The sequence below is a fragment of the Ostrea edulis genome, chromosome 10 (genome assembly GCF_947568905.1).
Source record: "Ostrea edulis chromosome 10, xbOstEdul1.1, whole genome shotgun sequence".
Classification (NCBI taxonomy): Eukaryota; Metazoa; Mollusca; class Bivalvia; order Ostreida; family Ostreidae; genus Ostrea; species Ostrea edulis.
This window is the reverse complement of record NC_079173.1, coordinates 10,890,154-10,949,298: the sequence shown is the minus strand read 5'-3', so window position 1 is coordinate 10,949,298 and position 59,145 is coordinate 10,890,154. Positions and strand designations below refer to the sequence as shown.

General features: G+C 34.3%; 1 protein-coding gene and 1 long non-coding RNA gene across 4 annotated transcripts; one reads left to right on the top strand and one right to left on the bottom strand.

The window, feature by feature from the left end:
- Positions 1-7,404: 7,404 nt before the first annotated feature.
- LOC125666797 (polycomb group protein Psc-like) lies at positions 7,405-57,266 on the bottom strand. 3 transcript variants are annotated; one of them, XM_056151912.1, is made up of 11 exons: positions 56,875-57,221; positions 45,658-45,811; positions 29,958-30,096; positions 23,763-23,859; positions 21,152-21,207; positions 19,412-19,456; positions 18,399-18,528; positions 17,280-17,331; positions 16,816-16,914; positions 16,525-16,605; positions 7,405-12,120 (listed from the first exon to the last, which is right to left on the bottom strand). In XM_056151912.1, exons 3-11 carry the CDS (start codon positions 30,070-30,072, stop codon positions 10,210-10,212), a joined length of 2,586 nt encoding a protein of 861 aa, XP_056007887.1. In that variant the 5' UTR covers positions 30,073-30,096; positions 45,658-45,811; positions 56,875-57,221; the 3' UTR covers positions 7,405-10,209. The 3 variants fall into 3 exon arrangements, with proteins under 3 accessions (XP_056007887.1, XP_048756041.2, XP_048756042.2); XM_048900084.2 differs by lacking the exon at positions 45,658-45,811 and having other exon boundaries at positions 56,875-57,266; XM_048900085.2 differs by lacking the exons at positions 45,658-45,811; positions 56,875-57,221 and adding an exon at positions 40,272-45,512.
- LOC130050934 (uncharacterized) lies at positions 33,556-36,718 on the top strand. The gene is made up of 2 exons (XR_008799325.1): positions 33,556-33,613; positions 36,460-36,718. It is a non-coding gene; the product is annotated as an uncharacterized LOC130050934 (long non-coding RNA).
- Positions 57,267-59,145: the final 1,879 nt, after the last annotated feature.

The window sequence follows — 59,145 nt, the reverse complement described above, 5'->3', positions numbered from 1 at the left end:
ATATTTACTTACTTACTTACTTACTAATACCCAGGGCCGTAAATTACATGGAGGCGGAGGAGGCAGCTGCCTCCTCCAACTTTTGAGCTAAAAAAAATTAAAATTTAAAGTTCATTAGAATTTATGTTGTTTCCAATAACTAAGAACATGATACCTCCCTTAAAAAGCATTCCAAATCTTTCTTTTAGAATGAGTTAGTCAAGTAACATCTTAGAAGGCCCTAGAATCAAGGATTTTGCACGAAACGTGTTCAGTGTGCACAAAATGTGCTCAGCGTCTGGGGGCCTGGGCGGCCCCCAGACCCCCGCCTAATTTCCTGCCTCCTCCAAATTGAAGGTTAATTTACGGCCCTGAATACCAATGAAATGTATGTCGGTGTGAAAGTCGCAGCATATTTTTTTCAAAAACGAAACTTACATCCTACTGTGTGTGTATATAAATACGTACCTTGTGTACTATGTTATCATAATATGAAGGTGTTTGAGCAAAGAAAGAATCTTGAACCCATTGGTTCGGGCTAAAAATTATGTCGGGTTCAAATTGGAGTATCCTTGTTGCGTTACATTATAACGCATGCCACTAGGTATGAATTTATATTTATTGCTTTGTTTTGTATTGTTTATTGGTTTTAAGCCTTTAGTTACACCTTCATCAGCATAATACATAATCAACGACCAGAGTGTAGACAAAAAAAGCTGTATACGATATGAAAAGTGGAATGAATTTTTAAAAATGCTAGAAAAAATGTGGTTTTTATTGTTATTATTATCAATATTACATTGTATTATTTTAGCAGTTACATTGTATTATTTTAGCAGGGCTCGTATGATATTTCGCTTCTCTCTAACCAAATAACAAAACATAATCCTTCAAATCTTATGAAATATTAGTCTCACTTCCTCATGGTTGTCATATTTCGATATTTTTTTTTTTCAAAAATGCAGTTATTCAAGAATTACAACTATGACAGTTGTTTTTTTTTTCTTCTTCCCTCTATCAATCACGATCTTTCTGCTTTAAGATGCATTGTGATCCGCCATTAATGTAAATCACCTAAACAATAAGCACACGCTTATCGATTACGGTTTTCCCCCTCGTTATCGGGCCTCGGAGGATTAAGAGGCTTTTCAAGTTTAATAACACAATAACTGCATATTTATTTTTTAAACGAACACAATGTGGACAGGAGTATAAGAGAGTTTACAGAGTTTAGATTTTAAATATGAATTTTATATGAGAGTTTAAATAGTTTAGATTTTAGATATGAATTATATGATTATTTAAAACGTAATTTTTAATGTTCGTCTATTGAAACAAAAAATTCCGAGAGAGGACTGTCACATTTTTTTTTTACTAAAGCCATTGTTGTCACCGTTTTCTATTTTCTTAATCACATTTGGTTATAATCAGATATTACATGATATTTCCCCCCCAAATAAACAAACACGCCGACTGGAATTAATTACAGGTATTTCAGGTGATCCAGACTTAATTACAGGTATCTTGAAATAATCACACGTATTGCAGGTGATGTAGGATTGAAATTATTACACGTATTGCAGGTTATGCAGGATTGAAATAATTACACGTATTTCAGGTGATGCAGGACTGAAATAATTATATGTATTTCAGGTGATGCAGGACTGAAATTATTGCACGTATTTCAGGTGATGCAGGACTGAAATAATTACACGTATTGCAGGTGATGCAGGATTGAAATTATTACACGTATTTCAGATGATGCAGGATTGAAATTATTACACGTATTTCAGGTGATACGGGACTGAAATTATCTCACGTATTTCAGGTGATGCAGGCTTGAAATAATTACACGTATTTCCGGTGATGAAGGATTGAAATTATTACACATATTTTCGGTGATGCAGGATTGAAATAAATACACGTATTTCCGGTGATGTAGGCTTGAATTAATTACATCTATTTCAGATATTTAAGTTGATGTTGATATTGACTTGCATCCGTAATTCAATATTTTCATAATTTTTAATCTCCCAGAAATAAAACATCGATTCCTTCAGTGGGATATATTTAAATATTGAATGTACATTCTGTAGAAACACTATGGCCTAGTACAGATTTTCTTGCAGTCACAAATAATCTTACATATTAAGAAACGACATTTCAAGGGGGAAAAAATCCACTCGTCAACCAATAGAAAAATTACCTGCACTCAGGTAAAACTTAAACTTGCGTGACAGGGGTCTGATTGGACAACTCGTCGCTTTTCCTTACGTACCAAAAAAAGAAATTGACAGAACGATGACGCCCAATCCGAAGGGAAAGGTCACGTGATTTGTAGAGGGTGGCAGACGATAACATAATGTCGGTCGATAACGTAAATAAATCATACACGGCGTTTGATTGCATTCGCCGCGGTGAACTATTCCCACATTGATAAAATGTTGGGTGAAGGCCAAGGAAATGGACGGGTTATTTTTAAGGTCACGTGGAGGGTATTTGCGTTGATACAATGACATCGACAACGCGTGGTTCTCCTTTATCATGCACGGAGAGGCGATATACATGCTCTCGTTTGTCTGTGATAAACCACAAATGCAGTAAATGTAGATATCTATTTATTGTTGGTTGTATTATTGAAATAAAAATGCATTTTCTCCGGGGGAAAAGTTGATAATGCATGAAGATCGAATTCTTCACTTTCGACAGACAACAAATAAACAAATAAATAAATCAACATATGAAACGCGTGAGAATCCTCAGGTAAGTTCTTTGATGGGTTATACATATATATGTATGTATAGAGACCGGTATTTTAAGTCTACATCGCTTTTCTAAACATTTCATACCAAAGAATAAACCCAATATTAATATTTGTACTTTTCAAATGTTGTACCACATATTTCGTGCCTCTGTTTATTCTATTTTTGTCTAGTTCTCTCTCATTTTCATCAGAAAATGAAAATTTACAGCGTAAGTGTAAGAGCATACACGTACATTATTAAGTAGTTCCGGAACCGCGCATGGTAAATCTGATATCAGATTACAGAGAAATTGTTTCCAGCTCGACTTCCAAGTTATTAGTGCTATAGTAAAGAGGAAATCTTAATATCGAGAAGTATAAAAAGTGCAACTGGGGGAAAATCCCAGCGATTGTATGGCTTCGATATGCATTATATGTATTTTACAGTCTTATCGTCTAGTAATGTTGTAAGCCATGTTATAATTTTCACGAAATAATATTTCGAAAAATTCCTGCGGAAGCAACCCATAAATTAACTGTAGAATTATACTCTCGACATTGAAGATAAGATGGGGACATTTACAGGTTTTCTGACGTCATATTGCTCTCGAGTCTCACGATTAAGTGCTATTTTATACGTAAATATATGCTTATGTGACACTGAACTGTGAGAAATCCTCAACAGTTGTAATTAGTTTTAAAATGTGGGAAAACGAATTACAAACGGGCACTATGTACTCTCTCTCTCTCTCTCCCTCTCTCTATCTGTTTCCTCTCTCTCTCTCTCTGTTTCCCCCTCTCTCTCTGTTTCTCTCTCTCTCTCTTTCTCTCTCTCTCTGTATATCTGTCGCTCTCCTCTCAGTCCTCTGTGTATCTCTGGATAACAATACGATAAAACCATTTTTGCGCGTGCCTACACTATATTGATCTATACCGTGCAGTCGAATGAGTCGTGACTACATCACTCAAACCCCACCATTTCCCGTAACCGGACAGCCACAACAACAATACGCGGTCCTAGTGTATCGTCAAAAATTAAACCGACCCTTAGCAACATAATGTAGTTCTTAGACACATTCATCAATTTTATTGATTTAAACTTTCATACATTGCAAGGCGATTTGAAATCCACAGCATGTAGATCTACATTTTGATAATTAATTTACTGAATTTTAAAATTTTCATCGATGTAACATCGCAAATTATTCACACCACGATGGATATACTGGATTGGACTTGAGATACTGATATAAATAGAGGTTATCTCTGGTATCAGTAACGCAAGCTTGAGTGCACAGTGACTCCTTTCTTAAGTGCACAGACAGACGGACGAGTGTAACAGACTCGACAATGGCATTAAGTCGAAAAGCCGGAACTGTATTCTTCATGTTGCAATCGCTCTAAAGATTTAAGCACATCGTTACAACAACCTGTGCATGTTCATGCGTATGAGAGTATATTAAATTACAGCGGCCAGACAGGTTCAATCACCGTTATAACCAGAGAGGATGTTACACAGTTAAGGAATGAACAATTAAGATAACGAACTTTGATCAATCCTTTAAATAATAAAAAAAAATTAACAGAAATGTAAACAGGGATCCTTGGACACACCAGAGGTGGGATCAGGTGTCCAGGAGGAGTAAGCATATACTGTTGACCGCTTACACCTGCCGTGAGCCCTATCTCTTGATCAGGTAAATGGAGTAATCAGAAATCAATATGTAAAGGCTATGTCACAGCCACTACGTACAATTTGCGCATATTCCACGGATGGAATTTGGTCATACGTGGATATATGTGGAAAAGTTGGGGTCTTTACGTAAAATTTTGACAGATGTATCACGAATGAACCACGTTATAACCATGGAAGAAGTACGAATAAACCACGCAAAGAACACGTAAATCTACGTACAAGCCAAATCTGGCCCCAAATCGACATACCACACGCGAATCGTGCGTGAACCATGCGCGATTATTGCGCTGTTTATCTGCAATTCATTAGTGATTCGTGCGTCAATTACGTAATTTTAACGCGATATGTGCGCCGTATACGCGATGTAAAAATGATGCATCTATGGTACATGCGTGAAAGGTCGTAAAACATACGTGGACATACGTGGAACGGTCGTGGAAAGTCAAACATTTGCGTATGCATCTCGCAAAAATCACGCACAACTGCGTAAGAATTGCGTGTACACTACGTAAAATACGCATGAACTGCGTAAATTTCAACCGACCAAAGATTTTGAGCAGCTCAAAATCGAAATCGCGTAAAGACCTGTCTGCCGAAAACCTCGACGGACATCTGCACACAATGACGAATGAAAAACGCATGAAACACTTATGAGTTACGTATATCGCGCATGTATCACGAATGACCACAATTTCATACGTGGAATATGCACAAATTGTCCGTAGTGGCTGTGTGACATAGCCTTAAAGAACGGCCTAACAATTGGTACGAAACACGTCAGATCCAGCATAATAGCTTGTATTTTATAATGTAGCTTTGATCAGGTCCGTTCCATTTTCTTCCTTCCCTAGACATCAGCATGATGTACAAGACATCAAGATAACGTGAAGATGTACCATGATGCACACGACATGACCTGGAAATGTCAGTAGAGGAAGACGCCTGAACGCAGTGGTCAGTTCGGCTCCATCGCCGCGGGGATCAAATAGAGAGCCCATGGGCGGATATTCAGGATTGACCTGGGTTCGAATCCCGGTCTGGACCGTTGTGCGTTCTTCCTCCCTAACTAAGGTCAGCTGTACTCGTGCAACTGAAAGATATAGGTAAGTAAAATGTGTATGTTACACAATACAAATTGGAATGCAGTAGGAACCAGGATAAGTGGCATCCCACTCGGTACAGATACATATACTGCGTGGAAATCCGAGTTACGAAATAACAGTCGGTATAAACAGGATGCGGTTTTCTATAAGGATAGATTGGAATATTCAGATTTGATAGATTGGAATATTCAGATTTGGTAGATTGGAATATTCAGATTTGGTAGATTGGAATATTCAGATTTGGTAGATTGGAATATTCAGATTTGGTAGATTGGAATATTCAGATTTGATAGATTAGAATATTCAGATTTGATAGATTGGAATATTCAGATTTGGTAGATTGGAATATTCAGATTTGATAGATTAGAATATTCAGATTTGATAGATTGGAATATTCAGATTTGGTAGATTGGAATATTCAGATTTGATAGATTGGAATATTCAGATTTGATAGATTGGAATATTCAGATTTGGTAGATTGGAATATTCAGATTTGGTAGATTGGAATATTCAGATTTGCACAAAGTACTAAAGTTGTAGATGAATCAAGAATATCACGTTCAAAGTTTATTTTAAATGTTTTACTAAAATGAAATCATCAAAACGATGCCTACCTTAGGTATGGTTGTATGTACGTAACGAACAACAAGCTTAAGATACAATAAGAATATCATATGTTTATTTATTCACTGAATGCTTTATTACTAACATGTTTCTGCATGAATCGAATTCAGATGATGAACCTATACCTATATGAGGAGCTTGCTGTGTACTTTTACTCATTTATCTCACTCCCGCGTGTTTACAAATTGTTTTTGCGCCTTACCGTGTACGAGAGTTCGATTAACTAAGGAAATAAGTCGAACACGTCCCGGAAGTTAGCAACACCGTCCGTGTTATTAACACAACAGATGAAAGAAATGGGGATTATCGAGAATCACTTCAATGCAGATCTATCTGAATATCTCGGGATTATTCTAGAATAAAATGGAATTCCAATTTGTTCTAAGGGAACATGCAACAATTCAGGGGCGGATCCAGGAATTTTTCAAAGGAGGATTCAACCATATTTTGGCTTTCAAAGGGGGATACCCCATCAAATTACGGTTTGTTTGTTTTTTTACCCATTTTAAGCAAAATTATCTGACGAAAGGGAGGTTCCATTCCCGGACCCCCCCCCCCCCCCCCCCTCTGGATCCGCCACTGCTACTTACTGGATTCTAATGTGTATTACTACAGTATAGGATACTGTACTAAAATCCAATCAGGATCAGGTGAATCTTACTGGATCCCAATGTGTACCGAGTAATCAATTGAATAGCATTCCCTAATGAACAAAATCTGTCCAGTCTTCTCAGAAATTAATTCTCATTGAATTCCGACTTTCCTGATTACAGTGTCTAGGCGTATAAATAGTATTCTTGTTGACAGGGCTTTGCATTTTGGAGATGTTTCAACGTTTTGTAGAGTTATGTTTTTGTTCTGATAAATTTGCTTCATAGTATACATATATCACAATTAATGACATTGATACATGCACGGATCTAGAGGAGAGGGGGGTGGGTGGGTGGGGGGGGGGGGGGGGGGGGGGCACAGTCCCCTCTGAAATTTGACCAAAAAATGCATTTTGTCACTGATAAACATAGATTAACAAAACTTATAGGCTGGAACCCACCCAATCCCCGTTCGGACTGGACCCCCACCCACCTTCCCCTGAATAAAAATTCTAGATCCGCGCACACGTTCAAGTAGGTTGAGTTAATGATGGTACATCCCACATTCTGTGTTATTTTCTTTGTGTACGGTTACACACGTCCATCCAGGTACACAGTTTATAAGAATAACAGATCTTTTAAATTACAGACAGGGGGTATTACGACAACGATATTCAAAGCGTCTTTATTTGACTGCACATAATACAATGTTCATTTATATCAGTATTATCTGGAAAAAAACAACACAAATATCATCATCAACAATCAACAAATCAATTCATTATCACATGCCCCTCTAAATCACATACACTCGCAATCAGCAAAATATTCTAAATGAAATAGAAATTATTGAAAGATGTCCCTGTTTTAAAACGACATTTCTTTTCATGTAAACAAATATGATTGGTTAAGATATTGAGCGTTCAGAGAATTCGACAATTCATTTAAGATATAACTTTAGTAAAAATAATAAAATACAACCTACTATATATATATATATATATATATATATATATATATATATATATATATACTCTCTGTCAGCCATAAGCAGTTTTACTTCAGAAAGAATTGAATTAATTTCAAACTGAACTTGTATTTTGCAATGTTAGAGAGGGGAAAAAAGGACTTTGAAAATGTAGCCAGCGTTTAACTTTTGAACACATACACATGCACATGGTTTAAATGTTAGGAAAAAATATATATACATGTATACACTATGTCTAAGCATTTTCACTTAAATAATACCATATGGTAATGGTGAAAGACGATGAATTTTATTTCTATACACGAGACAAACATGAGACAACGCCCATTATCATCCAATGGATATTATGTACACACGCACGCGAAACACAATTCTCAATATTTTTGAGTAAGTTTTTACATGCAGTTGGAATACACGTAATTGAATGCTGAAAAGATAAAATAAATCAATATTCAAAACTCTGTTTTAGCGGAACACAATCAACAGGACAACTTTTAAAACAAGAAAAAAACACCCACCCATATATCAAATCAAGAGGGATCGATATAATTTGGAGAAAACATATTCCATTAATTCACACTGATAAATACAGGTCAATAAATCACGTGACAATGAAAGTTTGAATATGTGGAGACAAAGGCGCTGCTTTAAAATGAAGCATTTACATATATTCAAGGATATTTTCGCTGAAAGTAAATATCTCAAAAGTCGGTGTTGTCATGGATTTTTGATTTTAAGGTATTGAGGGAAAAAAATCAAAAAGGCTACTACTGAAATGTAATGTAATATTGAAGGCTTTAAAATCCCCCAAACTAAACATTTCAATTTCAATACAAGATTATTACATAGTTAATCCTTTACACATTGTAAATTTTAAAAGTGGTCGATCAAAAATAACATTATTTACAAGGGCATATCAGGCTGCGTTAATACTTCAAATTTTTGGGTCTGTTTTGAGTTTTTATTGAGACGTCACCAGCTGTAGGTGGAGATCTATGCTTTTGCTCAAGGCTATAGCAGTGCGGGTTCTTTAAGGTGCCAACACCTACCACGACACGGGACCTCCGCTTTTCATGTCATATTAGAAAGACCCGTCAATCTCACTTCTAAATGCCGAGCTTTTAACGAAGGAGCAATCACTACCTATATTTACGTCTTAGGTTTGACGCTCAGCGGGGCTCGAACTCACGACCTCCCGGTTACAAAGCAAACGCTCTTCCACTGAGCGACCGCACAGTGCGTTCTTATATATACGAGGTCGTTAACAGTGACTTATAACTGTAAAGTAAACCGAGTTTTACTGGAAACAAATAAGCACCATTAACAGCATTATGACGTCATATCTGATAATCGCTGATAGTCATTGTCATTCTCATGTACAATGTAACTTCCAGTTCCTTTATTCTCGTTCAACCAGACGCTTGACTGTTTCCGTAAACTCCACCGGGCTTGTTAGCGTTTACGAAAACGGACGATCTTGTCTGGATGAACGAGAGTACTATTTAATTGATTGCCATTACTGGAGAAAATATAATGATCAATATCGAATAAAAATCTAACTTCAAGTTCCTGAGAAGAGGGGATTCAAAACTCCCACAAGTTTCCATCAACGATTACATGATTTGTTTAATGAAACAATATCACTTTTTCACTGTTAATATCATTCACAGATTTAAAGACTGTATATTTATTTGTGGGAAAAAAGGGTATAGTGTTTATTAATGCTTGTATTTGATAATGAATTCGGATCAACATTCATCATATTTTATCAAATGGGGTGGATGGTCTTGATGAAAACTATATAAATGAAGTTTTTGTAAGACATTGAACCTTTTTATCTTGCCATTTAATTAAAATTAGAATATTTTCTTAATGTTGCGTCATTCCGCTATGGCGTCACAATTTAAAGTACGAGTACTCGTTTGAACTGCCTCAAGTATTATTCAGTACATCAGCCAATCAAAATGCAGATCAGTTACATTGAAATACAGACTTAATGTAGATAGCACAAATAAATTTCATTATCAAGTCTTTGGCAACAACAATAGTACTACAGAAGGTTGATAATCAGCACTATACTTTCGTCTGGTCTCGTGAGTTCAGGGCACAAATTTATATTCCAACATTTGTAAATAGCTTCCTAGCACATTTCGCATATAAACACACTCACAAACACATACACACGGTATAAGCATAAACCGATCACAAAAATGAATTAACAAAGATAAATAAACAAGCATTCCATCTGAAAACATCCGCACGTCAAACAAAAATTCGATAAATAAATTGTATCCTTTCTGCACATAAAACACAAAAATCACTAAATTTCTGAAGGTCATCGCGAAAGAATAAATCCATTTGTAATCTGGTAATGACGACAATAATTTGATTCTTCACACAAAACCCGATCCAAACTATGGTAATCCAACTATAAAGTAGAACTATCAAACACAGCTGCAATCTTTCACAAACTTTACAACACGAAATTAAAGTCCCGACCCGGGCTCTGCTTTTATCGGATGGAGTTTTCTTGAGCCTAATGGTGAGATGTCTTCATCGTCGTCTGTAAAGGCAAACTTATCGATCTCGCTGCTTGGTAGTCCATTGGTTTTAATAGGAACTTTTATTGGTATTTTCAGCGTTGATGACGGTGTTTTGCTTTCATCATTAGAAGTTTTCTTCTTAATGCTCAAATCCTGCGGCAGATCACCATTATGAGGAGACGCATTGTTGGAGTAGAGAGGTGACGTGTTTAACCGTAAATTCAAATGGGAATGGGCAGCAGGCACGGTAATTGGCAAATGGGAAATAGGTGGGCCTCGATCTGGGAACGAAAATATCCTTCCGGTTGACGACGAAATATGGCGGGCAAGCGGTGACGTTGGGATCATTCTAGCTGCAGGATTAAATGAATGAGGCGATGGAGATGTGGGGAAGGAGCGGTTTGTAGGCGAAGGGGATAAGGAATATAGAGAGGAAGGAGAGACGCACGACCCGGGGGTCAAACGGCCATTTGGGGTGGTTGACGGAACACGACGAGATGGCGATGATGTTTTTCGCCTAGTAGGAGATGTTGACAATGGTCGGTTCAAAGGGGATGAAGAAAAGGGTCTGGGTGACGTCACGGTAGGCGAAAAACCCATGGGTGACGGTATCGTTAATCCATTAGTGTAACAACCGTATGAAGAGTATGGCACTGTCAATCTGAGTTTCTGTCCATTTGTTGTAAATCTGTTCTCCTGTTTACTGTTGACATTTGGAGCCGCTGTAGTGGAGGAGGTTTTAGCACCAATAATAGAAGACTTACTAGCGCTGGATTTGGCGTTTTTCGCGTTGGTGTTTGATACATTTTTAGTGGAGCTAGTCTGTAATAACTTATGTTTGGCAGTTGGCGATGGTTTAGTTGGGGTCCCAGTAGTGGTTTTGTCCGAAGCAGATTTCTTCGAAGGTGAAGATTTAGGAGAATCCGTTTTCTTTTCTCTGCCTTTGTCTGAGGAAGAAGAATTTGCACCATTTTGTGTACACATTTTCTTTGCTATTTTCTCAGACGATGGAGTTTTTTCAGCACCTTGTAAATCAGTGGGTGGCAGAGAAGTCTTCTGTGTCACTCGGGGGTGATACACGGGTGTTGTTAGGGTGGCTTTTTTAGTAACAATACCTTGTGAAGAGTACTTTGAAGTATTTAACTTGAGTTTCGGGATGCGGTTAACACTCAATGAATTTTCAGAAGTGGGAACAACTAATATCGCCGACGAAGGTTTCAATGATTGAGTCTGCAGTTGTTTTTCTGCTTTGCTGCTACAACTTTTGTCCTTTTTACCTGGGGATTTATTAACCGTGCTCGGTGGAAAGGAAAGTCCATTCGACTGTGTCTTCTCTAATCCCACAGGATTAGCCTTTGTCTTATTCGAACCTTTATCACTACATGTTTTTGCAACTTCGAAACCATTTTCTGCTGGTGTACGTTTGTCAGTTTCCGATGAGATCTTCTCCTTTTCTTGTGGTTCGGGCTTGGGAGCATTAGAAGTCTGTGGTTGGCCATCATTTTTCGGAACACTAGTCTCAGCAGTGTCACTTGATGGTTCCGCTGGTTTTCCGTTTCTGTCATTGGTTAATTCCGATGCGTCAATGTTCAAAATGGGTTTTTCTGAAGGTGTATGAATTTTCGGTTCTGAAACAGTTTCCTGCAGCGAAAGAAGGGACTGTGGTTTTTCTGATTCCACTTCTTCCGATTTGTCATCCTTATCTTTTTCAGCTTTGCCATCTTCGACATCATTCTTGATTTCCGTTTCCACAGTAACTGACTCTTTGATGACCTTTTCCGTGCAAGAGAGGTCACGTTTGAACCTTTTGGCTGGATTGGTGTACACGGTATAGTATAAACACAGGGGTCCTTTCTGAAAAAAAAATGCATTGAAATATATACAATGTTCTCATCCCCTGAAAAAAGTTACGCATAGCAGAGGGCACCTGTTTATTAGAAATAATCTTTTTAATCGCCTTTTCATGCTTGACTTGGTCAATATTGATATAGAATTGTTATTACCGTATGCGGTGATGTTAATATGCCTCTGCAAACTAATATAAATATTTTTTCAGTTGTTCATAAATTTATAGAAGGAACTTGTAGATTCGTTTAATCATTGTACATTTTACCTGTTAATTATTACCTTGCATGGCATATTGTAACATTTTAGGAGAGGGACTTGTAAGTTGTTAGAACTTGTTCCCAATCCTTTTGATTTGATCAATAAAATATGTTCAAAACAAAAACAAAACCTGTTTATTACTCTTGTTGGTGAAATACTACAATGCAACTCACATTAACTGAAGAAACAACAAAATTGTAGTTTGCATACAGACTAAAGCTGTAAAGCAAACAATTTGGACGGCGCGAATAGCATCAATGTTTCTAAATAGACAAAATTATTACCCCAACAAATTTTGCTACATGGTAGATTAAAAAATATTTAAAATAAAATTCCGAGTGCACTTAACCACGTAAATATTCAGTTGGACTGGAGTGAATTCAAGTGATGGCTACATTCAACTGACGTAAACACAATGTTCATCGTTTGTAGCCGAGAGGGGCTTATTGATATATAACCAGAAAGTTCCACGGGTGCACTCAGAAGACGCGATGTCTACGAGTAGTGTTGTTATGAAATCAAATCCATACAAACACATCTACGTACAATTAGAGAGTCGACTCGACAAACTAGATACACTTTACTGTCGTCTAGGGTCAGATAAATAAAAGATATAATCTGGGTAAAATTTCTGTGTCAGTTTCCGGTACACGCCTTTTATACACACGCATAACACAATTTAAACACCGCGGAAAAGAATAAGCCTTTACTTTGTCTCGAACAAATGGAATGTGCTGGTTTGGTTCGGGGTTAATGAGCTCATGGTAATTGTGTTTACAATCTTCTAGCAACATTAAGTTACATGACTAAATTTGTTTGAAGCTATCATTAACAGACGTTTTAGAATTTCATTGCTGCCGATGGAAAGAGATACAATGACAAAAATCACAATACACTGGTGTTGGTATACATGCAAGTCTTGCTCATTTTCCGCCAAATTGTGTTTCCTTTCTTTTCATTAGGTTTGTAAATCTAGAAAACGCCGATTAACTCAACAATAACTATATATATATATATATATATATATATATAATATAACTATATAACTGTATATATATATATATATATAACTATATAACTGTATATATATATATATATATATATATATATATATATATATATATATATAATATAACTATATAACTGTATATATATATATATATATATATATATATATATATATATATCAAAATGGCAGAAAAAGTCTCCATGGTATAGGTAATAAGTAGAAACAATATATCCAACGAAAATTAAGTACACCAAATGATCCACATTTAATTAATTAAATGTGGATCATGTGTACTTAGTCATCGTTGGATATATATATATATATATATATATATATGTTTCTAGAAATATATCACAAATAAAGCTGATTTTCCGAAAGCATTCACATTAACATAGCACTTGTTCTCAAAGCAGCATTATCAGGATAGCTTTGTAGCTTTTCCTGATTATCAATGGATAAAATTCTCAAATTATCAAGATCCATTGAAAAACACGAGGCAGGTGTATTATTAATTTATTGATTCGCAAGAACACGATATTATTAAACTACTGTAAGTAGAATGTTGTAAAGATGAAAAGGTGAGGATAACGAACATTGATAATCGTCTCATAAGCAGTGGTCACATAACTCCTATACAAAGGAGTTGGGCAAACACGGACCCCTGGACATACCAGTGGTGGAGTCAGGTGCCTAGGAGGAGTAGGTATTCCCTATCGACCGGTCACACCCGCCGTAAGCACTATATTTTCATCAGGTAAACAGAGTAATCCGGGATCAAAATTACAGTATGTAAAGAACGGCCTAACAACAGTTGATATAAAACAGTCAGACAGCATTCATTCGACTTAATGACTGGTTGTACTTGTAATTTAGAAAATAGTACTTTCGTATAGGTTCTGATGTTATGCTGTTAAATAGAAACATGTGGTTATTAGATTTTATTCTCTCTGAAATGAAACTACTATCTTGTTCAACCTACTTTTACCCTTTGTTGCTTTAAAATACATGTATATAGATACAAAATGTGCTGAAATATTGCGGCTAGAATTACAAAATATCATTTCTTTTCCCCAAAAAAATTACCGGTATATACATTATATATATATGCCAAACTGTAGTATGTGAAAACATTAATTTCTAAGGGGGTGTGTCCCTCTACTGAACGACAAAGGGGTATACGTCTATAGATTCAGGAAGTGAACATCTTTTGTTTTTAGCTCTTTTTTTTAACCGATATTCTTCACAAATTATAAAATATGCAGAGATGATTAGGGAATATATAACATATTTTCTTCTGTTAATATATACTTTATGTACATGCATTATCGAATTCCTTTCTTTCAATGAGTCTTTACTTCTTTCAGTCAATAATTATATATACTTTTATATCATTGTAGGATGTGTGTAAACCTATATATAAATATTATACGCAATTTTCTTACTAAATCCTGCCTAAATCTTTGTTTATTCGGCGGAACTTAACCAGGGTCCAATCCCTGGCAGCTGCCAAATTTCTTTTATATGTCGCATAAACTTTTTCTAATTGTTATAGAATAAGGTTTTAGGGGAATTGAAATGTACAAATCTTGAAAAAAGAAACTTTTTGTAAATTATCTTTCGAAAGGCCTCACTTCCATGAACTTGAAAAATTCTATCAGCGAGATTTTTCATGAACATCAGATTTATTCATTACTATGCATAAATATAAAATTATTCACAAGAATTATATTTTCGTGTGAACGCAATACCGCGAAAACCACTTGAAATATACAAACAAAAGAGAAAGTACAATTTTTGAGTGCGGAATATCTGGAGATGGATGTCATACCGGAAGTACACGTAATGTTGGGCACTGAACATCGAATTTGGACGGTCTGATATTTCCCTATTCTAAGAGTCCAGAACATATTGGTGATGAATTTCTTGGTTTTACAGAAATAGCATTAGCATTAAACGTCTCACGCGTTCACTGATCAGCAAATTGATGACTATAAAATTGGTTGAACATTATACATAAACATTGGGCACCAGGAAAATAAATGATTTCGGAATCTCAGACGTTAATTATGTTAATTAACAAAAACCCTCTCAAATGTTCTTTGTTTTGTCGCCTGCTGTCTGCAAATATAAAACTTCGAAAAGGAGCAGTATGCGAGTTGATTTTTTTTTCTCTTTGAATTTTTCAAGTTCTTTCATTTAATGAAAGCTGTAATTTCTTTGCAGGAAGTCTATTTCTTCCAACATATATCTGCACTTTTAGCGCCATGTAAACTTCAAAGGAAATGTGAGCGCTTCCTTAACAATTCTACTATGACATTTCTTTCTCATTTCAACTGGCATTGTGAGCCATCACGATCTTTTGGAACTTAAAAGTGCACATGTCGGTATTTATCTCATCGTCTTCTCTGTAATTAATGCACTTCTTGACTTTTAATTTTGTAGGCCCCTAACGAGACTCTTTAAATTTATCGCTTTTGTCTAACATAATTTCCATTATCTTTATGGCAGCCCCTATATTGTCAGAATTAACAAGCTTAATCACGAGCGATTTAGTTAGTGGTTCATTTCAAACTACCCATGTCCATTAATTACAAATGATTTAAACTGAAAACAGTATGTGAATAAACGATATTAGAATAATTTGAAGAAATACAAAAGAAATCATGGTAATTTTACAGTGTTGTACATATCGTGATTGTATTAAATACTGTATACAAGAAAATTTTCACCATCGTTTTATTTTTACCCAATATGTTTACCCAACTCACCATCATTCTATCGGCGAATTCAAAACTGAATGAATTTACAAGTATATTAACTCTTTGTTCGGAAGTAACGAAAAATAGGACCCGGTTTTGGATATATCTAGAACAGGGGGGGGGGGGGGGGGGGGCAAGAAGAACAACAAACCCGTCGGGGTGAAAACGAAATGGGACAAACATTCAACTGTATACAGCGATTTAAGAAATTAATCAGAATCCTCCCTAATTTATATGTGTTATTTGGGGGAGGGGGGGGGGGGGAACTCGAGTCATTAAGTCCATCACAGACACTCTTAAGTCCATCATTTATAAAGGATACACAATTTCATAAATCTACATACATACAATGTATACATGTATACCAAAAATAAAGATATTTACCCGTCTCCACATGTAGATATAAGCGATGTCTACCAAGGTATACGAATCGCTCAGGACTTCGTCAGTATGATAGATGTCAATCTGTAGCGAGGAAATCGAGAAAAAAAAATATTACATTTATACATTTCAATTCCAGCACCTATTTGAAAAGTCGAGACAACGAACAGTGATCAATCTCATAATTCCCATAAAGAGTGCCGAGAATAAAAGTGGAGTAAACACGGATCCCTGAACACACCAGAGGTGGGATCTGGTGACCATGGATGTAAATACGGATAAAGCAACACTCACTTGATAACGGTCGTTGAGGGAAAACTTAAGTCGTATGAACTTCTTCAGTAGCCCGATGGTCACGGCAGCTGGACATAGCAGATAACGACAGTCCTCAGCCTACGTCATCACAAAGGAACATAATGTTATTATGATAAAAATCAGAGCGCATACAAAATATCTGGAATGCCTAAATTAAATAGTCTTCATTCTGAGAATTATTTCTAATACTAGTAATTTAATTTATATGAATGAGGAACTGTATTTCTACATTGTAAATTGATTTCTTTAATCCATTGTGGGTTAAAATTAATGAATGTCCATGACCCGATATCATTGAAAATTAAACCATCAATTAACGATTTTACAGTATTTCATTTTAAAATGAAGGTCATCGGAAAAGGTAAAAAAACCCACCTAGTATCAATGATATAAATTAACTTATCATTCTAAATATGCGATTTGCGAATTCTCCGGGTTTTTACCTCTTTATCTTTCGTGCCTGTACATTTCGAGGGAATTCTGGGAGGTTTTCCACTGAAAAAAAAAGAGTATTGTGGAGTTTTAAAACTGAAAATGCACAGGTATCGTGTCAGGTGATGTCCGAATTGAATGCCTTGTGTGACTGAACAAAACCATAAAAACTACTTCAAGAAAAAAAAATTAAACTCTTTCACACCAAGTTTTCCTATTTGTAACAGCACACTACATTAGTCAGAATCGTCTAATTTTACAATTTATCATCCGATAGGGTTAGAAATTACATCAAGTCAGTTAACATAAACTCTATCAATCAACATTAAAATTGAAAGTACATATTTCTGTTTATTCGTGATATTCACCTAAATGTCAACATAATTTCGTCTTATCAAATAACCGGTACAAGTATACAGTATATACATTTATAATTCCATAAAACTCTTCGCTATGGTGTACCCATTTTAAAGTAAAAACCCATTTACATTCTTAATGAAGACATGAGCGACAGTGAATTAATTAGAGCAAGTTTATATCCATTCATTCTCACTACATGTAACCGTTGGCCAATAAGAAAAAGACCAGCATTTTTTTTTTAATTTTGAACACAAGAGTAAGATTTCTACTGTAAAGTATTAGAAATAAAGACCTCATAGAACAAAAAATTATGATTTGAAATTACATGTACACGTATTAAATATGATATTAAAAAAACCCAACACTAAAACACTTATGTGATTGATTTTCATTTGAAGGAAAAAGCATGGCCACGGGGAATTAAAATCCCCGAAACTCCACATTTTGCCAAATTTTACTTCTAAAAATAAAGCTAAAATGATGCCCTCATACAAAAACATCAGTGTAAAAACAGCTTCATTCACAATAAGCTCTCGATGGTCTATGGGGGTTATTCTGACGTCGAATGAAGATTTATTTTATGTTTTAAAAGGTTCTACCAGACAGAACAAAAGAAAACAGCATCGCGAATCGGAGTACCCCCTCGCAACTTAGCACCGCAACAACGAACCCGATGTATTTTATATCGCGCCATCTAATCGAATTTTGCTGCGAGAGGAAACCACTATCCTCTAACCTTTGACCTAATTAGGAAATAAAAGGCTTCTTACTCTGGGCTGAGCTGCAGTGCCAGACTGATCTGCTCGTCCTCAGCGAAGATCACGCGCTCCCTCTGGATCTCTCCGTCATCGTCCGTGTAATATTCCGGCCTGTCAGGGTCATCCCACATGCTGTCCACATCTGGAGGGAAAACCCAAACAATTGCCAATGTTTTATATCATTTGGTGATTATTTTAATCGGAAAATGACAATAAAATTTAATAACCATCATACGGAATGCAACAATGCCGTATTTGTGCTAAATAAAGAATAAATAAATTTTGAATACCGGGGTATAAAATATAATAAATTACTTTTATAAAAAAAAAATCAGGAAAATTTTTTTTTATCCGAGATTGGTGGGAAAACATATCGTCTCCATGCAAAAACTTCTCTGAGCAAGACTTTGAAAAGGAAATATTATTTTCACTTGTTAATTCATAATATTCTAAACATATGAAATAAAAACCAACATCGCGACATTGCAAAAACTATCAGTGAAAATCTAAAAGAAATTTAATGTTTTATTCAATGACTTCAATCTACGATTGAGTTTTTATTAATGGATGCTTGTACATTATTCATTAAACATTAAAACATGCAAGGGAAGTATCATGTACATATTTACCTTGTTTAAATACTGATTGCTTCAAGTTCAATTTATTAACTCAAACCACATATAATGGTACATGATCATAAGGAACATATACATCATTACAACTATACACTTGTCAGAGGAAAAACAATTGATCTCCTTAAAAACATTTTCTTTTACGGAAACATAATCTCTTGGTTTTCTGATTTAAAATAAATATTTTAAGTGATTTGCTACTACTCTTAAAAAATGCATATTGCTAATTATATCAATCTTTCATTTCCACTTCATTGAATCCTAAAATTTTAGTTAAACCCAATAGCAAATTTAGAGAATATCTTATTTTTCATCATTAAAAGTGCATTTCATATTTCTTCCCCACCCTCCTATGAACACAAACAAACTGAAACATTCAAAGCAAAGGTTTACCTAGTCCTTGGTCTCTATAAAAGTCTCTTCTTCTTTTCATTTCATCTACAATACAATGGACACTCTTATATCTATCCAAACAAGACATTCAACTCAGATAAAGGAGACCTAAAAGTTCCGTCTGGATTTCATAAGAGCTGGTTGTTTTATGAATGGATAATGCGATTGCTACCATGCATATGAGAGAGAGAGAGAGAGAGAGAGAGAGAGAGAGAGAAAGAAAGCATGATTATACTGTATCTATAATGGGTTGAGGAATTACGAAACACGAGTCTAGTATAGAGCCTATAGATGTTTTTAAGTAGCTGAATATTATACGAAAACATCACCGGCAATTATATCGCTTGGGTTCGAATTTACAATTTTTTAAAGTATATTCCAACCCAGGTGATATGAATGCCTGTGGAAAAAATATAATCAACATGACCTAAACCAAATCCAGAAATAACACTGCACAAATAGATTTTATTTGTGCGTGCATAATACTCTTTATAAATATATTTCTCCATTTCAAAGACGTGACGTGTTCAGTTCATAAAAACAAATGAATTCTACATTTATCCAATCGTCTCACAAACAACACATTGATTAAATTCATTCATAAAACTCTTAAACTATCTCTTTCATGCAAGATCATCACAAACGCGCGCCTAATGTGATAACGCTGCCCGTCATGTGTATAGTTTTCCTCAGATGACTGAACAAAGCGGGAGGGTTTTTTTGTCTTTAAAATGGTGAAGGATTTAGCCTTTCCACATTCACCGTTTCAGAGCTGAGAATCCCAGTAATGGTATCGTTTTACGATGAACCGATGTCAGGGTTAAATATGGAGCTACACAACAATCAATACACCGTTAGTTAAGTCATTTATATTTCATGTGAAGTGTTTGATGTATCAGATGACAGGTTACCAGAGGAGATTGATGAACGACATTACGTAGTCAACTTCTCTGGGCTTTATATCCAACTTTTGTTTGCACTGGGTTATTTATTATTAAGATCATTTTATTATTATTGTTATTTTGTATAGCCTGGGAGCTATTTTACAGCATATTTGACTCCATATTGAAATTTAGTCGTGTAAGAAATTATATTTTTTAATGATTGTGCAAGTTTGATTGTGTCTTTCTTTTTTTTTAAACAAAGCCCTAAAAATTGCATCAGTGTGATATTCAAAATGATCGGATATCCTCCTAGATACATAACCCCGCCTCTGGTATAATTATGTCCAGGGGTCATGAAAGGGGTCCGTGTTTGCCCAGCTCTCTGTTTTGTATTGCTTATAGGAGTTATGAGATTGATCACCATTCTTTATCTTCACTTGTTTATATACGCATTTAAAAAAAAACACACCAAAATTTAGGAATAAAAATAATTAGCAATTATAATTTTTTTTTAAATTCTTATTTATACTTCTTAACAAAATTTATCTCACAATCATTCTATGATACAGATTTGAGGTCTACATTAATTATTCTCCCTAAGTTAACTGCCACGGTGATCAAGAGGTGGGGCGTTTGCACCGCATGCGGAAGGTCGAGGTTCGAATCCCGGCCGCGACAGACCTACGTTGGTAAAATAGTCATCAGGTGTGAATGTCACGGGTCCTCGGAGATGACCTTAAAAAAGGACGTCCGTGTTACGCTAAAGAACCCTCACTGCTCAACAGACCTAAGCCCTTCACTGGTCTTGAAAATTCTCGAGAGGGACGTTACACAAGATACAATCAATCAATCTTACTTTGAAACAATCCTGGCACCAGTTTATAAACCAAATCCTGAAGTGTATGGTCTAATCTGAAACAAAACCAAGGAGTCAAATTAAGAAATATCAGCATGTAACTGCAGTAAATACATATCTGAATGGTAAATATAACGTTTATTCCATACACAAGAAAATGAAATTGTGTTGATGCGTCCTTTCATCAAATTCTATTGCTATAATAATCTATACTGCAGTTTAGAGCATGTTTCAAGTACATATTCTATACATCAAAGTGAACACAGATACTCGATGCCCTTGATTAAATTGGACTCCTTTAAACTTGAGCTGAGGTTTGTAATGTGTGTGACGTAATTCACATCGATGAGGAGCGTCAGAAACGATTACGCGGTATGTTAGATCAGGCATGGTTTATTCTTGTACAGAACAGACTATACCGATTTTTGCCAGAAGATATTAAGCTTCCTTTATGCATTGATTTTTTTTCTTTCTGTAAAACAATATCCATCCCGCTTTAACACAGCAGCGAGGAGAATAAATTTAGGTCTGCGCTGCGGTGAAATTTGAAAAAGCAAAAACCTACGAAAGAGAGCTATGAAAATCAGCAGCAGCAAAGGAAGGAAAAAACAGTGCTTTTCCATACGAAGAATTACCGGCATATCAGATGCAGGGACGGATCAAGAAAACTGTCAAAGGGGGTTACCCAAGTTAATTACGCATTTTCTTCCCCAAAAAGGAGAGGGTTGAAGAACCCAAAAAATCGACCCAAAAAATGACTTTTTTTTATATCAAAAAACTTTAAACCAAATAAAAAGAGGGGTTTTAACCCATGAACTCCGTCTAGATCCGCCTATGTGATAAAAAAAAAATGCTACAGTCCATTACAACCCTCAATATAGCACATTTCCGAAGTATCAAGGTGTGTAGAATCACTGACGGTAACAGACCTCTGGTATCGATTGATTGATTGATTGATCGATTGATTGATGTTTTCCGCCACACTCAACAATTTTTCGGTTATCTGGTGGCGCCCAGTTTTCATTGGTGGAGGAGAGAACCCAGATACAATGTACCTGGGAAGAGATCACTGACCTTCCCGGCGAAAGTAAACTGGGAAACTTTCTCACTTACCGGCGCGAGTGGGATTCGAACCCGCGCCGACAGAGGTGAGAGGCCGTGTGATTTTGAGCGCGATGCTCTAATCACTCGGCCACGGAGCCCCCTCCCCCCACCCCCACCCCCTCTGGTATCGAAATACGAATCCTGTTCATAGCTACACAGTTTATGTGCAAGCATCGTATTGAAAGAGATATGGTTACTCTTCAATGACCCCAAAACCCGCCAATTTCCGACACGCCTACTTCAATGACCAGACATAAAGCTTGGACAAATGTTTTTCACTTAGAAAATTTATGAACATATAAAAAAAAATTCTTGTGGAAATGGAGGAACTCTAATTTTTGTCCTGATGACTTTTAGCTAATAATAATTGACCGGTTTACAATAAATGACTGACTTTGTAAATCTGAATCCAGAGACCTCTGTCATTATGACAGACCTGAAGCAGTCACCTGAATCATTTTACACTAGCTACACTCATCAATTCCTACTATTTATGTCAGTAGTCGATAGATTGACGTGCACAATTGTTATCATAGCCCCTCCAAGTTTTTATCAGGGATACTAGTGTTCAAGTCAGAAATTACTCTATGCGTTCGCTAAAAGATATGTTTTGACTTACGGTTCATTTGTCGAGAAACAACTTCGAGATATCTAAGGGTTCAAGATATTGGGGTTCAAATATATAAAGAAAACATAAATGGGACTTTAAACCCACTTCGGCATATTCAAGGTATTCGAGATATCGATGTTCGAGATACTGAAGTTCAACTATATCAGCGTCATGATTTAAAATAAAGGATAGATATACTACATATATATATACAATGTATATATATATATATATAATTATATATAACAGCACTAAAATCCAACAACACCCGATACCTAGAAGTTGGATCCACATATTTGGTCATGTCAGTGTTATGTATATATATATATATATATATATATATATATATATATATATATATATATATATGTGTGTGTGTGTGGATCTGGGGCCCGTTTTACAAAACAACTTACGACAAGTCGCAAGTCTTAAATTGCATTACACTGTTATTACTTTGAGTGAATGAAGTAAAACTTTTCTGAGGCTTAGTTTTCAATATTAAAAAAAAATATTTTGCATTTGGCGTGAATGATCTTACAATAAACTAGAAAATTCCAGTATGTAAACTTGGTCGTAAGTTCTTTTGTAAAACGCGCCCCAGCTCTTTGGACGAATCGGATATGTCCTAATTCGCCTCGCTCTTAGCATTGATTGGCAAAACTAAAAACCAAAAACATGTAGACTGTGATGTAAATACATGTACGTTTGTAGATTAGTGTAGTTGTAGTGCTAGGTGTATTTATATGTTGTTTTTGCTGTTTTGTTATTATTCCCTGTTAATATTGGCCACATTATGTAATTCTTTTCGTTTGTCCTGAAGAAGGGACAGGTCATCCCGAAAATTTGACAATCTGGTTGTTAATTAATATATATATGATTATATCTGATATGTTATACCTGATGTTGGTGAAGGGTTTGGTCTTGTGAACTTGGACATCACAGATCGGACAGAACTTGCTGGACTCCAAGTATCGGACAATGCAGGTTTTACAAACTGCAAGAAAAGATCATCATGTAATCAGAACTGACTTCTAGAAATATTCTGTCTTGCATTCATAATCTGACATCATTATCATCATCATCGCCGCCACCTCGTCGTCATTAGCAATTAGTTTGATAGCACTTAGAAACCGAGGCTAATTACTCGTGCTTCCTTCCTTTCTTCGAATTCTACTAAATGAAAAAATAAAGTTTATCCCATCGAAAAATGTATCTTCAAAAAGTGTATAGTCAATTAGTCATCAAACATGAATCTACAAAAAACTGTATAGTCATCAAAAATGTATCTACAAAAACTGTATAGTCATCAAAAATGTCTGTAAAAAAACTATATAGTTATCCAAAAATGTATTTACAAAAACCGTATAGTCATCAAAAATGTATCTACAAAAACTGTATATAGTATGAATCAATCAAATATTAAAATATTTCCGGTGATGCTCAATATAAACACTATACCAATAAATAGGATAGAGTATTAATTTTTCATTATCATTTCTCTTAATTTGGTACATGGTTTAAAAATTGCTAGAGTATGACCCCCCCCCCCCCCCAACAGAAAATGGATATATAGAAAATGGAAATATTCATTCATTCACTATCAATCAAAATGTAAGGTACATACATGTTTTGTTCACTTTAATAAAAAATGCATATAAAAGATCTGATTCAAAATTCTAATTTGTTTTTGAAATATTATCAAACAACAATATTCTTAAACAAAATAGAAATTAGCATAACTTTCTAATACTTTAGATATTCTAATTTAAAATAAGAAATGCAGTTCAGTCTAAGAACAATGTATTTACAACGTCCAAATCACTTCAAGAATCTTGAAGATAAACTCTTTTAAGTTTCAAAAATGACTTAAGTTCATAAGCAGAAAAAAAAAGCCTGTAACTTGAAGAAAAATTGTCCACTCAATATGAAAATCTTCATATGGTGAGTATAATGAGTGTACAAATTTTCAGAAAAATCCATGTACTCGTACCTTAGAACATGCACGGACAAAATCATGTCTACAGACAGACGGACAGACATACAGACGGACATGGTGATTCCATTATACCCCCAAACTTCGTTTACGTGGGGGGGGGGGGGGGGGGGGTGGAGGTTGTTTAGAAAAATAAAAACTTCCAATTGTTTCACTTTTACACAAAGAACAAAGGACTATCATGTGGTGACGTACTTGTGCAGACACTGAAATATCTTTATGTTGTGGGTAAATATGTATTTATTCGTTCATATTAATTTACATTAGAGTGTTTGCATGTTAATTAACTCTGTCAATAGTATCCTTTTTTCATTGCACATTTGCTTAATTCTGACATGAAATAAAGATTGCTTTGTCTTTTACAAAGTTTCCGTAGTTCAAACTAATTACATTTTCCCATTTCATGTAAAACTGAGCTATTGTCTACAAATGTCAGGCTTATAATTCACTCTTAGCCTCCAAGATTACACGAGAGAAATGCACGTCAGCGATTGCAATTGGATCGATAGTGACATTAACTAAGTGCTCGCGCACTTAATGACCCTTTCCTTACCTTACCGCGGTTAAAAACATGCATTATCAGGAATTCGCCGTTTAATCTACTTAAGATTTGACCTACATTCCACAACAGAAGCAGTTTTACTCAATCTTGCGTTTCTATTCTGCCGTTCCGCATCAATAAGCACAGCTCAGAGCAGTTTATGCGCTGACGTCACAGTAGGCCGTAAATTTCACACACAAAGATAAAGAAAAATGATTTTCTTCATCGCTTGAGAGCATTCCAGCTATTTATGAACGGTAATGTTCATAGTGACTCATTGCAAATTTGCGTAATTACACGCATCTTCAATACTACACATATATTCTCATACACTTCGTTCGAAAAGAAAAAAAACCAAAACCATTTATTCGATTAGTGATTCAGAAAACCCATTAAATTATCTTGTAAAGCTTTAAACATTAAGAAAACAATTAAGATAAACTCCATTTTTATTTGTGATGACTATCAAAGTTTTGATTAAGAAAATCAAAATAAACAAATTTCAAAAGCTACTTTTCGAAACCTTTCATATAAGAAAATATAACTGGATGTGAGCACGACTCTAGTTCGCATGTTTCCTTTCATTAAAACGTTTTTATCACCTAGATCGACAGCTGATAAACACAATGTCCTTTTCTATTTTCTCTCTAACCAGCACTAATCCTCAGCTCCTATGCTCAAAATCATCAATGGTATTCTTACTTATCTTTGATAGCTGCTTTGGAACGCATTCAACATTTCGGCAGTTCAGTACGAGTTCAGAACTTGATATGAAGAGCTAAGACCGCAATCGACATGTTACTTTACATAGGTTCATCTCAGGCAATGGCTTTGCTATTAATTACCATTGTGTGTATTGGCCCACAAGGATTATTGGATCAAGCGTAACTATTTATTATCTTTTGTAGAATCAAAGTTACAATAACACGGTGGGGAGGATTTACATGGCATAGTTGGAGAATTTCTCTGCAATGAGAACAACCAGTCTCGATGTTGATTGACAACTGGAATACCATACGGGAAAAATGTCCTCTCTATGAAAAGCAACATAATATCAGCACATTGAATTACATGCTTACGAAATGTAATTACATTCGATTCTTCAGATAGATGAAGACACATGAAAATGGGGGTGGGGGGGGTGCCACTGTATAAATTTTAGAACATATATTTTCTAATTGACAACAAATTTTGCACTTTTGAGTTTCACGACAAGGAAATGCACATTGATCGTTCAATTGTCTTAACTTTTCCTTGCAACCGTCCATATCAGCTTTACTGTGAAGACGTCTATAAAAGTAAAAGGAAAGACTATAATTATTGTAAAAGGGTTGTCCTTTTCGTATTTCAATTTTTAAAAGAAGATTTAAAATATTCTGTTATTCTTTATCATGCGACATTCGACATTCCATTTTTTATTCCCAATTTTGTGCAGACTTGAACAAAAAGACAAGTGGATCACGCAATTTATTTTTTAAAAATACATGTATATAAATTGAACTCCACATAATGCACTATCTATGCGTTACCCAATATATTCCATGGCTCTAATCTCCATTTTCCCTCCTTATTCGTCCCCGACTTTCGTACATTTAATTGGGATTATTCATTAGTCTTCGTGAACATTTCTTTTTACACAGTTTGTACTGCATATCAATTAAAAGTGGATTCTCAAAATTTAAAACACATGAATACACGAAAAATACTTCCATTTCCTTTTCTTTCTTTTTTTTCTTCATAATACAAATTTCACATATCCCTAGCTGTTTGCAGTTTGGATATTCCGAGAATATCGATAATTATCACAGTTAATTTTCAGTAAAAAGAGTCTTGTTAAAAAATTTTAAAATGTATTACTGGAAAGTCTTTCGAGACGTACAACACACATACATTTATAAAAGTCAGATAGAAAAGAAACGGTCAAATATTCTGCTAAATAATTATATACATTTATAATTGTAGAAAGTCTATTCTCTTAAAAACATTATGGGTAATAAATGTATTGCATATCAAAAGGACTTAGGGGCCGAAAGGTTTCTTATTATCATTGGGTGGTTTTGTTTTTTTTGTTTTTTGTTTTTGCTTGTTATATGTACATGTATTTATCTAAAGAGTATGTTACATGTATAGCATACGTCACTATAATAAGCTATTTACCTACTTCTTGCAATATATATTCTGCATTATTATTGACTACATTTAAACTGAGAGAGAGAGAGAGAGATTTAGATTTCATGTCTTCTGTTTTAATTTGTTTGAATTTAAATTATATTAGTATGTATATACATCACAATACAATAATTTTTTCTATTTATAATATACGTTGATGAAATAATGGGGGGGGGGGGGGGGGGGGCGATATACCGCTATAGTATTCGTTTCATTGTGGGGTTCGCCAGGGCGTTGTTTGCCGCTGCCTTATAGGACACTACATTGTAAGTAAACAGTTCTCATATCGTAAATGAATGCTACATACTAAAAGGTCTTAATCTGTATAATTAAAAAACAACTAATGGCTTGTTTGTTTTTTAAAAATCTCATTCTTATTTATCGGATTTGGTTCCTGAATCCGATATTTTAAAAAAGGAAAAGATTTCATAATTCCAAATTTATTTTCACTGTATACACGCTTACATTTAGACTATTTATAAGTTGTTTAACTTATATATTTCAGTAGTAGAAAATTAACACAGTATTATGGTTGCTATTAGCAGTTTCGTTTAAATCACTTTCAATCATTAAGGGGGCTTTGAGACACGTATTTTATCTACCGGTTGCCGCGATCTCTGTCAATGATTTTCCCATTCATATTCACTAATTTTCAGGACGCAATTGCACAAAAGTTACATGTAGCTAACTTTTAACTGACATTAACATCTAGTTAACATTACACAAATCCAAGAGCAGTTGGAGCAGTTCAAAAAGGAACTAAGTGAGGCGGAGTTATTTAAAAAACGTCGTTGTCTGCCTTTTATTGCAAGAGTTCTATAAATGAAAGCAGACACGTATTAATACGAGAAGGGAACTATACAAAATAAAGCCATAGTTTAGGTTTCAAAAGTCAATTATTCTCCAACATAAAGAGAACTCGTCGTGTTTAAGATATAATGCATCTATAGTTAAAAAAAAAATCATTTATATTCACCGCATGCCTTTGTATCAGATTACGGAAATAACACGGAGAACTGTAGTATAAAATGCTAATGGTCATCAAAACGTTTTATGCTGAGAAATATAAAAAAAAAAAATCAATGCTGTAGAGTTAATCGGCTTATGCTGCCGTCTTGAATTTTACAAGGGATTCGCTTGCAACGTATCTGAATTGTAAATTTATATTAGAAACTGGGGTAGAAGATGTTCATTAAAAATGCCTACTTGCAGCGGAGTTTTATATATAATTCTTCTTGACGGGGGACATCATGGTCTCTGTTTTAAAGGCTCGGAATGTTATCAAGGCAGAAAGCAACCGGCTTATCTTGCAAACGTTTTTATGAATGGAATTCCACTTTTGAGTAGTTACGTGGGAACGGAAACAAATTACTAGTAAATCCTTCCTCTTTTACCATCTCATTCTTGAGAATTCATTTATATATTGAGTTTTTGTATATTAAGTAAGTAATTAATTATAGTGACGTGTGTTATACCCGTAACAAAAACATCCGACTTATCGGAGTTTAAATTTACAATACATTTATAACGCATTACGCGGTACGGGTTTTTCTTCGTCGTTTTTTTTTTTCTTTTCTTTTTTTCATGAATAGCATGGTCAGTGTATAAATGACAACACATACATTTGCCTCGTGGACAACACTGCAAGCATTTCAAAAAATTATTTTGGAAGTTGTCTCTGTTTTCTGATGACATTTTGAATTAATAATTTTATCAATTACATACATATCAAGATATCAATTTGCCGGTATTGATACTGAGAAGTAGGTGTCGTATTGAATAGTTACTTCGAAGATCGATACTCTTAAGAATTTATCAACTGTTTACAATTGTGATACATATCGGATGTTACCTAAAAAAAAAACACCTTTAACTATCCAATTATCAGTATCAACTCCATAAAGAAGTTGAAAAAAAAACACACAAAAAAAACAAACAAAAAAAACCCCCACCAGTATCATTATTAACCCGATAAAAGTTTACATGATGCATTGTAAAAGTTAATGACATTTATAATTTTTTTTTTGTCCTTTCCGCGAACAGTATTGTACATGTATATGTAGTTTATAAAGTAAGAAATATTATTAAAGTTATACTTTCCCGTTAGAATCCGGGTTAGAATAGGTCCTCAGTACCCCTTGCTTGTCGTTAGAGGCGACTAAATGGGGGCGGTCCTTCGGATAAGACCTCAGAAAACCGAGGCTCCGTGTCACAGCAATTGTGGTACGATAAAGATCCCTCCCTGCTCAAAGGCCGAAAGTGCCGAGCATAGGCCTAATTTTGCAGCCCTTCACCGGCAATAGTGACTTTTCCATATGAGTGAAAAATTCTCGGGAGGGGCGTTAAACAATATAAAATCAATCAATCAATCAATTAAAGTTATACTCACATGAATGAAGACATTCCACGATAGTCGTTGCGTCGATTAAGTATCCTCCACACAGTACACAGATAAGGTGGGGGTTGAGGGAGGGGTTGACTTTGAGGCGAGTTTTTCTGTGCATGATAATGTTGACTAGAACATTTCCCTGTAACAACAGAACAAACATGTCATTTCTATAATATATTCAAACATGAGGGTCGTAAATCTTTAAAAATATGCTGGCTCTGAAATCTTTAAATGGATATGCACCGATGCGTATTGGCCATTTATACAACATTGGGGCCGTGGTGGAATTATCAAATGAACCTAAAATGTTACCAAATTTATAGATAAAATAGAGAATTTCATTATTACTGTCATTATTATTATTGAAAGATATTGACTCAATGAAATGCAGCCATGCTGTCTCCTTCTCATACAGTAAAGGACTTTAACGATATTAATTCCAAGGGTACCGTTATATATTTTACATCAAAATTGAAAATCAATTATTACATAAATATCAATAATAATAAAAAGGTAGCAATTGGTTTATTCATTTGATCACTTTTTAGTTCATTTCAATATTTTTTCAGATATGAATAATAATTCCTTCAAATTGCTTGTTTCACAATTTTATTAACGTGTATTTGGATAGACTTTTACTTCGTATATGGAAAAACAAACGCCCGTGGTTGATCTTCAGTTCATGCATTTTATTGCTTTATTTTTTATTCAACGTTGCTTAGCAAAATTTGATGATTTTTATAGAGAAACTCTTACATTTTTTACCCATGATTTTAAAGTATTGAAAACTTTGATAACATATATCCTTTCACCAAAGTAATTTGTATTTAATATGCCCACTCAGCGTGAATCAGAACCATGTAATTAGGCCACACCCACTTTAAGATAAAGCTCAACTTTTTATGCTTCCCTCGAGGTTTCAATTAATAGATATTGGGAATTGCTGTTTACACAAGCTTTCCAATTGACGCATTTTTCACGCTGAAATATGAATGTTCAAGAAAACATTTCAATGAACGTATCGGTATTTCCACATTTATCAGACTAGTCATAAAAATTTGATATTTCAGGAAATACAAGGTGTTTAATAACTGACAATATTCCTATAATTAGAATGAGAAATTTTTTAATGTCACATGAGATGCTCGAAGAATACAAAATCTCCCCAATTAAAGTATATAGATCTATATAAAATTCTTAGGCAAAGGACAGATTAGTTACAATTAAACACACATTCCCAGTCATTTCACATGTGCTTTGTGCAGCGTGATACGCATCTCCGGTTTATCAATCACAGAGAGCCCTAAAAAAAACAGGTCGAAATTACGTAACATCAAACACTGTTTGCGCATGTGTTACAATGTGTTAGCGTGCTATTCGGTGTAAAGTAATCTAAAATTTGATTACGACTGGGGGACGGTAAATTTCATTGACAGTCTTCTTAAAACCACAAATCGATCATTCTAAAGGCTAGAGGAACCCAGAAAAATTCCTTAAAAATTCTTTTATCACAGTGGCCTTGAATAATTTACAGCCTCGTTATGGGTCTCAAATGCAAACACTTAAAGAGTTAGCATGTGCTTGAGTTACGCATTACTAAGAAACATGTTGCGTTGCAAATACAGTATTGATGTCTATGTTTCTAAAAATTGATGATACCAGTATTCATCGATTAAATTGAATTTGTGTGACTTTATTTTATTTATTTCTACTGGGGGGTTGGGGGGTTGGAGGTTTCTTGAAAGCGAGATTAGTTGAGAGAATAGGGATATCATGTAGAACAAAGGTGTTGCTATTCGTAAACACATTTCAATTTCAATAGCAATGCTTTGAATACCAGAAATTAGTATGAAATTGAACGTGCAACATCTCTTTCAAAATTTGTTAAACGTTTTGAAGCGCAAATAAACGAAGAAGGAGGGGATGAATCGAATGACAAAATGCACTATAGGAGTGGGAGGAAAGATCAGACGAAGGTCTAGTTTTACCACTATGCCACCATTGGGGATGAGATGCGTGGCAAGTATTAAAAAACACCATTTTTGCTTCTCTGTCCAAAACTGTATCAAACAATTTGACTGTACATTATCGCGGGGAATTTTCATTCCTGCAAATACAGATGTGAACGAGAGATAAAACTGCAACCCATTGAAGCAACATTATCCATGGATCGAGATATCGTATTGTCATGAAAAATATCAGACAATAGAATTTAAAAAAAAAAACAACAAAACTTAAAGCCATGAATACTGGTGTATTATTACTTTTCGTATTTTTGATAATGGATTTTCAGTGCAAATTTCCATTCTGTTGCTTAAATTAAAGCACTATATTGTTCTTTATCGAGGACTGGCGATATTGATTGGAAAACATGAATTTTGGACATCCTCCACTGATGAATGTGTCCTTATCTATTTCAGTTTTATCGTGTCAGTCTTCAGTGGACCCCGTACCATTGATATTGACTTTGTTTATATTGCTGAAGTTTGTATATATTGTAGACACATCATATTGTATATTTGTATAAATACTTATAATATGTATTTTCTCAATACCGGTTGTACTATTGGTGGGAGAATGAAGAATTTGATTGATATTAATATATGAATTTCAAAACACCGCAGATGCAGATATCGAAAATTTTAACAGAATCCATTGTCCTAGAAAATATATGGATTTTATAAGTATGAAATATTCCCTCACACACACGCACAAATTATTAGGACTCGGGAATAATAACACTAATGGGTTTTTTTTTGTTTCTTGTAGTGGTAAAGCATGTCATTCATCGATCTGCGAATGGTACATGGTTTAGGACTAAATTAAAGAAATGTGATTTTCTTTTACCTTTCGTTAAAACCAAAAATTATTCTAAAATTCAGTTTCCAATAATTGAAATCTTTGAAATATCACAGGAAATACCAAGCGTGACCCCCCCCCCCCCCCCCCCCCCCACCTCCCAAACTCTTCACAATCCAGGTAGAATTTTCTTTCACGACAGTCGATACCAAATACAGGTATATAGGATATAGACTTATATAATAGTCAGACAGAAAACCAATTCCTTTCCCGGGGTTAGCAAACTTAAAAAATATAGAGAGAAAAATGGAATAAACCAAAAATCATGTACATGTATTATGAAGGCATGGTAATGACACGAGATGGAGGATGCTGTGGGAAAATTCAGAATCTAAAGTTACAACCAATCCGACACAACCGCAATCAAAGGCGACACTGCTTTCGCTGAAACAAATATCAAATAAAGGGAGTTTCACAAAATGAATGGTCTATGCTTCCATTTACTCTTGAAAGGTTCATAAAAAGTTTCATGGCACAAGGAAGTAAACTGGGGGATCTACTGGATTGATATTTTTTTATATAACTGAAGTAAAAATAAACAAACGTTTGTTTTTATTGATTCATCAGAATTCGATATTATTTACAACAACAGTTTCTGTGATTTTCTAGTATTTAAATATAGTTGGAATTCATCGTTGATCAAAAGTCATTTTAATTTCAACAAATATCAGAGATTATTCACGTGTCTAACGGTCGCATGCACTCGTGCTAATCCGAGATTCCTCTGACTTTTACCCCCGCTTTTATATTGTGACATTTGCACATGTCAGAGGAATCTCGGATTAGCACGAGTGCAGGTTAGTGTACATAGCTAAAGCGTTATGAAACTGTCATCATATTCTGTTCTTGTTGTTTTAGTCGTGCACGACTAGTGAATATAGCTAAAGTGTTTTAAATTCTGTTATTATTTAGTCATGTTTGACTCCACTAAATGAACTGCATTGTGTAATTTTCCATAGTTCTCTCATTTAACTTGCATTTCCCTGATGACTTTTGATGCGTATTATGTATATACTGTTTGTATGTATGTACTGGGTATATACTGTCTATATGTATGTACTGTGTATATATTGCTTGTATGGATGTACTGTGTATATACTGTTTGTATGTATGTACGGTGTATACATTGTATGTATGTACTGTGTATATTTTTTTGTATGTATGTACTATGTATATACTGCTTGTATGTATGTACTGGGTATATATTGTATGTATATACTGTGTATATACTGTTTGTATGTATGTACTGTGTATATACTGTTTGTATGTATGTACTGTGTATATATTGTTTGTATGTATGTATATGTACTGTGTATATATTGTTTGTATGTATATACTGTGTATATATTGTTTGTATGTATGTACTGTGTATATTTTGTTTGTATGTATGTACTGGGTATATATTGTTTGTATGTATGTACTATGTATATACTGCTTGTATGTATGTATTGGGTATATATTGTTTGTATGTATGTACTGTGTATACATTGTTTGTATGTATGTATATGTACTGTGTATATATACTGTTTGTATGTATGTACTGTGTATATACTGTTTGTATGTATGTACTGTGTATATACTGTTTGTATGTATGTACTGTGTATATACTGTTTGTATGTATGTACTGTGTATATTTTCTTTGTATGTATGTACTGTGTATATACTGTTTGTATGTATGTACTATGTATATACTGTTTGTATGTATGTACTATGTATATATTGTTTCTATGTATGTATGTACTATGTATATACTGTTTGTATGTATGTACTGTGTATATATTGTTTGTATGTATGTATGTACCGTGTATATACTGTTTGTATGTATGTACTGTGTATATACTGTTTGTATGTATGTACTGTGTATATACTGTTTGTATGTATGTACTGTGTATATACCGTTTGTATGTATGTACTGTGTATATATTGTATGTATGTATGTACTATGTATATACTGTTTGTATGTATGTACTGTGTATATTCTGTTTGTATGTATATACTGTGTATATATTGTATGTATGTATGTACTGTGTATATATTGTTTGTATGTATGTATGTACTGTGTATATACTGTTTGTATGTATGTACTATGTATATACTGCTTGTATGTATGTACTGGGTATATATTGTTTGTATGTATGCACTATGTATATATTGTTTGTATGTATGTACTATGTATATACTGTTTGTATGTATGTATATGTACTGTGTATATATACTGTTTTTATGTATGTACTGCGTATATACTGTTTGTATGTATGTACTGTGTATATATTGTTTGTATGTATGTATGTACTGTGTATATATTGTTTGTTTGTATGTATGTACTTTGTATATATTGTTTGTATGTATGTACTGTGTATATACTGTTTGTATGTATGTACTTTGTATATATTGTTTGTATGTATGTACTGTGTATATACTGTTTGCATGTAAATATTGCTTGTATGGATGTACTATGTATATATACTGTTTGTATGTATGTAATGTGTATATACTGTTTGTATGTATGTAATGTGTATATACTGTTTGTATGTATGTACTGTGTATATACTGTTTGCATGTAAATATTGCTTGTATGGATGTACTATGTATATATACTGTTTGTATGTATGTAATGTGTATATACTGTTTGTATGGATGTACTGTGTATATACTGTTTGTATGTATGTAATGTGTATATACTGTTTGTATGTATGTACTGTGTATATATTGCTTGTAGGTATGTACTGGGTATATATTGTTTGTATGTATGTACTGTGTATATACTGTTTGTATGTATGTACTGTGTATATATTGTTTGTATGTATGTACTGTGTATATACGGTTTGTATGTATGTACTGTGTATATATTGTTTGTATGTATGTACTATGTATATATTGCTTGTATGGATGTACTGTGTATATACTGTTTGTATGTATGTACTGGGTATATATTGTTTGTATGTATGTACTATGTATATACTGTTTGTATGTATGTACTGTGTATATACTGTTTGTATGTATGTACTGTGTATATATTGTTTGTATGTATGCACTATGTATATAATGGTTGTATGTATGTACTGTGTATATATTGTTTGTATGTATGTACTATGTATATAATGGTTGTATGTATGTACTGTGTATATTCTGTTTGTATGTATGTATTATACCATGAAACTCATGTAGTATTATCTAATTTGAGTTCCCGTGGGGATCCGGGTTAGAATAGGTCCTCAGTACCCCCTTGCTTGTCGTAAGAGACGACTAAATGGGGCGGTCCTTCGGATGAGACCGTAAAAACCGAGGTCCCGCGTCACAGCAGGTGTGGCACGATAAAGATCCCTCCCTGCTCAAAGGCCATAAGCGCCGAGCATAGGCCGAAATTTTGCAGCCCTTCACCGGCAGTGGTGACGTCTCCATACGAGTGAAATATTCTTGAGAGGGACGTTAAACAATATTCAATCAATCAATCAATCTAATTTGAGTGAAATATATTAAACTGATTTGTTGCGGATCCTTTTCTTGATTCGCCCATTGAAGTTATGAGAGTGAGCAAAGCTTATAAATATCAAACGCACATTTGAATCATTATTCTTTTATAATAGAGGCTAAATCAGAAAGTTCTTTCTCAATTTTAACACTTTTGTTTCACTTTCCAAAGGGTCCTACTACACAGAACCATAGGGACCTCTCCTACTACACAGAACCATAGGGACCTCTCCTACTACACAGAACCATAGGGACCTCTGAAGAATCCTGGGGATGTTTACTTATTATAGACTTCTCTAATCAAGGTTCTGTGTTTAGTAGGACCGCTTTCCAAACATTAAGCATTTCATTAACATTATTCTATCAAACTCCAGGCTTTCAAATTATCATACAACGAACAGTTGAATTTAAAATAAAAAAAATCGTCTTTGCTTTGTCTTAAATTTCGTTTTTTAAAAATACATGAGGGTATGAACAGCGACGCTTCACGCCGGCCTACTTCGTGAAGCGCATTAACCGGCGTGAAGCGCATTAACCGGCGTGAAGCGTTGAAGTTCATACCCTCATGTATTTTCAAAACATCAGACCTTGAAGACGACTACTACACCATATGAACCGTTCCATTCCCACATTAAACCGTTCGTGGGTACCATTACGTGTAGCATTAATCTACATACTAGCAAGTCATTATGATCAATCAAACAATACGGACAGTCCCTTATCGAATCTAAACGCAAAATAAATTATTTTTATTGAAAATAATCAGTAACGATTTTCAAATCAAAATTCTTGATTATCATTGAATTCATTTATTCACTTTGGATACGTTCATTTAGGTCTTACGTTCTAAATGATTTATCATTTTCCCAATAGTTGCTCTCCAAACAATTACCATTCATTACGACATGTAAATTTTAATTTATGTGATATGTATTCCTATTCAAGTCGTATCTAAAAAGGTTCAAGGCTCCAAACGCTATTCCTGCGATAAACCCATTCATTTTTTTTCGCAGTTAATTTAAGATCACGAAAATTAAATTGCATACGAACGAGTAATACGTATATCGCTCAAGTCCACAAAATTAATGTATGTGTCAAAACTACGAAATCTGATGCTCGCGAAATATAATGAAACCACAATGTTTCACGAAACATTAACTTGATTATAAAGCACACGACTACGGCGTATTATCTAAGCTAGTTCCGTTATTTACCAAATGTTTCATAGCAGTGCAGAAAGAACATCGATTTAAAAGAAAAATAAATTCCTGCAGAAAGACGTCTATTCTAAGAAACCTGCGGACAGATAAACACGATTGATTGTCCTCTACAACAGATTAACCAAAAAGCAGTAACTTTGTTATTCTTACGCAATTCATAATTCCCCTCTCTCTCTCTCTCTCTCTCTCTCTCTCTCTCTCTCTCTCTCTCTCTCTCTCTCTCTCTATATATATATATATATATATAATTCATCGAAAACAACCACTTTTCTAAATTATTTTCATAAACTCATCAAGATTCAATTGATAGTTTGGCTACATTTAGCTCTAAAACTTCATAGTTATTTCGGATTTCAAACATTTCGGTTGAGCATCACTGAAGAGACATTATTTGTCGAAATGCACATCTGGTGCATCAAAATTGGTACCGTATGAGTTTTACATAATAACTTTTACACCATTAACAGGACAAATATCTGCAGTTTATGGTCTCAGTGTAAGAACACCACACTCAAGGTTTTCGTTCCACTCGAAGGATAATATAAGGACATGGAATGCTAAAAGTTGATGTTAAAGTTTCATTACTCATATTTCTGCAAATTGTTGGTAAAAGTTTTAAAAATCATGAATAGAATTCATGTCCAGATGTTTTGTAATAAATGTTTTAGAAGTAATAAAAATTAGTGCAAAAATGAGTTCAGAATGATTGTTCTCAGAGAGGATATTTGTCAATGAAATATATATAGTAGAAAACATGAAAATGGACTCAGCTATGGCACTATGCTATATATATATATATATATATATATATATATATATATATATATATATAAGAAATAAATATGGCGTCCTGTTGCTGTGTAAGTCTTTAATTTATTCACCCAATCCTTTCCTACTTCGAGGAAATTATATTTTCACCTGCATCTGTAAACTGGGCCTCGGAAAGAAATATTAATGAAGGCTTCATACGATACCATATAATAAATTCAACTTTGTGGGGGAAATGGCATCAAATTGCCCCAGTGCCGGAGACGTACGCTATTTATCAGAATGAATTCCTCATCAGGAAAAGACATTTGAAAAGGTCAATGTCCGAGATATTTACGACAACGAAGTATGCGCATGCTTTTAACTTTCACTTTAGTATTGTGTAATAAGAGAATTTCTTCCTACATATGTAGATGCACATTCTTCTAAAATATTTACGATGATTTACACGCAGGCATTACGTATCTTTCGCTGATACCAAGACAAAAATATTCGATTTCTATTTTGATTTTAAAAATCTCTATTGAAACTACAACAACTTTTTTTTAAGTCAACGATTTCTTTTTCATATTGAATAAGGAAGGTTTTACTTTTTTGTTTAACAACTTCAACGTGCACCTGTGGCTTGGCTTCATAACATGATTTTCATTCAATCGATGTCACGAAATACATACACATGGATATTCTTAGCTTTATCAAAAAAAAATATGCAGCCAGAACATTGCAAATCAAAATATAACTTATCTTTCATATACGAGACTTGTATATATTTTATATAGGAGACTAGTATCTATTTCATATATGAGCCTATTATCTATTTTATATAGGAGCCTATTATCTATTTTATATAGGAGCCTATTACCTATTTTATATAGGAGACTAGTATCTATTTTATATAGGAGCCTAGTATCTATTTTATATAGGAGCCTAATATCTATTTTCAAGATTTACATTGTTTTTTTTAAAAACTCTATCAGGACAAATCCAGGCGGTTAAGTCCTTAAACGAATCAATATACCAATCACTTATTTTCAAGTAATCATATTTTCATGGGTGGGGGTGGGGCAGTAAGTATATTCACGGGGAACTTATTTCGTGGTCGAAGATTTAATAGAATTCTTAATAGTTCAGGTCATCTTCGAGACGGATTTCGTGGTTATGTCCGTTTTCATGAAAACCACAATATTTGGTCCCGCGAAAATTAATGATTTTACGATTGCTGATTCTTATAAAGAACATGATATTCCATGGAAAGTAAGGTATGTTAAGATTATATACGTAAAGTATATATTATATAAAACCCACTCATCAAACGGCATGCATTAATTAACTCTTTTAGTTCAAGAAGAGCATACAAAAATTAACTCTCTCTATCCAACACGGCCATGAAAAAATCCCATAAATAATAAAGTATATTTACATACGAAGAAATTACATAAATGATTAAAATAAAGAGACATTGCGATATTACGTTAAATAGTGGAGAAGATTTTCACCACACGGTTTTCTCGCCTCCTCAATTAAGCCCTTGATTTGTTCCGCTATCGGACTTTGCACAAAACCTTTAGCAAATGTACTTTTATATGAAAATTTACACTCCGTTTAATATTACCAGCACAATATCCACTATGTCGTCCTACACGTTTTTTTAAGAATTTTTTTTTACAACGATGTTTTATTGTATGGTTAATATTTATAGCGCCGAATTTGCATACATCAAACGAATATAACATTCAAACAAAAAAAAATCACAAAAATACAGATCAACTACGCACACCGACCGACTTCAGGGATCTATTTTTACAATCTGATGCGCGTGTTTACAATAGATCTGAATAAAGCGAGTCGGTGCAATGGTATTATACACATTACGCAATGTCGGCGGAAGTTCGGGGTCAAACTCGCTCACATGCAGTCGTACAGTGTGTGAATCCGATCACTGCATCAGGACTATAGTATTTCATATAAAATACATCATGCACTTAGAAATCATTACCTGTAGGTTTATGGTTTCACAACAGGACTTTCTCTATTACATGTACCATAGACGATATTGCTATAAAAGCCTTTTATCCGGGTTTTCTTTTTCTTCTTTTTTACTTTTCAAGGTACGTGTATCTAACGGGTTTAGAAGTTATCGAGATGATTGTCAAGACCTTGCATTGCTGTGTTGCTTTGCTTGTTTCGTGTCATGCGCAAACACACTAGCCTACACATGACGATATCCACGCTGATGATAAGAAATCGTCAAAGCACTTTGCAAAACCATGCGATTATTTGGGGAAACATGTGCGAGTAACAAAGGGTGGATGTGTAGTATTTTGGGGATAAAAGCAAATAAATTAGCATGCAGTAATTACACTTTATATCCGATATTTGTGACTGCTTAAATCATACCATAAAATTAATGAACTGATTGCATTTTATTTATATTTTGCAATTTACGGGTTATGCAGTCGTGTTGAAAGATGAGTGTTTTTATTGGAAAATAAAATACACTCAAATAGTATAGGTTTATTACTGGGAAAAAATGTTAATGTAAATGTTATGCAATTTATGTTATCGTCGATGGAGGCCATTGGATATTACCGTTAGAATGAATTCAAAGTAATTTAAGATTTCATTTACAAAGCACAGCAACAAGGTTTAAATGTTTTCGTGTCGACGAAATCTCCGAAAATCGACCTACACCGGTTTTCCAAGCCATTTTTGTATGCAAATTACAAAATATCTTTTTGAAGAAAAATTCTGTGTTCACATTACACCCTATTCCTACAACTAATACCACCATCAAGGTGAAAACATTTTTTAAAAGTTTTATTTTGTGAATCGAGGTTTGTATTTCCGCTACCGTCCCTGATCAAAGTACGGGGTTCAGTTTCAGGTTGTGCATTGTGCCGGGTCAACCAAGGTAAGAGAAGTCAAGAATCATTTCTTTGTTGGGATTATAAGCTAGAATACCGATTCAGGCTTCTCAATGAATGTAAATAAAAATGCTCCAATGCACGCAAGAAGCTACTTAAATTCAGTGTTCTTATAGTCTATATAAGATGTTCAACATTAGAGGTTTTAGTATTTCAGGACCGCGTGTACCAATTTAAGAATTCCATATCAGCTATAACAGAAATATTTTTTTATTATATATCTTACCTATTGACGACACACAATAATTATTATTAATGATTGATACTTTTTAAATATGTAAACTGTTTAATATATCAATACCGAATAATGAAACTGATGATTTTAAACCGTGGATATTGTTCATTCGGTGACTCACCCCCCCCCCCCCCCCCCCAATAACTAACATACAATTTATTTCACTCCTTTACATACATGTATCTGTAATTTCTTACTACAATATACCTGTACAACACTAAATGCAATCTTGTAGCCCCATCCGATTTTTTTAATTCTGACATTTTCGGGATAAAAAAAAATATTGGAGAGGGCTACACTATTGCAGCTAGTACAACACGTGTACAAAATGTAATTAGTTCCGTGAAATTAATTGGTTCTGTGAAATTAATAAGTTCTATGAAATAATCAAATCACAAAGATGATTATGAAATCGCAATTTTATTCCAAATTGTAGACACGTAAAAGTAAGAGAATTTATTACGTGTTTTTAATTAACATTATGTGATTTTAACAGGATTCGTGTACATGGTAAGGACTAACATTACCTCCAAGATTGGGAGAGTCATATGAAATCTTCCATATTTGAAATGTTTTATTTCATACTTAAATTCTCGTGAGGCAATATTTATGACCATTTTCCTTACCACCAATTCGTATAGTTTAACGTCAGAAATAAAGCATTTTTTTTTTTCTCAATGAAAACGTCACTTTTAGTGCTTGCTTTTTTTCCATATCATCGAAAACAATAGAAAATAGTTTACCATTGACCACTGTTTGAAAGATACATTTATAGTAAAAATACCAGTCGTGTTTTCTAGTGCTCTCTGTATTTGTGGAAATGGTACGTGATACAAAATGGTGTATTTGTTCTTTCTACAATTACATGATGTCATATGTTAGGTTTATCAAATGTATATATCAGAAAGGTGTGTGCGTGTGTGTGATCTTCATTTCAAAAAAATTACTTTTGCCTTAAAAAAAAAATGAAAGTAACTTTACGGGCTAAATAATTCCTTCGCGAAAAATGCGCATAAGTTCTTCTTTTTTTTCACGATTAATCAAAATATGTCGATAAAAAAATGCATGAACTCATAACCATTCATTACGTTTCGTAAAAACCAAGAAGAATTCATGCAACAAATTTATCCTTAGCATAGGTTCGTTATTGCACTAATCACACTAAGTATGAAATGTTATAGGTTACGATGATTAACAAATAAGTTGTGTAATCCACATCTTTTATATACAGAATTCCTTTTCATCACACCACAATTTAGACCACGTGATATTATATATGAAAGTCGTGATGCAATTATTCTGCTCGTAAACTTCTATATACATGTATGTCATGTGGCTTTCACATTTCTACACGTACAATAGTTTTAATATAGTACGATTATTACTGGAGACGATTTCTTGAAATTTACAGACGTATACATAGTCTTCTGATAATTGGTTAATATTTTCTTAGGTTGAGTAATGCACCAGAGAAAACTCTTATACAATATGGATTGAAGCTTGCATGTTCATGAACCCGATGAAGTAGATAGCTATAAAAGAGACATGAAATATATTCCTGATATTTATTTTTCCGTTTATAGTTCGAAAGGAAGTGCGCCATCATGATCGTATGTTATTCTTCCTTAATGGAAATTTGTGCCGTGAAAGGAAAATTTCCTCCATACAAATCAAATTTGAATGTACAGTTTTAATTTTTCTTACATGATGACACGCGATACAATTATTCATTCATGAATATATTTGTAAGAGCTTTTATACGTTGTATAACCTATGAAATAGATTATAAGATTTATAAAAGCTTTTGCATCCATAAAATTTACCGGTCGCGGTAGCTCAGAGGTGGAGCATTTGCCTTGTAACCGAGAGGTCGTGAGTTCGAGTATCAATTGGTCTTCTTTCTGTATAGAGATGAATAGCTGTCAATTTCAAAATCTCGTTGCAATAATCATGGTGATGAGAACTTACAAAGTAAGGCAAGTCTCTATTGAGACATTGTTTCCTTTGAATTTTCTGAAATATCAGTTTCGTTATTGAGTACTTTTGAAAAATCTGGTCAGTTTTGTCAAATTGTTGTAAAAACTGTCAAAAATATTCATCATAAATTGATAAAACTTTCAGTTTATTTACCATTTAATGTACGTGTTATTCTATGGCAGATGGGGTTTTTAAAAATATTTTCTTTATCAATTTTTTTTTATTTGCCTAGAGCATATCTTTATCGCATTTTACCGTATTGATATGTGGCCTGCACGTTCTAACTTGCTGTACCACATTACAGATAATCCATGAACTGTCGGACATAGATGCCGCGACCTCAATATTACCGTCGGACCAACGATGACCTTCACTTCAATAACACATCGAACCTCCCCATATAGCAGTACGACACAGATGTGAAATCTTCCGTAATTTTGAAAATATTCACCTGTCTTATTAGCTCGAGGGATAACACAACAAAGACATTTTATATGGATGGAAAGTGGAGGATATGTGCAAGAATATTTTGATATTGAAAAGTTTCAAATTACTTATTATGTCAAAAAGGAAGAATTTTTAAAATGCAATTTTAGCAGAAAGTAATCTGGGAAAAACTCGAAATCCCTGCTAGACTCGATCGAACGAACAACCAATCAGCAATTTATATGCTAACCTACTGAGCTACCCAGCTACGCAATTAGATTTAAAAGAAATCTACATGCATTACTGATATCTATATTTTCATCCATGTTTCAAAAGGAAGTCATCCATTATGACGATGTATCATTCATCCTTAAAGTTACACTGTTCCATGTGACTCGCGTGTTACATACGTAGACTCCTGCGCAGATTTCGTAATTATTGTTACAATAAAATTACACATTTTTTTTTCTTACTGAATGACGCAAAATCTTAAATGTCCAACACCACATTATCATTACACATATTCCATTGTCTTCAACAATAGCTATGGGCGTGTTGCATATCTACCAACCACACAACCTCCTTAACTTTTTCTGTTAAGATATAGACACCCAGGTCTCGCACATGGCCGCAATATTGTTGTTTTATGTATTAAAAAAAAGAATGGAATTAATAGGTAATCAAATTTGATTCTTTTCTATGTTTTAAGAACCTGTGCCCAATCCTTTTGTCTTTTAATATTTCAACAATAAAATATGCCCAATTCATTATTTTCATATTATTATCGTCAAGGTTATTATTTTTTTTTCAACGGAAAACTTTAAATCCTTTATGAATAGCAGTAAAACACAACACTAATCGGATGAAGTCATTTTATTGCCTTCCTTATTTTTCTTGTGGAGAGAGCTTTTTGCTTTGCCAAGTATTCCGAAAATCTTTGGCAGATTTCCACGAATTGAAGGTCTGTCAAATACATCACACATGTGTACCAGGGGGGAGGGGGTGTAAAATTGTTCAGTATTCATTTCATCTGACGTATATGTACTTCCTTTATTTTAAAAGATATAAAATTGATATTTATGTGTTTATTTCACTTTCTGAATACTAAATGTGAATAAAAAACGAACCATGCTTATCATATTAAATTTGCACCTGTTTACACACACTACGCTACATTTTATTGCCAAAGGTTCAATGAACAGATCTAAGGTAATTAACTAGCGTTTATCAGAAAATAATGAACATATACACAGTATGGAAATTTGCCGCATATACATACAGTCTGTATTGCGAGATTTATTAAATGAAAAATACTATCAATTTACATACTTTTTCATGTAAATCTATTTAGATTGATAATTATTATCAAAATTTCAAAGTACAGGTGTAGTATCAAAGATTATGAGGCATTACGAGGAAAAGCAGAAAGATATAGATTTAATTACACGAAGAAGAAAACTGCAAAATTTATACATAAAAGAAGTGTTACGATCAATTATTTCATAAACCTTGATGATTCTTTGAGCAAAAATATACACCTGTCCATGATCCCATTTGGGTGGTACAGTAATGTCCTAATGCTATCACATTACGGTGGCAAATTTCGTTTAACCTAGTCAAAACTAAGACATCTTTAACTAATTCTTAGCTGATAAAAATCACATTTCGTTGCCTAGCATCATCAATTAAGTGCCCATTCAAATCATATAACCAACATTCGTTGTTTAGGACTGGGATAACAAGCGGGAGGCCGGTGTAAGGAGATGCTGTAATTTATTGCAAACGGTTGAAAGGTATCACTCGGATTGTATATTTCATACCTAAGTGCCGCCGACACCCCGATCCAAGTTCACTGCCCGATCTTCTTTATCGCCTTTCTACGCGTTTTCTTATTCGCCGTTGGACAAATACGAGTCTGTTGTTCACAATATGTAGGGTATATTTTTACTGTGAAATAACCATACACAAGACAAGCTGAAAGAATAGAAGTTTAAGATTTTCATAATTGGAAATTATTAAGTAACATATCGTCAACGTATTTTATATTTGATAAACTTAAGGTTTACGGCGAAGTCCAAGTCGATGCATGTTCTCTTCATTGTACACAGCTTTAAATCAACTCACGGAATTTATTATATTCACTTCAGTATAAAATTCACGGTTTTATGTCCAATCTATATAAACGTTATGAATAAATTATTTTCACCGCTGTCATAGTTTCACGGATTTGACCTACAGGAAATAGGGAAATTAAAACTGTAGCGAAAATAAGCCTGTATACAGCATCAATTTTCAAAACGATAATGTACGTATTTATGATCTTAAAAACGAGTTCGACGTTTGCAATTTTGTTACCTCGGTAACCAATCAATACGACCTTATTTTAAGGAATCTGATTGAACAGCGCTAACGTCCCACGGAGACTATTTCATTCACACGAAGACCAGGAGTTGTCAGTGAAGTGCCACGCTTTTGACCTATAACTCAAGTCAAAGCAGAAAGAGAGAAAAAGAAGGAAAGAGAGGGTTCATCCTTAACAATACGTGACAATGGACCTGGATTTTTACGACTGTGAGACCCGCAACTTCCATCTCTAATGCGGAGCGTTTAGTGGAGAGAGAGGGGGAGAGAGAGATTGGTTATTAAATCCAGTAGAATGAAAATCTCAGGGTTACAATTTCGATCACAAGCGGTGGTTTTCCAAATCAAATTCACGAGATTTGTCTCCCCAAGTTTGGTGTTTTTGTCTAATATACGCATCTGTTAATTAGATCAGTTCTGATAAATCACACGTAGCATAATTGGCATTGATTATCATGAATGAATCTAACAGCTTAACACCGTCTCGTAGGATATTATACATTTTAACTATTTGCAAACTGATGGTCCTCACGGTAGCAGATATATTGATCGGGTTTCCTCTACAATCTGAATATGCCTCCATATTCCGGTAATAAAAGGCCACTCCTGCCCCCTACATCGTGGGAGGTAACACCGGAGTCACGAAATCACTTTATTGATTGATTCTCCATCAGCATAATGGCGCTGTACAACGTACGTAAACCTACCCAGACTCGCGTAGGTTCCCCCCCCCCCCCCCCCCCTGTTTCCTGTCTCTGTGTATTCCATAGATATTACGTCTTTTCTCACTGTACAAGGACAATCATATGAATTTGCACAAAACCACCGGGTCCCCCCCCCCCCCCCCCCCAAGAAATTAAATAAATATAGCAGTCAATTTTTTCTCTTCTTACACTTGATTTTTTTTTAAATCCTAAGTGTATGAAATTTGGAAAGACTGCCGCTTATATGAATACTTAACGTGGAAAGGTGGCAACAAAAATCGTGTGGTGGAGGTACATTTGGACATATAGTGCTATATTAGCATCTATACTGTCATTTAAAATAGATGCCTTTCATTTACGAGAAATAGTTAAAATTGCAGTTATATTAGTTCGAGTTCGGGATATTGTGGTCCTTCTGCACAAGTGTTAAAGCACTTCGGGATTTCGACTCGTCCAGAGCGGCCAAACATAACTTTAAAAGTAGTGGGGTTTATTGTTTGGTTTTTTTTTTTTGGGGGGGGGGGTCTTTTTGTGAATCGCCTCTATTTTATGATTAATGGTTGCTGTGTTGTATTGCATTTCTTTCAGGTACCAATTCCTTGTCTTGGCATTCAGGCTTGGGTTTCTAAATTAAAAATCTTAAATTTTTCTGTTACTTGAACGCTAAAAATATGCCTTTTCTGAAGCAAGCGTTTTAGTACACCAAATCCATTGTTTCCATATTTATATTGTTGTGTTGACAATGAAGTTGCTGTTCTTTGTAACAAAATATTATTCTGTGATTTTGTGTCTGTTGTGAACTTCATTACTTTTATCATAACTCACTGCGTAATTAAGCTACATGTAAATATTAGGTTAATTTAACATATTGTAATTATGTAATCATCCGTGGTTTCCCCAGGGTAGTCAATTTGGAACCTGTTGATTGATGATGCATTGGTGTGGGTTTGCCCAGATGTGTTGTGATTGGCCTCCCGCAAATTCTTGCTGTATGCCACGGCCAATACTCGCCAAATAAAATTTAAAACCTGTCTTGCTGATTTCCCGGGATACAATAAATGGTAAAGATGATCCGAATTGTCCCCCTAAAACTCAGTTTGATTCTTTTAAAGGAAAGTTTAGTCTACTTTGATCAAACGTTTTAATATATATATATATATATATATATATATATAAAGTCAAAAAATAAAATCCAATTTTTTTTCCCCTTTATTCTACTCCGATACCAAGAAAAATAATTTATTGAATATATATATATATATACATGTATATATATATATATATATATATATATATATATATGTGTGTGTGTGTGTGTGTGTGTGTGTGCGTACACGTTATTTTTGGACAAATGTTGCTAATGTTTAATCATTGGATATGCATGACGTCATAACTGTTGGATTGATATATAGAACGCCTTCGTTACTACACTCAGTAGGGTTTATTGTATTTCCCATTGTATCTTGTATCTCTCATCGCATCTCCCATCGCATCTCACATCGCATCTCTCATCGTATCTCTCATTGATACGTTACTGATAACAATATCGATCTTGTTTGCCACGTTGACCAGTTTTTTTTTAAAATGTAAATAAAAGAAGAAAAGTAACAAGGTATTACGTTATTGGTCTACAAAAATGAAACTGAAAACAAAACCCGATACATAATATACTGTATAAATTGAGTCTTTTCTTAAGCTAAATTGTAGAAAATGGCGGTTTTTTTAAAAATACGTATCTAAATGTCTCAAAGATTTCCCTCGAAATTTCGCGTTTTTAAGGGACCAATTTAGGCTTCTATCCTATATAATTCTTTCCCCAAAAAATTCAATGTGGAAAAAAATTACTTTCCCAAAAGTACTAGTATGCATATATCCTTTGTTGTATGTTAATTGTGTAAATATATTTCGCTTAATGCATCGTGTGTATTTACAAAAATGTTAATCAATTAAAGCTCAGCTTCGTCTGTTTGGCGTAAAGGATAAGGAGAACACAGGCCGAACGCGATTTCTTTTCTTTCACCTGACAGAAGAGTCTTATCGGATGATTTGTACAAAGCTAGCGTGTATTTATTGTGTTTTACTCGCGGTATCCTTTTAGTTTATCGCTCTATACTGTAATTTGTATAGTCTACCAGAATCACTCTGGCGTCGCGTTGAGACACTCGAAAATAACGACTTTTTGGAAACCAGAGAGATTACCTAGATTTCGTTTATTTACATCACAGTGATATAAATAATGTGTACAAATCGGTCATTAACAGTCCCGATGGTCTTTGGGGGAAAATTCCCCGCCTCATTGGCATTCAAATGTAACTTTGCGGTGCAGATCATTTTCAATTACGATTTATTCCACTATAAATAGATACAAGCTTACCCAAACACAGTCGTATTTCCTTAAATGTTATATAACAAGTTACACGTGACGCAGGTCGTCACACATTGTGATGTATTTGGAAATATTTAGAAAAATGATATATTTTATGCCTCTACACAATTACATCAATTGATATGCATATCTAAATCGCACAGAGTGAAAGTAATTTGATTTATGAAAAATCATCCGCGCGTTTTTGAAAATGATTCCGTGGGATACTATTTACGGATTGTTGACTATAATATTATATACTTTGAAATCAGATTGATAATTACCATGTTCACTATAGAGACAAGGCGCTGGTCTATAAAACGCGAGGTGCCTGTTTATACAGCCCATTGTTGTTGTTTTTGTGGGTCACGTGATAACCTTTTAAGTTGTACTTTACAGAACAAAATAAGAGTAGGGACATACAAAATTAATCTGTATAACACAGGTTAAGTCCAACACCTTTCTAAAACGCATTAAAGAAATTTATGCAAAAATTTGAATATTCATATGACAGTTTTACACACCACTTCCTTGATAGACTAATTAATATCACGCTGACAACAAATAGTTCGTCTCTAAGTAAATGATGCGTAACTTCTACTTAATATGATGAAGGTTTAATCCAGTCTAGCAGTCTTATGTAATTTTTAATATTCTTGAACCATGAAAATTGTTTTAATATCATTTCAATTTGGCACCATCTTCTGTACTTGATCGCATATATTTCCCATAACACAACAATAGGGGTTTTTCTTTTGTTACCCAGAGATGATATTTCTAGTTAAAATAAATTTAAGTTTAGAACACAATTTTGAAGACTAATTCGCATGTGACCGTTTGAATTTCATTCTCATGACAGGGTGTAAAACATTGAATCCTAAACGGATCAGGTTAACGCGCACATACACACATTTACAGTTTTATAAAAACATGCAAGAGATGTTAAATTGCAAAATATTAAAACATGGGTTACATTCAGATATCTAATGTGTTTGTTATAAATACATGTATTACATGCAGATATCTAGTTTGTTATAACTACACGGGTTACATGCAGATATCTAGTGTGTTTGTTGTAAATACATGTATTACATGCAGATATCTAGTGTGTTATAAATACATGTATTACATGCAGATATCTAGTGTGTTTGTTATAAATACATGTATTACATGCAGATATCTAGTGTGCTTGTTATAAATACATGTATTACATGCAGATATCTAGTTTGTGTTATAAGTACACGGGTTACATGTAGATATCTAGTGTGTTTGTTGTAAATACATGTATTACATGCAGATATCTAGTGTTTGTTATAAATACATGGATTACATGCAGATATCTAGTGTGCTTGTTATAAATACATGTATTACATGCAGATATCTAGTGTGCTTGTTATAAATACACGGGTTACATGCAGATATCTAGTGTGTTATAAATACATGTATTACATGCAGATATCTAGTGTGTTATAAATACATGTATTACATGCAGATATCTAGTGTGTTTGTTATAAATACATGTATTACATGCAGATATCTAGTTTGTGTTATATAGGGGATTCTACAGCGTTAAACATCGTCAATGTAGCCCTTACTAAGAACATTTCTTTCAACTTTTTGTAATTTTGTACACGTAGATCCGAACCATTGTGAATTATCTGCAGCTGTGTACTAGATGTTTTATTTTGATACATGCCAGGGACTACACGCAAATGTCAATTAACTGCAGTAAAATTGAAATTTCAAAAGTACAAAATTTTGATAAACGATATATCTATAAAAATGGATATGATTATGATAATGAGTGATATTTGTCATTCTGTACAATGTGATGCAAAAACCTTGGCAAGTTTGCGTTTTAAATCTAATTTTTAGCTTAAAAATCAATTGCATAGTACTTGGCATTGCTATTTCATCAAATCCCTATCTGAAAATTTTACCCTACCAGAATTATGTCATATCGTTACTTTTCCATATTTAGTTTGCGATTTTCCCAGAGCTTTCTTTTTTCTTCATAAAACAAAAGGCATGTGAGTATATGCTTTACAACTATGCTTTGTAACTCTTATCTGTTAAGTGTGCCTTACACGGCAATTATATAGAATTTACTCGCATCCAATCCTAACCTTTCGTTGAAATTGGCAATTATCATTATGAAAACGGTGGAATTGAACTCAACTTTTTCTTTTCCACTTGTTCCTCCCTCCCCTATTAAAAATACTTCATATACAAGCATCATTACAGAGTTCAAAAACTGCGTCGCTTACTGATTTTCAAAGAAAGGCGTAAAACAGGGATAATTTTTTTTTTACCATCTCTTTATACAGACAAATTTTACAAATGTGTTTTTATTTTGTTGTCATTTATCATTGTTTATTGAAGGCTAAAAGCATTTCGTGCCGTATTGTCTCGTCCAAATAAAAATGTATGTTGACATATTTAATGGCCAATTAAACTATGGCGCTGACCCCCATAAAAACCTCTGCTAAACGTGTGCACGGCTATCTAAATGAGCATTCTATGCGCAGGTAACGAGATTTACATCCTTTGAAAGGCTGTCTAACTATATCTGATAGCATGCGTGCTAATTAGTGATTTAATTGATTTCAACATAACTTATTTATGCGAATTATTGACGATAATGTGAATAGTTTGGTTGTTTTTACTATCAACGTGATGATATTTAAAAAAAAAAATATTCCTTAGAATAGGGTAGGGATAAAAATATGCATATGGATACCAGGATATCGTTTCAAAACCTGTATTAATTTCTACACGCATGCCCTTGAAATCACAGTGCACATGTATAATTTTTTTTTTTTCATTTATCCGCATGTAATTGAGTTGGGTTTCTTTTTTTTAATTTAAACAACGCGGTCTCTTATTAGTGTTCCGGACAGGACCGGAACAAGTGCTTCCGAATTTGGCATTATATCCAGGACGTTCACCATAGTTTGTGTAAACTTCTTCTCAAAAGTCAACACACGCTCGGCGTCAGTCCCATTATCACAGAACACGTGAAAAGAGCTAAATGAATTTGACTGAATACGACCACGCTGTCTAGAATATAAATAGCAATACATAAACACTTACCAGGGAAGACGGGCTATAAAAAACAAGTTTTCAAAAGACAACAAAATCCTAACTTTGATGTATTTTATTTTTCCTCAACATTCAGGAATTCCTCTTTTAATGACGTAAACACATTATGCAATATATACGCAGAGAGAAAAGAGATCACAGGCCCCCTTGTGTAAATGTATATAGTTTCTATCCAAATAATGACCATTTTTTTTAATTAATGCAAAAAAAAAGAAGGCTGTGAGCGGAATAGAGTTCAATAAACTGACATAAAATCAATGCTGCGATAGAGATTAGCTGTGGTCCCGGGGTTAGCCGAGGACGATTCCGGGATAAATCGATTTTCAGCTTCCGCTTTTGCCTCAGCATGGCGCATGTGCACTCTGTCGTGTCGAGTATAATATCAAATCTACGTACACCACCGGCGGATGTAGGTGTGTGTTTCCTGAAGCCTGTAGATTAATAGAGCTCGTGTTAAGGGTCTGTTGTCAAAAATCGATATAACTTTTTTTTTTATTATTAATAAAATGGGGAGAGCATGTTTCATATGAAATACACTCGTACAACCAACCAGTATGTAGGTTAGAGGAAAAAGACAGGCTTTCCAAATTGTCTTTATATTTCAGATTTTGATAGATCGAAAAATTTCCATTTCAATGAAAAGAGAAAAGAATTCCAAATTATTATATTCATCACAAAAATGTTTACTACAACATGACTGTGGAGGGTACAAAATGGCTCACAGTATCAATATGAGAAAACGAGGGAAAATACACGTGATAAAAGTTGATTTTGAGGAAATATAGGCACTTTATCACAAATTCCCTATTTAGATGTTTCGAAATACTTCAGATTATGATTTTGTAGTAGAGGAACTTGAATGTTACGTAACAAGTGAATATCTCTACAATTACATAAAAAAAATAAATCAATATACAAATTTAAAATTTCACGAGATCGGTGCCGCGACCAAACGCTGATTTTCAATATGTGTAGAAAAAGAACGTTTCCCTTCCTAAAGCTAGAGGATGAAGTTTGTTAAGATTACTCTTTTAGCAAACTATATGACAAAACGATTAAGATTATTAACATGAATTCTTATTTTTTACGATCTCCAAAGTATCACCACCTTATTTTGGTTTTCTCTTAAGTCAACGGAAAACTGTGTCGTATATTGCAGTAATGTTCCAGAAAAAATTAATACATACGCTAAAAGGATATTACAGTCATTGTCTTTATACGGGCAAAAATTATAGGCGTAATCAGCTTTTAAAAAAAGTAAGTAAAACAGCCCCTGCTATTTTCATGTTAATCATGGGAGCGTTTATGAGCAGAGGGGCCAACGTGCATAATTTACATAAGTTAGAGTCATTTTCTGGGCTTTAATTAATACACTGTTATCTGCTAATGAAACGGATGACAAAGTGGCAAAAAGTTAAGATTTTTGTTTGTACTGCAGAATAGATATCCCATCATACACATCCACCGTGAAATAGATAACATGTAGCATAGGTCGGGGGGGGGGGTCCCTGTCAAAAATTTCTAGTTCATTGATTTTCAACCAAAAAAAAAACAATCAATGTATCGTCACTCATGATAATGGTGAATTACCGCGAGTTGTACTAACATTCAGAGATGGTAAAATCTATACGTCTACGTAGGCATATCATTAGGGTAAGAACCCATAATTCTGTTGTCATCTTACTCCTAATAAAAAAGACCTTTTTTGCAATTCTATCACATATCGATCGAAACCTTTGAAAACCCAGCCTTGGCAGAATTGTCGTTGGCGATGATAGTTAACAAGGTTACTTTTCACTTGTTTATTAAATCATTTACGACTCTGCATCGATAGATTTTTTTAATTTGGCAGAAAAGGGGAGAAAGTTAAAATATATCGGAGAGAGAGAGAGAGAGTGGGTAGGAACACGGGAGAGAGAGAATTCGGTGTACCTCGGTAGTCTCCGTTTGAGACCTATATCAGATCGTGTTACTTGATCTTATACAGTTATCACATAAACATGTAGTGTATATTTTTATCTCCCAATAATCAAGCAAACCACAATAAGACCTTATTTTGCTCCTTAGTACCCATGCATTATCTTAGCATTTTAGCAAACCACAATTAGGCCTTATTTTGCTCCTTAGTACCCATGCATTATCTTAGCATTTTAGCAAACCACAATAAGGCCTTATTTTGCTTTAATGTTCATGCATTACTTTATCAAACCACAATAAGGCCTTATTTTGCTCCTTAATACCCATGCATTATTTTAGCATTTTAGCAAACAGTAATGCCTCATTTTCTTTCATAATTTCAAGCCCGACTTTGCTTTAATGCTATGAGGCCCGATGGACCAAGTGCTCTTTTCTCAGGGTTGTTGCAACACGTACCACTATATGAAGCCCGTTATAGCCCACCGCATGTCTTCTAGTAGTAATATATAAAACAGTAGAGACCAGGAAAGCGCGCAAGAAACAATGCAGGATATCATGGCGAATTACTTGTGTGGGCAGGAAACTGCAGATCTAATGCACATTGCTCTCTCTCTCTCTCTCTCTCTCTCTCTCTCTCTCTCTCTCTCATGCATATGCAGAAATATTTTTTTCCTTTCACTTATCTCTCTTAATGAAAATCCTTTTGTGCTTCGAATAATTTGAGAAAGAAGTGATAAAGCGCTAGAGAGAATCGTTTAGTAAATCCGCTGGAAAATAAATCACTTTCTACATTCTTTTAAACCGATAACAGAACATTAGAAAGAGAAAATTTGCACAAGTTAGAATCCTTGCCAATGTTCCTGCCGTCAACTCACGTAAACGACTAGCAAAACAAAACTTGTCTTTACTATTAAAAGATGCGCAGATAACATACTCCTGAAGACATCGTAAAACTGCAATGAAACACTTTTTTTCCCTTCCTTCTCGCTCGTGTAAAGACAGCGAATGATGTTCTGCTACGCCGCCGGAATTTCACTCCAATATCTCAAATGAACAAATCAATACATCGTGCAAGAGAAATACTCTACCACGGCATAGCAAAAGAAAGAAAAATCTGTGGATATTAAATTCAAAGTCTCGGGAGCGTTTGAATTACAATACAAGATGGTTTATTTATCAAACACTACATGGACGATGAATAATTTTACTCAGATTTAGATTTTCTATTACAATTCACTTTCCTTCTTATCTGATGGGTTTGATTACGAGGCTAGAAATTATAATTGATAATAGCGTTATTTAATCTATTTAATATTTCAAACCCCATTTGTGATGAGTGGTGTCCCTTTTAATATTCGGGTAGTTATATTTGAAATTGAAGCTCTCTTTACTAAAATTTGAATTTAAATAAAATTCAAAGTAAAGGATTACAATTTCAAATACCACGTATGAAACATAGTCCCAAGTGACATCTAAATATAATATATATTTATAGAACAACAAGTAAAATGTTTTTTTAAGTAGAGGAACTGATACTAGGGGGAAATGCTTTTTAGCCAATCACGTCATTACAGTACTATCATTTGTGTTCACTGTGAAGTACAGAAAATTTATCTACTCGTCAAGACGTAATCTCAAGTTTAAGCAAAGTGTGCACTTCTGAAAACGGAAGCAAAGATTATCAACATATTTTTGCCAGCTTAAAAATCAGTTGTAAATAAGTTGAATCAAGAAAATTTCCAAAACATGCAACTGTATATCAGATTGTCATCACATGATAAAAGTACATGCAACGTCAGATATATGTACTAGTATATTTTCTTTTTCATTTTTACAAAACATTTCTAATATATCAACATGAAAATATTTCAATAGTGCTGACATAATTTAGAATTCCCTATTTCTACAACAACAAAAAATAATAATCCCCACTACATTTATTCCCAAGGAAAATGCATGCATGTTTTTAATTCCAGACTCCAGCGTAGTGATTAAATTATTTAGACCTCGTCGCGAACGCTACATGCATTTCTCACTATGATCTGACATGCTATTATCTCAAACGCACGTTTAAATTCCACGTCGAGGCCCCTTATCGAAAACTATACATGTGTGCACGTTTGTAATCTATTACAGACCAGTGTGCAATCGACAGGAATATTTGTGTCAGCTTGACCAACTTTGCCGTGTGTGTATTGAGTAAAATATCGTCTGCTCTGGGAGTGGGCGGAGCTTCGCTATGGCAGCCTGCCAATGCATTTACATATAGCTGATAAATTAATTACCAATTTACTTTTACTACAATTTAGTAAAACTTTTGACTGAACGAAATTTATTTAAGACAAATTTCACCTAAGTAAATTTCGTAAAAGTAAAGTGGAAGAATACTGTCTTAAATCAGGCGAGATAGAAACAACTATGTAAATACGCTGTCCTTGTGTGTGGCGGCCATGTTGAATTTCGAGTCGGCAAGTAAATATCTTGTATATCGATGAATTTAGCATTCATTTATCCATTCCGAGACAAGAACAAATGACGCAGATTATCGAGAAACAATAATCAAAAAACAGAACAGAAATTACACCTACCGTAAACGTCTGTTTGTTCCTTTTTCACGAATTCGCTTGAAATCTACACACTTCTCTTCAATTCGACGTAAACCGTCTGATAACTCAAGCCAATCACGTGACACTTGGTAATTTATAAGGTTTTGCAGATTCGCTACGGGGCTGTTAATTCTTTTTTCGTGGAGACGATTGTAATATCGACAGAGAATGGAAAACGGCATTCCACAGACAAATTGGAGAAATATTTCGGTTACGGAGAATGTTTACGCTTTCATTCACTGAACGAAAAATGTTTGTTACAAGTCCATTTTAAAAGTTAAATACACTACACAGAGCAATTAATTTAGGAGAAGTGCAACGCTCTCGTACATTTTTAAATGAACGAGTTATTACCGTGGTAAAAAGGACAATGGTTTTTTTGTATACGTATATGTAGTCGAACGACTTCAACGAATTTGTTATAAAAACACGGCGGAAACACGAAACGGGGCTCTCGGAAGAAATACTCGAGTAGAGCACGTTCCCTATTGTACATATCACTACTTATTCATGTCATTATTTTAAAAATATCAACGGTTCATACTTTATGTCCTTTTTAAAAAAATAAATAATTTTTTTAAATTCAGATCGACTTGATGATTAGAAAAGGTATTTTCGTGGAGAGCCAGAACATGATTTCCGCAAAATTATGTAAAATTCAGGGAAGTGTTTTATTTGTGTGATAAAAAGAAAAACAGCGATCGCATAAATCGCCAACGGGCCTTAATGATTTTGAAAAATAGATCCATTATAATTTTTTGTTGGTACATCCTAAACTGCGTCGGTATGCCAACGCCATACTTGTCACAACAACTCATATTACGTCCATCACAGACAACGAGTATATGAAATTTATGTTATTCGGCAATACAAGTGTTTCGGTACATTAAGGGAAAACGAAAATGAAATGAGTTTTTCGCCAGATAAATCATATCTAATAGATTTTTCTTCTTCTTAAAAACGCAACACGGAGGGTACAGGGTGGTTGAAATAGCAAATTATCAACTCTTACTTTATAACGATGGTACAGTAATTAACAAGAAATGACTAATCACTACAATATTGTACAATAAATTTCAACAGATGAGACTTGCTGAAAGTGTCTGTGGTATAAATATTTAACTAACTACCCTCCGATAAAAACAAACGCGTGTATTCATACACGATCAAAGAAGCATTCACACCCACTTTAAAAAGCACTTTTAAAGCTGAATAAGAATAAAACATCCATTTTTTAAAAAATTGTTTCCATGCATATGCATAAATACGTATTGGCCTAGAAATCGTTTGACAATAAATCTATTCCCTCGCCCCTAACACCTTTTTTCAAAGTAAATATGTGAATCCTATTACGAATTTATGAGCACTTACGCTCATTTGAGGTGTCTCAAGTGTAAGAAGAATAAGTACCGCCTACGGGGCCAAAACATACAAGGTGAGAGGAGGATTAAAAACGTGTAACATCGATGACATTTTTATTTTAATCGGGTATCCAGCCTTTTCGAGCTTGGTCAAGGATTTCGTACAAGCCACTTAACGATTTATCGCTTCAGATAATACAGGTCCATAGTTTCATCCTGAATCTTATCACGTGACCATGCGAACCGTTCTATATTTTCAATTAAATAATTAGACCACTAGAAAGAAAACTTTGAAAGAAAAATGCATGTGAACATGATCGAAATTTCAAATATCTTTAAATTTGAAAATTTAAGGTGTTGTAACTTTTAGCCATTGGGATTACCGAATCTTTTTATCCTTTCTCGTATACATACTGTACTGTATGTTCACGATAGCAATATCTCGTATCCGCCACTTTTCCGTAATAAATGTCTCCGACATTGAATCATTTACACCCCCATGATCAACGTTGATTTGATAAAGCGCTGTTTTGTCCCCGTTTATTGTCCCAGGGGAAAAAAAGGCTTTAACAGCGAAAAACGTTTACCGTAAGCCACACCATTGTGTTGATACACAGCACTTCTTATCTAAGTTTGCAAATACGTCTTTAACATTGGGGTATAATTTTACCTTGGTGAGGGTTGGTAGACCATTTAACTAGGCTGCGGTTGACCATACAAGCCGCAAAATCTACCGAGAACACTCGCCACAAAAACCGATCTCTGTGATCTAATCTCGCCTCGCATACTGTGCAAATTAATCACAAATGGATTCACTCGAATAAGCATCGCTGCCTACTAGAAGTTTTTGTGTACATGTTTCAGTGCAATTATGCAATTTTGATATATGTAT

Coding starts and splice junctions, on each gene's coding strand:
- LOC125666797 (XM_048900084.2), bottom strand. CDS start 30,072: ATGCACAGAAAAACTCGCCTCAAAGTCAACCCCTCCCTCAACCCCCAC. Junction 21,208..23,762: donor AAACCCTTCACCAACATCAG/GTATAACATATC, acceptor GTTTTGTTTCAG/ATTAGACCATACACTTCAGG. Junction 16,915..17,279: donor CAGGCACGAAAGATAAAGAG/GTAAAAACCCGG, acceptor GTGATGACGTAG/GCTGAGGACTGTCGTTATCT.